This window comes from Coregonus lavaretus (genome assembly GCF_964263955.1).
Source record: "Coregonus lavaretus genome assembly, chromosome: 20".
Lineage (NCBI taxonomy): Eukaryota > Metazoa > Chordata > Actinopteri > Salmoniformes > Salmonidae > Coregonus > Coregonus lavaretus.
The window spans coordinates 13,768,820-13,833,884 of record NC_140007.1 but is presented as its reverse complement, the minus strand read 5'-3'; the positions used below and the strand labels follow the sequence as shown (position 1 = coordinate 13,833,884).

At 43.2% G+C, this 65,065-nt stretch overlaps 1 protein-coding gene across 1 annotated transcript; it reads right to left on the bottom strand.

Annotated features, from left to right (window-relative positions):
- Nucleotides 1–7,299: 7,299 nt before the first annotated feature.
- On the bottom strand, nucleotides 7,300–58,127 carry LOC311147374 (semaphorin-3F-like; the record flags this gene model as incomplete). The annotated part of the gene is made up of 17 exons (XM_084184064.1): nucleotides 58,001–58,127; nucleotides 29,385–29,545; nucleotides 28,964–29,026; nucleotides 26,715–26,834; nucleotides 23,410–23,503; nucleotides 23,179–23,298; nucleotides 18,844–18,989; nucleotides 18,287–18,401; nucleotides 18,018–18,087; nucleotides 16,284–16,428; nucleotides 15,653–15,875; nucleotides 10,915–11,003; nucleotides 10,735–10,776; nucleotides 10,471–10,628; nucleotides 8,174–8,241; nucleotides 7,827–7,957; nucleotides 7,300–7,710 (listed from the first exon to the last, which is right to left on the bottom strand). Exons 1-17 carry the CDS (start codon nucleotides 58,101–58,103, stop codon nucleotides 7,300–7,302), a joined length of 2,259 nt encoding a protein of 752 aa, XP_084040190.1. The 5' UTR covers nucleotides 58,104–58,127.
- Between the last annotated feature and the right edge of the window lie 6,938 nt (nucleotides 58,128–65,065).

The following is a 65,065-nucleotide window of genomic DNA, read 5'->3' as shown; positions in this document are numbered from 1 at the left end:
ACAAGGAGCTTCCGATATCTGATAGCGCGTGAACGCCGCATTAGCCACAGTGGACATTCCTGCTGGAGTCAACCATTGTGGTTTGCATATAAGCCAATCTGATTGGTTGACTGGTTATGTGCAGTAGGGAGTGGAAAATGACTCTTAATATTTCAAGTGAATATTCTAAAATCTGCTTAAAACAATATGCGCATTTTCCCACCTGAGATGTTTCCATCAAACATACTTTTTGCAGATAAAAGGCTGTGCGTGATAACGTAGTGCACATAAAAATTACTTTTGCTGTTAAATTCCCATGTACCGAATGCAAAATACAAGTTAAATGGGTTACCTTCGCATTTTCAACTCTACTGATGGTTATGTCACAAAAACTGTTGCGTTATATAGCAAATGTGCCCACTCTGGTCTTGGCACATGCACTCTAGCCAACAGCTCAGAAATACAGTGCGGGTAGGTTACCTACATTATGAGATTATTACGGATAAGAGCGATATTTGTATCGATCATGTTACCAGAATAAGACCCTCGATATTTATTGGAAACGATCATCAACCTCATCACTTTGCACATTCACCACCCTGTGTAGTTTATCATAACTTATTTAATCTGTAGCCTAATAAATTGCATGCCTTTCTGAGTCATAGTGGGAGGATCACAACATATCGTGTGACTCCAAGTTTACTTCGATATTATGGTTATTATATCAATAATTGCGCATAAAGGCGTTTCCACAGCCATTTCTCGCATAATACATTTTACCCGACACAAAGGAGGATGCAACCCTGTATGATGGTAAAGGGCTAAGGGCTTTGAAAGGTTACGCCCCTCACCCATAAGGTCAGCCATATGGATTTTCCGCCATTTTGAATTTTGTGAAAACCACTTAAAACACTACTTCTCTAACACTGAATGACTGATCTGTTACGAAACTTGATATATAGCATTTATGGACCAAGGTCTCTCAATGCAAACATTTACAAGCTAGTATCTCAAATAACATGGCCACTATGGACCAATGAACATTCACATGGGCGTGATCTGGCAAATAAATGCATATACAGTCAGGTCCAAAATTATTGGCATCCTTGCCTTCGCAAAAGGCAGGAATCGTGGTCACAGGCAGGCAATGGTCATACACAGGTAGGTAAACATGCAGGAGAATCAAAAACTAGGACTGAAGGCTATAACTGGTTCTCATAAACGAGCTAGGAAAAGGCTTAGTAGAGTCAAAACGAACAATACCTCACAAGGCGCAAACAGAATGAACTGAACTAAATAAGGAGCTAATGAGACCAGGTGAGTAACTAACACAGGTGAAATCAATGAACAAAAATGAAAGACAGGGCTATGTTTAAGAACACAGAGAAACAGAGCTACGTTCAAGAACACAAGGCTGACTAAGAAAATAAATACAGAACCTTACACTCACCTTGTGAGTCTAATGCCACTGAGCCTTTTTATTGAATGTTTTATGAGATTGGAGAACACATTAGGAGGGTCTTAGACCATTCCTCCATACATAATCTTTACAGATCCTTGATATTCTTCATCTGCACTTATGGACCGCCCTCTTCAATTCAAACCACGTTTTCAATGGGGTTCAAGTCCGGAGACTGAGATGGCCATTGAAAATCAATAGTTATATTATTTATTTTATAGTCTTTTTTCCTAAGCTTTATCAAGGGTGCCAATAATTTGGGAGCTGACTAAATCAGTCAATTATTCGTATTGTAACAAACCTTAATACACATGTTCAAAATGCTGTTAATCTCAACATATTGAGTCTTGACAGCGTTTTGAGCACGTGTATTAAGTTTTGTTACAATATGAATTGTATGCAAGCACATTTAGATTGACCACATGGTGCAACTATAATGGGCACATATTTACAGTGCCTTTAGAAAGTATTCACACCACTTGACTTTTTCCACATTTTGTTGTGTTACCTGAATTTAAAATTGATTACATTTTTCTTTCACAGCCTACACACAATACCCCATAATGTCAAAGTGGAATTATGTTTTCCGAAATTTTTACAAATTCATTAAAAATGAAAAGCTGAAATGTCTTGAGTCAATAAGTATTCAACCCCTTTATTGTGGAAAGCCTAAATAAGTTCAGGAGTAAAGATTTGCTTAACAAGTCACATAATACGTTGCATGAACTCACTCTGTGTGCATTAATAGTGCTTAACATGATTTCTTAATGACTACCTCATCTCTGTACCCCATACACAGTTATTAATTACACTTTGGATGGTGTATCAATACACCCAGTCACTACAAAGATACAGGTGTCTTTCCTAACTCAGTTGCCAGAGAGGAAGGAAACCGCTCAGGGATTTCACCATGAGGCCAATGGTGACTTTAAAACAGTTAAGAATGTAATGGTTGTGATAGGAGAAAATATGAGGATGGATCAACAACATTGCAGTTACTCCACAATACTAACCTTTTTGACAGAGTGAAGAGAAGGAAGCCTGTACAGAATAAAAATACTCCAAAACATGCATCCTGTTTGCAACAAGGCATTAAAGTAATACTGCAAAAAAATTGGCAAAGCAATTAACTTTTTGTCCTGAATATGAAGTGTTATGTTTGGGGAAAATCCAATACAGCAGATTAATGAGTACCACTCTCCTCATTTTCAAGCATAGTGGTGGTTGCATCATGTTATGGGTATGCTTGTAATCGTTATGGACTGGGGAGTTTTTCAGGATAAAAAAGAAATGGAATGGAGCTAAGCACAGGCAAAATCCTAGAGGAAAACTTGGTTCAGTCTGCTTTTCATCAGACACTGGGAGATGAATTCACCTTTCATCAGGACAATAACATAAAACAGAATCTACAATGGAGTTGCTTACCAAGAAGACAGTGAATGTTCCTGAGTGGCCGAGTTACAGTTTTGACTTAAATCTACTTGAAAATCTATGGCAAGACCTAAAATGGTTGTCTAGCAATGATAAACAACAGAGCTTGAAGAATTTTGAAAATAATAAATGGGCAAATGTTGCGCTATCCAGTTGTGAAAAGCTCTTAGACTTACCCAGAAAGACTCACAGCTGTAATCACTGCCAAAGGTGCTTCCACAATGTATTGACTCAGGGGTGTGAATACTTATATAAATAAGATATTTCTGTATTTAATTTTCAATACATTTGCAAACATTTCAAAAAACATGTTGTTTTCACCTTGTCATTATGGGGTATTGTGTGTAGATGGGTGAGAAAAAAAATACATTTTGAATTCAGGCTGTAACACAACAAAATGTGGAATAAGCCAGGGGTATGAATACTTTTTGAAGGAACTGTATATCTCTTGATCTGTTTGGCTCAGAGTCATGGAATTTGGCACATATGCTCAGGGATGTAATTATAGCTAGCTAGCTGGTTCTGTTTGTCCGCATAGTGGCGCTGTTGGGCCATAGCTTGAACCCCACCATGGCTGGTTGCAGCTATATTTTGATTTACTCATGTCACTCTTGTAGCTTCGTGAATCAGCTCACATATACATTTTAACCTGCTCTAGAAGGAATATGGTATCGAGTGTTACATTGTTTTGTTTGAGTGATTTTTGTTTTGGTACAAATTATATTCCAGAAACGAGAGAGGTAGACATTTCTGGATTCAAACTCTATAGATAAGAAAAGGCAAAGAAGCCACGTGAAGCCACAAACAATGTGAATATAGTGCAAAATATGTTAAATAGAACACATTTCCATTCAAATAGAGTATTCTTTAGCTTCAGAGTTGAGTAATCTGTTAGCACGTTCCTGTCCATAACAATTTATTAATTCAAATCTTTTTACTTTTAGTTTCCAAAAAGGTCTACCTCTTTTTCCTCAAAACCTCTTTCTGTTAATACTGGTCCTGTCAATCACATGATAATAATAATAATAATATCCTCTCCCCATCACAGCCCATCACCCCCACCACCAAAGTGCAGAACAGGAATATCTACAGTCTCAAAATAAATATGTTTCATGGTGTGAGTGAGAGGGAGAGCAGTGGATCCATGAAAAGTCCAAACCTAACATAAATCTCTGTGAGATCTAAAAGTCCATTACATGTCATACCATATGAATGCACTGTACACGCATAGTACATGACACAAGGTTGAAAGATGACCACAGCTTATGAATCAGGCAAAAGGCGCTCTAAGCAACATTGTTGATAGAGCCAGGTGAGTGCTAGTGAGTATAATAATCATCTCATCTCTAGACAAGAAATACAGTGTGGCCATGTCACATAATCAAATTTCAAAGAGCCTTCCAGTCCAGTTTCTGTTGTTGGATCAGGTTCATTTCAGGTGTCAGGCTGTGTAAAAGTAATGTAGCTCCCATAGAAGATGTAATATGTATTGTCATTTTGAAGCAACACAATAGCAAACGCCTGTACTGTCTCCATTTCTTTTCTCACTGCAATAATCAACCGCTAATGAATCTCTTTTTCTGAATGATTCATTCCAAACCAAACTTGCTCTATTTACATGTAAATGTTTTAATCCCTCTATAGTCTTGGCTGGAGAATGGAACAGTGTTTGGTCCAAAGTATTGTCTCTGCCTAACACTGTTGAAGTGCTGAGCAGAAAGTAGCACAAGGTCGGAGACTTGGTTAGCTTTTTAGCTGACGCTAATGGTTTTGTATCCAGTAAATATTGTATGGGAGAAGAAAAAAAATGCATAAACCCAAGGAGTCCAACAAATAAAAAGTAGACACTTATTTGGTCAGTTTCTTCCTGCTAACAAATACGTTTGGTCAAATTAAGCAGGAGTGTCTGATTTTCCACATTTTCTGTGACACGTCATTTTAAAAACACAATCAAAACATTGCAAATTGGCAAAAATTGATCACCTCATTGTTATATCACAATGAAATTGCGGACGAAAAACATGTAAAACTGAGCCGTATTCTTTCTGATTTGACATTGGCAGGATTCTACTGTAACAATATTTAGAATGGAAACACAATACACATAATAATATAAAAATTGCCCACGTTTCATCAATTAGTTAAAATTAATGTTTGAAACACTGATTGAAAGTGTTGGATTCAGGGGAACAAACGGATTGTAAAAAGTATGGTTAAGGTAGGCATACAACATGACACATTTGACAATGATTCATATGATAGTGTCTCCCTATCGCCTAACTACCATGGTGCTGGCTACACAATTATTGTGTACACTAACAAAATCCTCTGCAGTTTCTTAAACTGCTTACACGGAGTGACACAATGCAATGTGATATACTATAACATACAGTGGGGAAAAAAAGTATTTAGTCAGCCATCAATTGTGCAAGTTCTCCCACTTAAAAAGATGAGAGAGGCCTGTAATTTTCATCATAGGTACACGTCAACAATGACAGACAAATTGAGATTTTTTTCTCTCCAGAAAATCACATTGTAGGATTTTTAATGAATTTATTTGCAAATTATGGTGGAAAATAAGTATTTGGTCACCTACAAACAAGCAAGATTTCTGGCTCTCACAGACCTGTAACTTCTTCTTTAGGAGGCTCCTCTGTCCTCCACTCGTTACCTGTATTAATGGAACCTGTTTGAACTTGTTATCAGTATAAAAGACACCTGTCCACAACCTCAAACAGTCACACGCCAAACTCCACTATGGCCAAGACCAAAGAGCTGTCAAAGGACACCAGAAACAAAATTGTAGACCTGCACCAGGCTGGGAAGACTGAATCTGCAATAGGTAAGCAGCTTGGTTTGAAGAAATCAACTGTGGGAGCAATTATTAGGAAATGGAAGACATACAAGACCACTGATAATCTCCCTCGATCTGGGGCTCCACGCAAGATCTCACCCTGTGGGGTCAAAATGATCACAAGAACGGTGAGCAAAAATCCCAGAACCACACTGGGGGACCTAGTGAATGACCTGCAGAGAGCTGGGACCAAAGTAACAAAGCCTACCATCAGTAACACACTACGCCGCCAGGGACTCAAATCCTGCAGTGCCAGACGTGTCCCCCTGCTTAAGCCAGTACATGTCCAGGCCCGTCTGAAGTTTGCTAGAGTGCATTTGGATGATCCAGAAGAGGATTGGGAGAATGTCATATGGTCAGATGAAACCAAAATATAACTTTTTGGTAAAAACTCAACTCGTCGTGTTTGGAGGACAAAGAATGCTGAGTTGCATCCAAAGAACACCATACCTACTGTGAAGCATGGGGGTGGAAACATCATGCTTTGGGGCTGTTTTTCTGCAAAGGGACCAGGACGACTGATCCGTGTAAAGGAAAGAATGAATGGGGCCATGTATCGTGAGATTTTGAGTGAAAACCTCCTTCCATCAGCAAGGGCATTGAAGATGAAACGTGGCTGGGTCTTTCAGCATGACAATGATCCCAAACACACCGCCCGGGCAACGAAGGAGTGGCTTCGTAAGAAGCATTTCAAGGTCCTGGAGTGGCCTAGCCAGTCTCCAGATCTCAACCCCATAGAAAATCTTTGGAGGGAGTAGAAAGTCCGTGTTGCCCAGCGACATCCCCAAAACATCACTGCTCTAGAGGAGATCTGCATGGTGGAATGGGCCAAAATACCAGCAACAGTGTGTGAAAACCTTGTGAAGACTTACAGAAAATGTTTGACCTGTGTCATTGCAAACAAAGGGTATATAACAAATTATTGAGAAACTTTTGTTATTGACCAAATACTTATTTTCCACCATAATTTGCAAATAAATTCATTAAAAATCCTACAATGTGATTTTCTGGAGAAAAAAAATCTAATTTTGTCTGTCATAGTTGACGTGTACCTATGATGAAAATTACAAGCCTCTCTCATCTTTTTAAGTGGGAGAACTTGCACAATTGGTGACTGACTAAATACTTTTTTTCCCCCACTGTAAGTAGCAGTCCAATTGATAATACCCAGGCTTATATGATCAGGGATTATATTCAGGTTACTAGTTACTAACTGGTTACTCAACAGGTTACTAGTTTGGACTGAATAGGGCAGTTAATTAGCTAAATAATATGATGATTTTTAGGACCAAACCCTCTGTGCGTGTAACTCCAATTTGACCTCAAATCTCTCATTGACATCAATACATGATTTACAAGAAAGCACAGAGCTATGTGCACCGATCTAAAGTCAGAAGTGGGCCCATGGAGACTAACCCTAAATGGGAATGGGATGAACAACACATACAACAACAACATCATCACAACAACATGAGTGAGTGAGTGAGTGACAATGCGCGTTACCAGTGTGGAGGGCCACTGTGACCCTCCAGAACCTGGCCCGGGCACCAGTGAAGGAGAGGGGGAGAGAAGGGGTCTAGGATGGGCTAGGGCCCCCCAGGGCTGGCTCTGGCTGGCTCTCGACGTGCCTCCTGCTGGTGCGTTTTGTGGGAAGGTTGGGGTTGAACTGCTGCCAGTAGGACTGACAGTACTGGTTGATGAGGCGGATCTCCGGCTGGGAGGAGAACTGTGGGGGCAGAGTGTGAGGCGGGGGAGGTGGAGGCGGTGGGTGCGGGTGGTGACGGGGGTTCTGGTCCTCCGGGGGGCCGTCCAGGGAGGTGAGGGCCTCCACTATCTCCCGGTCCAGGATGCGGAGGGCCACGTGGGCCACCGTGTGCTTGAAGTTGTTCTCAGTGGCCAGGCAGTGGTACAGACCCCCGTCGGCGTGGCTCAGAGACTTGAGGAGGATGCCGTGACCCGTCTTCAGCACTTCTCCGTCTCGGCTCAGCTGGGGGAGAGACGGGAGAAGGAACATCAGCGTGAGAGAAAAGGAGAAGACGACATTATCTACAGCCATCATACAAAAGCTATCTGAACTAAATGGTCCGTTAGTCCTTCTCTTACCACTTTCCTCCTGCCATCTGGTTTTTGGTAGAGCCATTTGACTGTTGCTTGTGGAGATCTAGGTTGGCACTCCAGGAACGTGCTGCTCCCCTCCACCCCAAACTGCACCGTTTCACTGAGACGCTTCTCCACTGAAGGTGACAGAATCAGAGAAATAGTATAGATTATGGCCATTAACAGTGGTTAATTCCTTCGTGAGATTGTGTTGTGAGACCATTGTATGCAGTACGCAGAAACAAATTATACTCCTTTTACAAAAATCTATTCGCCAGAACAGGCTTTCAGATACACACTCTATATAAGATGTAAGGGAGATACTGTTCAGTGCTTTGGCCGTGATCACATACCTTTTGCATTGAACCCTCTGCACTGCCGCAAGGGGTTTCCATGCTTAATATCCTGTCTTCTGCTCCGCCTGTGAACAAGTATGGGAACAGTGCATTACACTCTACACATTATCACAACTTTGACTTATGCCTGAAACCCGATAAGCAGTTTGGATGGAATTATTTCAGCTAAACTAATAAAGAAATACAGTGCCATCAGAAAGTATTCATACCCCTTGACTTTTTCCACATTCTGTTGTGTTACAGCCTGAATTCAAAATGGATTAAATATATATTTTTCTCCTCACCCATCTACACACAATATCCCATAATCACTAAGTGAAAACATGTTTTTAGAAATGTATTGAAAATGAAATACATTAATATCTAATTTACATACAGTACCAGTCAAACGTTTGGACACACCTACTCATTCCAGGGTTTTTCTTTCTTTTTACTATTTTCCAAGAAGGAGAGTGATTTAGTGCTGCATCAAATGACCTGGCCTTCACAATCACCTGACCTCAACCCAATTGAGATGGTTTGGGATGAGTTGGACCGCAGAGTGAAGGAAAAGCAGCCAACAAGTGCTCAGCATATGTGGGAACTCCTTCAAGACTGTTGGAAAAGCATTCCAGGTGAAGCTGGTTGAGAGAATGCCAAGAGTGTGCAAAGCTGTCATCAAGGCAAAGGGTGCCTACTTTGAAGAATGTAAAATATTAAATATATTTTGATTTGTTTAACACTTTTTTGGCTACTACATGATTCCATATGTGTTATTTCATAGTTTTGATGTCTTCACTATTATTCTACAATGTAGAATTCTACAAAATAAAGAAAGTCCCTTGAATGAGTAGGTGTGTCCAAACTTTTGACTGGTACTGCATGTATTCACACCCCTTTGCTATGACATTCCAAATTGAGCTATATTGATCATTCTTCAGCTGTCACTACAGCTTGATTGGAGTGCATCTGTGGTCAATTAAATTGTGTGGACAGGATTTAGAAAGAAACACACCTGTCTATATAATGTCCCACAGCTGACAGTGCATGTCAGAGCAGAAACTATACCATGAAATCCAAGGAACTGTCCGTAGATCTCCGAGATAGAATTGTGATGAGGCATATATCTGGGGAAGGATATAAAACCATTTCTAGAGTGTTGAAAGAGCACAGTGGTCTCCATCATCGGGAAATTGGAACTACCCAGACTCTGCCTAGAGCTGGCCGTCCGACCAAACTGAGTAACTGGGCAAGGAGGACCTTGGTCAGGCTGGTGACCAAGAACCCAATGACCACTCTGACAGAACTACAGAGTTCATTGGCTAAGATGGAAGAACCTGCCAGAAGGACAACTGTTTCTATAGCACTTCACCAATCTGGGCTTTATGGGAGAGCGGCCAGTCGGAAGTAACTCCTGAGAAAAAGGAACATGACAGCACGCCTGGAGTTTGCAAAAAGGCAAGTGAAAGACTGAGAGCATAAGGCAAAAGATTCTGTGGTCTGATGAGACAAACATTTTACTCTTTGGCCTGAATGCAAAGCACTATGTCTGGAGAAAACCAGGCACAGCTCACCACCCGTCTAACACCATCCCTACCGTGAAGCATGGTGGTGGCAGCATCATGCTACGGGGATACATTTCAGCGGCAGGGACTGGGAGACTGGTAATGATAGAGGGAACAATGAATGGAACCAAATACAGGCAAATCCTTGATGAGAACCTGCTTCAGAGTGCAAACGACCTTAGACTGGGGCGAAAATTTACGTTCCAACAGGATAATGACCCCAAGCATACAGCCAAAGCAACGCTGAAATGGCTTCAGAACAATAATGTGAAAGTCTTTGAGTGGCCTAGCCAAAGCCCAGACTTGAATCCCATTGAAAATCTGTGGAAAGACTTGAAGATTGCTGTTCACTGCTGCTCCCCATCTAACTTAACAGAGCTTGAGAAAAACTGCAAGGACGAATGGGAGAAAATCCCTAAATCCAGATGTGCAAAGCTGATACTGACGACTCAAAGCTGTAATCACTGCCAAAGGTGCTTCTACAAAGTATTGACTCAGGGGTGTGAATACTTACATGAATGAGATATTTCTGTATTTCATTTTTAATAAATTAGCAAAAATGTCTAAAAACATGTTTTCACTGTCATTATGGGGTATTATTGTGTGTAGAATGGTGAGGGAAAAAATAAAATGTAATCAATTTTCAATTCAGGCTGTAACACAAGAAAATGTTGAATAAGTCAAGGGGTATGAATACTTTCTGAAGGCACTCTATTATGTAACCCCCTCATTGGTGCTAAGGTGCCTCACCTCTTGGTGGAGGGGCTAAAGCCGGCGCAGGTCTCCCCGTCCCAGGCACAGTAAGGGTCTCTGGCCAGGCAGCAGTCTGAACAGGCCTTCCCATAGACGCCACACCTGTGCAGGGACAACTGGGTAAGCCCCCTCTCTGACGACACATACAGCTGTTGCTGTGGGTCAGAAGGGGAGAGGAATGACTATCAGGGGCATACCAACAACAGCAACAACACAACAGGAGTAATCATAGATGAACAAATTATAATTGATGAAGCCTACCCTTTTTGATGATAACTTCATGGTCTTAATAGGAGCTGGAGTCTGCAAAAAAAAAAAGCAAAGATAGGGGTCAGAAAAAGATAATACTGCAGAATGAACGTTTTGGATTGTCCCATCTCCCTTCATGTATTCATTCATACTAGACAGTGATTTACATGAAATAGTAGTGATTGTCATTACCCTGAACACCTCCACTTCCTCTAATGTGAGTTCTTCCGTTGTGCTAGTGTCTTTAGGAAGTACTATCACCTTTTGGACTGTCCCACGATCTACAAAAAGACGGGAGAGCGGTTTATAGTGTACATAGTACCACAGATAGCCTAAATATCCTAGAAAAATATACAGAGTAGGTATGTGACAAATGTGAGAAAAAAAAAAAAAGAAGAAAAAAAATGGCATGAATTCATAATCTAGATATGGTTCTGTGTATGACCACTAGGGGACAATGCAGTTCAATCTACCGCAGTCCTGGCTACATACCGGTCGTCACTAGTTTTCACAGCCACAAAGTCATTAAATCCGCCTATTTCTACAAATGTGATTTTAACCCCAACCTTAACCACACTGCTAACCTTATGCCTAAACCTAACTTTAAATTATGACCAAAAATATCTTTTGTTGTCATGAATTTTTATGGTTGTCAATTTTGTCTTTGTGGCTGTGGTTACTACTGGAAACCCTACCAGACGGCGTTCACCTTACTGCCATCCCCCACCCACTCAGCAACGATGGTATTAATGCCATTTTAGGTTCTCTGTTGTGTGCCCTCCTCCATGTTCTCTGTTGTCAGTACGTACTTCATGTCCCACTTCTCATCAATGTGATGGCTCGTTGCAGTGATGTATGACAGCGTGTTCATAGATCTGTTCACAATCTGTTGTTAACGCCAGGTATGGTGTTTGAGAGCTCGCGCTTTGTACTTGCAGAGCAATCATTGTACAATTTCTCCATCAGGTTCCGTCACGGTTCTTGGACATGGCAATTTCTCCATCAGGTTCCGTCACGGTTCTTGGACATGGCATCTTGTAGTCTGGTTCTAGATATGCCATTAGGGTATTGAAGCCGACATCCTCTACCATTGACAATGGCTGCATATAAACTGCAATCATTTCTGTAATCAGCTATGTGATTTTCTCACTCCGTCCATTATCGCACTCTCTTTCAGCATTGTACCTGTACTGCCACTGTAGCTCAATTCCACCTCGCAAAGTTTGATTTCATCACCTTCTCCTCTAACTTCTCAAAGTATTGCCATTCAGGACTTCGCCGCTGTCGCTTCCTTGTCTCAGTCTCTGACCATCTTTCCAATTGTTAACGACTTCTTCTTCTTCTTCTTCTTCTGTGTGGTTTATCGGCGGTTGGCATCCAACATTATGGTGCATTACCGCCACCTACCTTACTGGAATGTGGGCCAGAGACAGGGAGAAACTAAATCCTACCTGCCAACCCCGTTTCTCTTAAAAAAGATAACAAAATATTTGAGACTATATCTAATGACGTTCTGCTCAATATACTCTTTAAACTAATTTGCTGTATCACCCTCTCCCTCATACTAAATCTCATCCTCTCTCTTTCCCTCTGATACTGCCCACGCTGTAGAAATACATGCTCCACAGTCTCTATTTCCTGACAATAATCACACTTTCCTGATGGATGCTTTCCTATCACGTTTAATGTCTTATTCAACTGGCTGTGTCCCACCCTTAATCTTGTAAAAATAACCTCCTCTCTTCTGTCCCTTCCTGCCGTCCTCCCCTCCCCGACTTTCCTCTGTACCTGAAATAAATGCCTTCCCTTATTATCTCTATTCCACTGCTCCTGCCATCTCTGCACCATCACTGTATATATCAGTCTTTTTGCCTCTGCCTTGCTCATTGACACTTCAACATCAACATCCCCACTACTAAGTGCTTGTTTAGCCTGTTCATCTACTGCCTCATTCCCCTCCACCCCCACATGGGCTGGAACCCAAGTAAATCTTATCTGAATTCCCATCTGTTTAATCCTGCCATGGGTTTGTAGCACCTCATAAAGCAGGTTTTGTCTGCTACGTGAGCTAAAGGACTGGAGACTCATTAACACTGCACATGAATCAGAGCAAATAACTATTCTGTCTGGCTTAACTTCCTCCACACACTGCAAGATCAACAGTATGGCCATCAGCTCCGCCGTATATACAGCCAGATGATCTGTAATAAGTTTCCTGACTTCCACACACTCCTGCACTACAAATGCTGACCCAGTACGTCCTGTCCTTGGATCTTTTGAACCATCTGTGTAAATGGCCACAAAATCCTGATACACAGTTTCCAGACGTCTCTTAAAGAAATCAGCTGGATCAACCCCCTCCCTATCTTTCTGTAGTCTCTCCAACACTTCGAGATCAACTACTGGAGGCGGGAGTAGCCATGGTGGATTTACAGGAATAACTACCGTTGGACTAAACTCCCTTCCATACAGTCACATCTCCTTCGCCTGGGTATTACCCAATTGTTAACGACGATGATGTGCGGAGCGCTTTATATCCGTGGCAAATCATTTGAAAGACGCATATCTTCTCCTACTTACAGCATTGTTGCGTTACGTATTTGTAAAAAAAAAAATATATATATATATATATATATATATATTTGCCTTTATGATGATGACCGGGACCTGTTAATGTTAATGGTAGCTTTGTGATAGTACACTGTGATTTTTATTTTGTGCAATGTTTTTTACAAAATTTGCTGTTAGGGATATTTTCTAAAGGTTAGCGATCCCAAATTTGTTTAAACGTTTAAATATCACACCCCTAATACAGAGTTGAAAGGAAATGATTCACTGAGAGCTAACTCCTAACTTGAGGTACGTGAGCATGATCCAATTATTTCTATGATCAAGGCGTTATTTACCCAGTTCCAGCTGTACACATACAGTGGGGAAAATAAGTATTTAGTCAGCCACCAATTGTGCAAGTTCTCCCACTTAAAAAGATGAGAGAGGCCTGTAATTTTCATCAAAGGTACACATCAACTATGACAGACAAATTGAGAAAAAAAAATCTAGAAAATCACATTGTAGGATTTTTTATGAATTTATTTGCAAATTATGGTGGAAAATAAGTATTTGGTCACCTACAAACAAGCAATTTTTCTGGCTCTCACAGACCTGTAACTTCTTCTTTAAGAGGCTCCTCTGTCCTCCACTTGTTACCTGTATTAATGGCACCTGTTTGAACTTGTTATCAGTATAAAAGACACCTGTCCACAACCTCAAACAGTCACACTCCAAACTCCACTATGGCCAAGACCAAAGAGCTGTCAAAGGACACCAGAAACAAAATTGTAGACCTGCACCAGGCTGGGAAGACTGAATCTGCAATAGGTAAGCAGCTTGGTTTGAAGAAATCAACTGTGGGAGCAATTATTAGGAAATGGAAGACATACAAGACCATGATCACAAGAACGGTGAGCAAAAATCCCAGAACCACACGGGGGGACCTAGTGAATGACCTGCAGAGAGCTGGGACCAAAGTAACAAAGCCTACCATCAGTAACACACTATGCCGCCAGGGACTCAAATCCTGCAGTGCCAGACGTGTCCCCCTGCTTAAGCCAGTACATGTCTAGGCCCGTCTGAAGTTTGCTAGAGTGCATTTGGATGATCCAGAAGAGGATTGGGAGAATGTCATATGGTCAGATGAAACCAAAATAGAACTTTTTGGTAAAAACTCAACTCGTCGTGTTTGGAGGACAAAGAATGCTGAGTTGCATCCAAAGAACACCATACCTACTGTGAAGCATGGGGGTGGGAACATCATGCTTTGGGGCTGTTTTTCTGCAAAGGGACCAGGACGACTGATCCGTGTAAAGGAAAGAATGAATGGGGCCATGTATCGTGAGATTTTGAGTGAAAACCTCCTTCCATCAGCAAGGGCATTGAAGATGAAACGTGGCTGGGTCTTTCAGCATGACAATGATCCCAAACACACCGCCCGGGCAACGAAGGAGTGGCTTCGTAAGAAGCATTTCAAGGTCCTGGAGTGGCCTAGCCAGTCTCCAGATCTCAACCCCATAGAAAATCTTTGGAGGGAGTTGAAAGTCCGTTTTGCCCAGCGACAGCCCCAAAACATCACTGCTCTAGAGGAGATCTGCATGGAGGAATGGGCCAAAATACCAGCAACAGTGTGTGAAAACCTTGTGAAGACTTACAGAAAACGTTTGACCTGTGTCATTGCCAACAAAGGGTATATAACAAAGTATTGAGAAACTTTTGTTATTGACCAAATACTTATTTTCCACCATAATTTGCAAATCAATTCATTAAAAATCCAACAATGTGATTTTCTGGATTTTTTTTTCTCATTTTGTCTGTCATAGTTGACGTATGTACCTATGATGAAAATTACAGGCCTCTCTCATCTTTTTAAGTGGGAGAACTTGCACAATTGGTGGCTGACTAAATACTTTTTTTCCCCCACTGTATCTCAATTTGGGGCGGCAGGTAGCTTAGTGGTTAAGAGCGTTGTGCCAGTAACCGAAAGGTCGCTGGTTCTAATCCCCGAGCCGACTAGGTGGAAAATTTGTCGATGTGCCCTTGAGCAAGGCACTTAACCCTAATTGCTCCTGTAAGTCGCTCTGGATAAGTGTCTGCTAAATGACTAAAATGTAAATGTCAATTTAGGATTTGACCGAATCTGGGGCCATATGTATCAAGCATCTCAGAGTAGAAATGCTGATCTAGGATCAGAGCCCCACTGTCCATGTAATCTTATTAATTGTGATCTAAAAGGCAAAACTGATCCTAAATCAGCACTTCTACTCTGAGATGCAAACTGACCCTAAATTTGCACTCATACTCTGAGATGTTTGATACATACAGCCCCTGATGTTCCCCCTCAGTAAAAAGGAGGAAGAACCTAGCTAGCATGACTCACCTGTGCCCAGGAAGAGCACCTCATACCTCCCGTCCACAGCATCCACCAGGTCCACCACGATGGAGGTGAATCGGTAGTCCACCCCTGTTCGGACCACCAGGGGGCGCTTGTGTATGGGGTAGACAGGGTGGTACATGAGGGGGTGCGCCCTCACAAAGTTCACCGCCTCATCAGAAAACTCCTTGGTGGAGCGGAGGCCCGGGGTGAACGTTCCTCCTGGACACTGTAGACGAAGAGGACAGAGAGCTCTGGTTGAACTGGGTCATGTTCAGTGGCACCAAAAATAAGAAAACCTTCTGAAACAGGGAAGAACTATCTGGACTTGGCAAATCAGAACTGCATGTTTTCATTTCCATGTTGTGTGTTGGATCATGGGAATGATGTGATTATGACCACACCAAGACTTTGACACATTGTTTCTTTTGATTATTTGTTGATCTAGACTTGAGTCTATGATCAATAACAACTTCAAAGCTATCTATCATTTGTATGTTTATTAGGCTACTGTCTACTAGTCAAATTATCTACCATTAATTTTAGACATTCTAATCTGTTATCTCATATCATGTTGTTACATTCCAATAGAGATATGCTGTATTTCCTGGAGGCATTTGGTCCTGAGTGTACGTACTGTTCCAGGGCGAGGGTAGGGGATCTTCCCAGTGTAGGGGGTCCACTGGTAGTTGTGTCCATGCTTGTGTGAGAAGGGGCCATTGAAGACATTGCGGATGTCGGACATAGAGTACACACACACGGCTGAGCCCTTAAACACAGACCTAAGGAAAGAGGTGGAAAGATGGTGGAAGAGAGACATCAAAATAAACTACCCCAGTGGTGTATATTCATGGATACCAAGGGAAGAAAGGCGTCCCCAAAAATGTACCAAGAAAAAAACATATTAAATAATGTATCTTTCATCTCTCTGTGTTTCATAATTCAATTCGCAAGAGGCTGAATGTATCTCACCGGAGAAAGCATCCAAGCGAGCGAAACAGCGCCCCTCTGTCTCTGTATGTGTAGCCCATCTATCTGATGATGTCTGGTCAAAAATAATATGACATTGTTGCCGTCTGTAGCATTGAATGCAAGAGAAGCCAGCGAGCATTTGGCCTCCATTGATAAAAAATAAATACAATAATAGCCAATAAGCGTTGAGCTAAACTGAGTGAGCTCAACTGTGAATGGTCCTGGCGAACCACAAAAAAAGTGTCAATGGAAGCCAGTTTGGATTTGGCTTCACACCAATCACATCACATCAAAAGCCAAACGTCATTGACAGAATGATATGAATTGCTGCATCTCGTTGTGTCGTTGTCCTCCGGTGGCTAGCTAGCTAGCTAAAATTGGCCCTTTTCTAAATTAGCCATGGATGGAGATAAGGATTTGGACTTGTGGTTTTATTTACTCTGTACAAGCCAATGATTATAACAGCGATTCTGATCCAACCATAAATTCATACATTGTGCTCCTGGCCTGAGAGGATGGAAGTTCAATATGTAGCTAGATGTAGGCTAGTAGGCTCATGTTATCTAGCTGGCTCATCGTTGCCCATGAAAGGAAGTTACGCTAGTGAGCAAGCATTTTAGCCAGGTAGGCTAGGACAACAAAAACTAAAAGTGTGGACTGTATGACAGTGTCATAGACCGTTTCGGCAACATGAAAGAGAGGAGGATGGCATTGGCGTTTCTCTACAAGTAGGGTGAGTCAAGTTTTTCCTGCACACACACACAAACAAACAAATCAGTACCATGGACAGCCACATCATATTTGGCTTACGTTGATTGGACTAAATTGTTTTTGGTATCTTTTAGTTGTAAATGTACTGGACTAAGCATAGGTGATTTGCTGATGTTGAAATGTTGAAGTTGAAATGGTGCTGGAATAGTGGAGGCAGCTCCTGTTTTCTTTGGGACTTGCGGTAACTCTCCATGGTTCTAAATCAATAGTTGTTTAGTGGTCTGAAAATGTCAGAAACATTACCTTGCTTGACCATGCTGTAGGTCACGTAACTGTTTGTTACATGCAATTTGCTTTGTGGACTTCACAGGACAGATGTTGCTCTCCGGTTTTGTGATAAAACAAAGGTGTGGTTGAATGTATTAAAGCATATGAACTAACAGGTTATAGAGCAAACAACACAATTATCACAACACATAGGTTGTAATATGGCTTTTTTTCCCTGGCTTGGCTTCCCCAGTGATTTTATCAACACACCGCTACTGAACTACCCCAAGGTTCTATAACTTCATTTGTGGAGAACTACTGGGTGGGCAGGATTTATTTTTAGCACAACACTAACAAAGGACATAGAATGTATGGTTGTGTAAAATAAAATAATTTTGGAATGATTGAAGTGATATATTACCCCGCAGTAGAAAATACCGCGTACACGACAGGATTGCGTTCGTCTTGTGTTGGCTGAATGAAGACATCCTCTGAAGGGAAGGAAGTTGACAAAGGTGTTAACAGTGCCTTTTCTATAAACAAGTGTCAAAACAAGACTAAGCCCCCAATTCAATCAAAGCGTAAACATTCTGAGCAAAGCTGCATTGTGGTTTTCCTTTATCTGCAACTGATTGAATTGCAGCCTGCTGTACAGTATGTCCATTCAGCAGGAATGAAAAGCAGTCTCACTCAGCTCATCGAAATAGGTCTCCACACCATCGCTGCCTATCACTGAGCACACCAGCCGAGCCTTCAGGAAGGTCGTCCACTTGTTGACCAGTGACCTCTGACCCCCATCATCATTCTGGGAAGGTTAAACAAAGTTAGGGTGAATTTACACAAAAGGGTAAATCACTCAATATCATCACCACAACCACTTGGCTTTCTAGTGTCCAATGGTTGTGCGAAACTACCCTAACTCTAATATAAACTTGGTGTTGCAAGTGCCATGCTCCGACTAACTGTGCCATCTGAACCAATCAATCCCAGTGTGTGGATACAGTATGTGTGGGTCACAGGCGGCCGGTGGCACCTTAATTGGGGAGGATGGGCCCATAGTAACAGCTGGAACAGAATAAATTGAATGGTATCCAACACATCAAATACATGATTTCCAGGTGTTTGACGCCATTCTATTTACTCCATTCCAGACAATATTATGAGCCATCCTCCCCTCAGCAGCCTCCTGTGGTGTGTGTGTGTGTGTGTGTTTGTGGGGTCAGGGGGGATATACGAGGCTCTCTCACCAGGCATACTCGGCCCACCCTGGCCAGGACACTGGGGCTGCCACCCCCGGCTGCGTCCAGGCTCTTCTCCCGGAAGAAGAAGTAGAGCTTATCATCGTTTCTCTCAGAGCTGTCAGGAATCTGCTGGATCTTCACAAACACAGGCTCTGGAGATGGAGACAGACAGATTAGTCAATTTGAGAAAGGAGGGTAATAGAGAAAGAGTGAAAGAGAGTGACAGACAGACAGAGAGAGAGAGAGAGAGTGACAGAGAGAGAGATAGAGAGGGAGAGATTATTATTATTTATCCTGCTACCAGTCACTTTCTCCTAATCCCTGCCTACATGTACATACAGTATCTACCTCAACTACTCCAGTATCCCTGCAAATTGTAATTTGGTACTGGCACTTTTATATTTATATATATATATATATATATATATATATACAGTACCAGTCAAAAGTTTGGACACACCTACTCATTCAAGGGTTTTTCTTTATTTTTTACATTGTAGAACAACAGTGAAGACATCAAAACTATGAAATAACACATATGGAATCATGTTGTAAACAAAAAAGTGTAAAAAAAATCAAAGTATATTTTATATTTGAGAATCTTCAAAGTAGCCACCCTTTGCCTTGATGACAGCTTTGCACACTCTTGGCATTCTCTCAACTTCACCTGGAATGCTTTTCCAACAGTCTTGAAGGAGTTCCCACATTTGCTGAGCACTTGTTGGCTGCTTTTCCTTCACTCTGCCGTCCGACTCATCCCAAACCATCTCAATTGGGTTGAGGTCAGGGGATTGTGGAGGCCAGGTCATCTGATGCAGCACTCCATCACTCTCCTTCTTGGTAAAATAGCCCTTATACAGCCTGGAGGTGTGTTGGGTCATTGTCCTGTTGAAAAACAAATGATAGTCCCACTAAGCCCAAACCAGATGGGATGGCGTATCGCTGCAGAATGCTGTGGTAGAAATGCTGGTTAAGTGTGCCTTGAATTCTAAATAAATCACAGACAGTGTCACCAGCTAAGCACCCCCACACCAAACACCTCTTCCTCCATGCTTTACGGTGGGAACTACACATGAGGAGATCGTCTGTTCACCCACACCGCGTCTAACAAAGACATGGCGGTTGGAACCAAAAATCTCAAATTTGGACTCCAGACCAAAGGACAAGTTTCCACCGGTCTAATGTCCATTGCTCGTATTTCTTGGCCCCGTATTTCTTCTTATTATTGGTGTCCTTTAGTAGTGGTTTCTTTGCAGCAATTCGACCATGAAGGCCTGATTCACATAGTCCCCTCTGAACAGTTGATGTTGAGATGTGTCTGTGACTTGAACTCTGTGAAGCATTTATTTGGGCTGCAATTTCTGAGGCTGGTAACTCTGATGAACTTATCCTCTGCAGCAGAAGTAACTCTGGGTCTTCCATTCCTGTGGCGGTCCTCATGAGAGACAGTTTCATAGCGCTTGATGGTTTTTGCGACTGCACTTGAAGAAACGTTCAAAGTTCGTGAAATGTTCCGTATTGACTGATCTCCATTTCTTAAAGTAATGATGGACTGTCGTTTCTCTTTGCTTATTTGAGCTGTTCTTGCCATAATATGGACTTGGTCTTTTACCAAATAGGGCTATCTTCTATATACCCCCCCTACATTGTCACAACACAACTGATTGGCTCAAACGCATTAAGAAGGAAAGAAATTCCACAAATTAACTTTTAAGAAGGCACACCTGTTAATTGAAATGCATTCCAGGTGACTACCTTATGAAGCTGGTTGAGAGAATGCCAAGAGTGTGCAAAGCTGTCATCAAGGCAAAGGGTGGCTACTTTGAAGATTCTCAAATATAAAATATACTTTGATTTTTTAAACACTTTTTTGTTTACAACATGATTCCATATGTGTTATTTCATAGTTTTGATGTCTTCGCTATTATTCTACAATGTAAAAAATAGTAAAAATAAAGAAAAACCCTTGAATGAGTAGGTGTGTCCAAACTTTTGACTGGTAGTGTATATATATATATATAATGATTTTTTAAATATATACAGTGAGGGAAAAAAGTATTTGATCCCCTGCTGATTTTATACGTTTGCCCACAGACAAAGTATGATCAGTCTATAATTTTAATGGTAGGTTTATTTGAACAGTGAGAGAAAGAATAACAACAAAAAAATCCAGAAAAACGCAAGTCAAAAATGTTATAAATTGATTAGCATTTTAATGAGGGAAATAAGTATTTGACCCCCTCTCAATCAAAAAGATTTCTGGCTCCCAGGTGTCTTTTATACAGGTAACGAGCTGAGATTAGGAGCACACTCTTAAAGGGAGTGCTCTTAATCTCAGTTTGTTACCTGTATAAAAGACACTTGTCCACAGAAGCAATCAATCAATCAGATTCCAAACTCTCCACCATGGCCAATACCAAAGAGCTCTCCAAGGATGTCAGGGACAAGATTGTAGACCTACACAAGGCTGGAATGGGCTACAAGACCATCGGCAAGCAGCTTGGTGAGAAGGTGACAACAGTTGGTGCGATTATTCACAAATGGAAGAAACACAAAAGAACTGTCAATCTCCCTCGGCCTGGGGCTCCATGCAAGATCTCACCTCGTGGAGTTGCAATGATCATGAGAATGGTGAGGAATCAGCCCAGAACTACACGGGAGGATCTTGTCAATGATCTCAAGGCAGCTGGGACCATAGTCACCAAGAAAACAATTGGTAACACACTACGCCGTGAAGGACTGAAATCCTGCAGCGCCCGCAAGGTCCCCCTGCTCAAGAAAGCACATATACAGGCCCATCTGAAGTTTGCCAATGAACATCTGAATGATTCAGCGGAGAACTGGGTGAAAGTATTGTGGTCAGATGAGACCAAAATCGAGCTCTTTGGCATCAACTCAACTCGCCGTGTTTGGAGGAGGAGGAATGCTGCCTATAACCCCAAGAACACCATCCCCACCGTCAAACATGGAGGTGGAAACATTATGCTTTGGGGGTGTTTTTCTGCTAAGGGAACAGGATAACTTCACCGCATCAAAGGGACGATGGACGGGGCCATGTACCGTCAAATCTTGGGTGAGAACCTCCTTCCCTCAGCCAGGGCATTGAAAAAGGGTTGTGGATGGGTATTCCAGCATGACAATGACCCAAAACACACGGCCAAGGCAACAAAGGAGTGGCTCAAGAAGAAGCACATTAAGGTCCTGGAGTGGCCTAGCCAGTCTCCAGACCTTAATCCCATAGAAAATCTGTGGAGGGAGCTGAAGGTTCGAGTTAAAAAACGTCAGCCTTGAAACCTTAATGAATTGGAGAAGATCTGCAAAGAGGAGTGGGACAAAATCCCTCCTGAGATGTGTGCAAACCTGGTGGCCAACTACAAGAAACGTCTGACCTCTGTGATTGCCAACAAGGGTTTTGCAACCAAGTACTAAGTCATGTTTTGCAGAGGGGTCAAATACTTATTTCCCTCAATAAAATGCAAATCAATTTATAACATTTTTGACATGCGTTTTTCTGGATTTTTTTGTTGTTATTCTGTCTCTCACTGTTCAAATAAACCTACCATTAAAATTATAGACTGATCATTTCTTTGTCAGTGGGCAAACGTACAAAATCAGCAGGGGATCAAATACTTTTTTCCCTCACTGTATATATAATGATACAAAAAAAATACTATTTAGATGTTGAATACTGCACTGTTGGGAAGGGCTTGCAAGCTAAGCATTCCACTGTATTTGTGCATGTGACAAATTAAAGAGCGAGTGTTACGTGTGACATGTTTTTCTTTCTCCCAATCGTCCTTTGTAGTGTGTGTGTGGTTCAGAGTGGTTGTTCTGTTTGTGTGTTCTGGTTATTACAGGTGTGCTGAGTTGCGGCTGACGATGGTGGGCGTGGCTAGGTTAGCCAGCGGGTGTCACCCCTGTATTTGTGGTAACAGGTAGGAAAGCGAGTTAAGGCTTGTGTTAGGAAGGATTAGGTGTGTAGAAGAGGAGGGACCTTTTGTTTATTTTCATTACTTGGACCCCGTTCCCGAACATTCCCTTCTCTTACCTTCCCTGGTTTGTTTGATTGGTCTTTGTTTTATTACTGTTTCTTTATGGGTTGTTCAGTACATTACTAAATTACCCCAGAGGGCTAACATTGAGATCTGGTTGTTGTGTCCCATTATTTTAGTGAGTTACATCCCACATTTCTTCCCCATCCATCTAGTTTACATTGTGTGCGTAGGCACGGGCATTTACGTCTCCTCCTCAGACGAGAGAGAGAGATGGCTGACTTTTTCCTCAGGGAAATGTAGTCATGGGTTGTTCAAAGTGTCACCTGTGAGTCAGGGGCAAGCTTACCATTCAACCAGCGGGAGTCATATTGCTCAGTCCTGACAGCAGGTCTGTCCCCCAGGGTTCTGAAGATTGCCGGGTCCGTGCCCATGAAGTCAACGTGGACCCCTGCATACAGATTCCCATCTAGCAAATGGGGAACAAAAGAGGAAGATGGAATATGATGATGGCTATTGGTACTGTAAGTGAGAACTGTGGTGGGAACTGTTATGATGAACAGATAAGAAGAGGTCTCACTGATAAGGGCCACAGCGTTCTCCTGCCGCGGGTCATAGGAACATTTCCCTTTCCCTGAGTCCACGTAGCCAGGGACCAGCCTGAACAGGTACTCCTGCACAGAGAGGACAATACATGGACGTAGGTATGTTTCAGACCTGGGTTCAAATACTATTTTAGGTATTTCAATTACTTTTCAATACATTTCAAAACATGTATTTAGATAACCTTTATTTGAAAAAACAAGTAGTTGAATATAGGAATGTATTTGAAAATACAATTTGGAAAGTATTGGCATTTATTTACAATTACTTACAAATGCATATCGTTGGAAGTATTTGGAAGACAAATTAATATTTGAATTATTTGAAAATAGTTGTGACTGTACATAGCAGTTTAATTTCAAATAACACTTAACATGTATAGTTCCTATTTAACTTTTTCATCACAATATGCAACCCATACTTTACATTGGTGTCTCATGAAAGAGGACAAGTTGCCATGTTACATAAAAAAAAACATCAGGGTTTCAAAAGCTTATCGGACATTGAGCAGCGATATGATCTGAAGATGCGCCCTCCAATGCTGAAAAGCTGCTCCACAGCTGTGGAGGATGCTGGGACATGTAGGTACTCAGCAGCAACTCTCCTCAGTGTTGGGTATGTGTGACTGTGTATTTCAGAGGATCAGTAGTTGGTGGAAGACATGGGTAGGGCTGTTACGGTGACCGTTTAACCGCCACACCGGCAGTCATGAGTCATGACCTCAGTCGAATTCCACATGACCGTTGAGTCACGGTAACTAGGCTTCTCCAAAACCGCGCTCTGATGCCACGTATGGTCATTAGTGGCCTACCAAACTTTCAAACGGACAGTCGCTAATGTCTTGGTACTCAGCGCTCTATTGTCCCTCTAATCACTCTGACATCAATGCAAATGTGTAGAAAATCAAATCAATCACTTCATGAGAGCCCTGGCATTCAGAGTTGTACAGTGAGAGCCAGCTCCTCATAGCTGGTTGATGCATGGAATGAAATAAGTGTTCCTATAAGCCCATGTTGCGCAACATTTCTATAGGCTATGCTATGCAAGAAAACAGAGTTTTGATGGCCTCTTAAAAAGAGCAGGATCACATCAGCTTTCTATAGGCTAGACCCAATATTAAGCACATTGCTTCTCTTTACAACCGGAGTAGCCTACCTGGCTGGCATGTAAATGAACCGCGGGAAAAGCGTCCTGCATTCGCTATTCAATTACATGTATTTTATTCCCTTGCCCCTGTTCCGACAGGTGCATGATAATGGCCCATATTATCACTTGTGAATGATGCCCACCGTATGCTCTCTAAGGCAAGAAACAGTGCATGCATTTGTTGGGGACTTTTTCAAACCATAGTCACATGCATTATGTAGCCTACCCAATATGCCTATATGTTTTGATAAGGGTTGTATCACAACTAAAGTGGCCAAATAACACTAAGTGTAGCCTATAGGCCTACGACACCTGGAACAAGGTTGGCGAGCACATAGCCTACAGAGCCTAATGAAACTTGTTATTATAAGCCCAGTCATTGCACAATCAGGTGTGAAAACAGAGTTTTGAATGGCCACTATTTAAAAGAGGATCCCAGTTTTTTTGTGCTGCTATATTTATTGCTCAATTCTTAAAATTAAGCACATTATTCACTGGCGTAACACAGTTTCTCTGGACCCCCGCAAGGTCGGAGTTCTTCTTACTATAAAACAATATAACATAATGCCATGGGAACTATAAGCAAATATTGTCTGCTAAATGAACTAGTGTAGCCAACAGCCATATGGCATAGCCAGATCAGGGCCTAACATAAGGACAACTCAGAGTATTTTATTCTGTTCTTCTTCATATCATGTTGCTTTAGACCTGCCGAAAATAAATATTAGATATTTATCCTTTTTAAAATGTAGATGTTCCAAAGGTCTGCATCAGTGGCTTGTAGGCTATGCGTGGAAGCCAGGAGATGCTAAACATGCTTATATTAATTAGGTCAATTACTGTGAGACCGGCAGTTATTTGCATGACAGTTACCAGCTGACAACATTTCATGACAGCCCTAGACATGGGATGATTAGGTACTCCTCAATTTCTTTGGTGTTTGGAGTATATGCAGATGCGCTTGGTTGTTCCATAAAACCAAACAGTGTGTCCAATCGATTTTTTTCGCTGGTGGTGGTGGCTCACTGTGAGGGACATCCTGTGTTGTGCTGGTGAACTTTGTGGCAAGATCATTGCTGTCTGCAGTAAGGGCAGCCTTTTCAGTGGCATTGCACCATGCCAGTTTAAAGTGTGGATCCAAGACTGAGGCAATCTGGTATGGCTTCTTCTGCTCATAAACAGTCAGGAGCTTGTGAATGGCTTGTTTCAGGTTTTTGACAAGCTTTCCATTGTACCTTGTAGAGCATGTGGTGAGATGTTTAGTCAGTCCTCTGATGCATGGAATGATGTAGCTGGCTGTGACAATGTCGGATCCTCAAAGGGGGTTAGGACGTCCGCAGCATCAGCGAGGACATACTTCTCGTGCATGGATAGCTTGGTGCTTTTCTTCATCCGCATTGAGAACTGAGCAAATCATTTTCAGTTGAGAGTTCCACCTTGTGGCTGGTTGCAGAAGATTCTCCCATTCAAGGAGATCCTGTGCAAATGTTGATTTGTGGTAGTGGGGTACAATGTTGGAGGCTTGGGACATGGGTCTGTTGTGGTTATCTGCAGATTTAAAGCCATCTTTAATGGTGAGCTATAGTGTGTCAGAAAAGCATCTTCTTCTTCTGAGGATGTCGTCTTCAAAATTAGCAGAGGCAACAACCATATTATTGCCGTTAGCGGTGACCACGGTGTTGATTTTGGTTGAGATCTTATAGTGATCCAAGAGTTCCTCATATGTGCTGGCAATCCATTGTCCAGTATGGCAGCCTTTGAACTGTTTACATGCCAGCATAACACTGTAAAGAGTCCAATCTTGTAGGAAGTGTCCTGCCTTTTTGCCCAACCTTTAGAGTAGAGTATTTGAGGGTATTGGAAATATGTTTTGGGAAAATATATTTGATAAGTGTTTCAAATAGTATTCCAGGAAAGTATTTGAAAATACTTCCAAATAGTATTTGGTAGACTATTTGGTTTTTACAAATAACCATTCAAATACTCAAATAAAAGTAATTGTTTTATGTTATGTATTAAAAAATACTCAAATACACACAAAAATTATCTTAAATAACAAATACTCAAATACACATGCATTTGAAACCAGATCTGGCATGTTTGTGTGTGCGTGTGCATGTTTGTGTGTCCCCGTACCTCTGCTCTCCATCCTCTGTTGATGAAGGTGCAGATGGGCTTATAGGCCCCTGTGCCACAGGTGTACAGGTGTGTGCGATTCCAGGGTTCGATTAGACGGACAAAGTTTGCACACTCCCCCTGATTAGGACAGAGAGGGAACAGAGTTACAATCAATACACTTGACACACTGTACATACAGTTGAAGTCGGAAGTTTACATTTAAACTCAGTTTTTCACAATTCCTGACATTTAATCCTAGTAAAAATTCCCTGTCTTAGGTCAGTTAGGATCACCGCTTTATTCTAAGAATGTGAAATGTCAGAATAATAGTAGAGAGAATTATTTATTTCAGCTTTTATTTCTTTCATCACATCCCCAGTGGGTCAGAAGTTTACATACACTCAATTAGTATTTGGTAGCATTGCCTTTAAATTGTTTAACTTGGGTCGAACATTTCGGGTAGCCTTCCACAAGCTTCCCACAATAAGTTGGGTGAATTTTGGCCCATTCCTCCTGACAGAGCTGGTGTAACTGAGTCAAGTTTGTAGGCCTCCTTACTCACACACGCTTTTTCAGTTCTGCCCACAACTTTTCTATAGGATTGAGGTCAGGGCTTTGTGATGACCACTCAAATACCTTGACTTTGTTGTCCTTAAGCCATTTTGCCAGAACTTTGGAAGTATGCTTGGGGTCATTGTCCATTTGGAAGACCCATTTGCGACCAAGCTTTAACTTCCTGACTGATGTCTTGAGATGTTGCTTCAATATAATCAACATAATTTTCCTTCCTCATGATGCCATCTATTTTGTGAAGTGCACCAGTCCCTCCTGCAGCAAAGCACCCCCACAGCATGATGCTGTCACCCCCGTGCTTCACGGTTGGGATGGTGTTCTTCGGCTTGCAAGCCTACCCCTTTTTCCTCCAAACATAACGATGGTCATTATGGCCAAACAGTTCTATTTTTATTTCATCAGACCAGAGGACATTTCTCCAAAAAGTAAGATCTTTGTCCCGATGTGCAATTGCAAACCGTAGTCTGCCTTTTTTATGGCGGTTTTGGAGCAGTGGCTTCTTCCTTGCTGAGCAGCCTTTCAGGTTATGTCAATATAGGACTCGTTTTACTGTGTATATATATACTTTTGTACCTGTTTCCTCCAGCATCTTTACAAGGTCCTTTGCTGTTGTTCTGGGATTAATTTGCACTTTTCGCACCAAAGTACATTAATCTCTAGGAGACAGAACGCGTCTCCTTCCTGAGCGGTATGACTGCTGCGTGGTCCCATGGTGTTTATACTTTCGTACTATTGTTTGTACAGATGAACGTGTTAACGTGGTTTGGAAATTGCTCCCAAGGATGAACCAGACTTGTGGAGGTCTACAATATTTTTTCGGAGGTCTTGGCCGATTTTAATTTGATTTTCCCATGATGTCAAGCAAAGAGGCACTGAGTTTGAAGGTAGGCCTTGAAATATATCCACAGGTACATCTCCAATTGACTCAAATTATGTCAATTAGCCTATCAGAAACTTCTAGCCATGACATCATTTTCTGGAATTTAAAGGCACAGTCAACTTAATGTATGTAAACTTCTGACCCACTGGAATTGTGATACAGTGAATTATACAGTGGGGGAAAAAAGTATTTAGTCAGCCACCAATTGTGCAAGTTCTCCCACTTAAAAAGATGAGAGAGGCCTGTAATTTTCATCATAGGTACACGTCAACTATGACAGACAAAATGAGAAAAAAAATCCATAAAATCACATTGTGATGGAATATCTACATAGGCGTACAGAGGCCCATTATCAGCAACCATCAGTCCTGTGTTCCAATGGCACGTTGTGTTTGATAATCCAAGTTTATCATTTTAAAAGGCTAATTGATCATTAGAAAACCCTTTTGCAATTATGTTAGCACAGCTGGAAACTGTTGTGCTGATTAAAGAAGCAATAAAACTGGCCTTCAAACTTTTGAACGGTAGTGTATGTATATGTATTTAAATGTATGTATATGTATATGTATATGTATATGTATGTGTGTGTGTGTGTGTGTGTGTGTGTGTGTGTGTGTGTGTGTGTGTGTGTGTGTGTGTGTGTGTGTGTGTGTATATATATATATATGTATATGTATATGTATATGTATGCGAGAGAAAAAAACATATGGGGGATTGGAAGTGATGCAGACAATTACATTGATGGAAGTTACAATCTATCTGCAATATTAAAGCTGATCTACCCCCTAAAAAAAAGGAAAAAAAGGACACTAACCTGCCCACCCTTTCCAGTCATTCTACACTCTCCTTTCCTCTGGGTAGTGGCCGGCCAGTGAATCTGAAGGAAGAAGTGTACAAAATGCAACATTTCAGATCTGGTGCATTGTATGATTTTCTACATAGATTACATATTCTAAGCCTTCAAATAAGATATCATAAAGGCTCATTCATGCTTATAATAGGTCATAATAAAAATAAAAGCATTTTACCTGTGGACGTCAAATGTTACTTTTATTTGCACTCATAGGCGTAGATGGCTACAGTGGCTGAATATTTCATAAAATTAAATAAAACACTAGAATGGGTCCTGGCGACTTCACTCTAGGACGGCCATCTTGGTCAGGGAAATCAGGTAATATATGTATCTGTCTCTATGGAATATTTATCATAGGAGTCATCATAGTGTTTGCTCTTACTATGAGGGGCTCCTTGTTGATGTTGTGCATGTCCAGGGCCACCAGGTACTCCCGGCTGCCCAGGTAGAGACGGCCCTGGTCCTGATCCATGTGCAGGATGCGGTAGTCACTGGTGTTGAAGGAGAAGGAGAAAGGCCGCACCGTCCGCGTCTCCATCAGCTCTGGACCAGCACAAACAGAGAGAGAGAGAGAGAACAGGAAATACCTGGGACTTGGTTTGAGAAGCATTAAAGCTGGAATCCTTAATGGTGAAAGTGCCACGTCCGTTTGGGATATTACAACAATAAAGAAGTTACTGCAAACAACAAACACCTCAGACATTATTGCACATGCAATAGAACAGCAGCATATGTACTGCCATTTTACCCCCAGCTTTGCCCACCTCTGCTTGTCAACAAAATAATAACAACAACCATGGGGCGGACAGTGGCGCTGTTTCCCCCTACTGCGGAGTCCATCTTTAAGGAAAATGTTAATGCACTGTGACACAGTAAACATCAAAGGGAGCCAAACACCTCTCTCTTTGTAAGTGTGAGGTGAGCCAAGAAGAGTTCTTCACGGGTCCACCAGACCCGAAATTCCAAGATCCGACCTGGGACCCGAGTGGGTCCGGGTCCTAAATTCAGGTTTTGTCTCGGATCTGGGTCGGGTCTGATATAATTGCCACGGGCCTCGGGTATGTGCAATTAAAATTGATTTACCGACTGGACCTGTTTGAACCCGCCGTCTGTTAATTTAATGTGTGTGAGGTGATGAGAAAACTGCGAGAGCTTGTTATCTGTGTCAGTCAATTGAAACTCAATAAAACATATAGCTTAGGCCGGCCAGGTCCAGCTGAAACTTGTTTCCGGCCGCTCACGTGCGCTTGCTGCTGTTTGAGGTTTTAGGCTGGGTTTCTGTATCGCACTTTGTGACATCTGCTGATGTAAAAAGGCTTTATAAATACATTTGATTGAATGAGAGAGAGGATGTTGACATTTGATTGAATGACCTAGGCTGCTGTGCTGTTGATTGCGAAGATGGAGGCCTTTTTCACTGATGTAAAACGAAAGCGATGAGAAACAGTATAGTGAAAAGAAGCCGACAAGGGGAATGTCCTTCATGTGGACAAATGTGTATATTGTAGTGGACAAAGCTGAAAAGAACATTGACATGGGCAAATGTAGCCTAGGCCTACTGTGTGCAACTCGCTATTCAGGTTTGATGTGGCCAAGACAGGGACCTTGCGTCTAATAAAACATCAGAAGGCAGTGCACACTGGCACTCCCTTGGACTCCGACAGCTGAACTTGATGTGAGGAATGTTTTAGGCCTACCAAAGTTACTCCTTTAATCGAACAATATAATGCTTATCTTATAAAATATTTTTTAAAATATGAATATCATAAATTGGACGTCTAAACCTATAGGCCTATGTATGCAGTGACCTGATGCATTTAGTTCTTAAATCTCTGACAGCTGAACAGTGAGGTGGACAAATATAAAAACCAAAGAAACAATAGCCTATGAAGTTTTGAATATGCTACACATCGAAACACAATTAATTGTTTTTGTAATTTGTTATAGGCTATTTTTAAGGACTCATTAAGGACTCATTTGGCCAGGTCAGAGGTTTCTTTCTCTCTCTCTCTTTCTACTCTCAGATCTGAACGGGTCAGATCTGAACGGGTCTCTCAGATTTGAATGGGCACGAGTCTGTTTTTACACAGTGCTTTTCGGAACGAGTCTAAATGTCCTCTGGCCCATTCGGAACGGTTCTCTGTCCAATTTTTTTTAAATATACATATTGGGTCCGGGTGGGAAAGCCAAGAGTCCATTTCGGAACGGGTCCACCTTTTTGGACCCTTCTCTAGCCAAGGCCCTGAAGCAGGTGGAGAGATGAAAGATGGGTTCAGCTGTCTCTCAACCAAGGCCTAAACTGATGTGTGTGTGTATGCCTGCATGCGTTCGTTCCTGTGTGCGTGTCTCTTTGTGTGTCTATCAAGTCTCTTATTGTCTCTATTAGTTTGGGTTCTAGTTCAGAGTTACTGACCTGCCACAATGGGGATGGATACCTTTCCACAATCCAAAGGAATGTGTTTTATGGTCAACCGTCTAATATACAGTGAGGGAAAAAAGTATTTGATCCCCTGCTGATTTTGTACATTTGCCCAATGACAAAGAAATGATCAGTCTATAATTTTAATGGTAGGTTTATTTGAACAGTGAAAGACAGAATAACAACAACAAAATCCAGAAAAACGCATGTCAAAAATGTTATAAATTGATTTGCATTTTAATGAGGGAAATAAGTATTTGACCCCCTCTCAATCAGAAAGATTTCTGGCTCCCAGGTGTCTTTTATACAGGTAACGAGCTGAGATTAGGAGCACACTCTCAAAGGCAGTGCTCCTAATCTCAGCTTGTTACCTGTATAAAAGACACCTGTCCACAGAAGCAATCAATCAATCAGATTCCAAACTCTCCACCATGGCCAAGACCAAAGAGCTCTCCAAGGATGTCAGGGACAAGATTGTAGACCTACACAAGGCTGGAATGGGCTACAAGACCATCGCCAAGCAGCTTGGTGAGAAGGTGACAACAGTTGGTGCGATTATTCGCAAATGGAAGAAACTCAAAAGAACTGTCAATCTCCCTCGGCCTGGGGCTCCATGCAAGATCTCACCTCGTGGAGTTGCAATGATCATGAGAACGGTGAGGAATCAGCCCAGAACTACACGGGAGGATCTTGTCAATGATCTCAAGGCAGCTGGGACCATAGTCACCAAGAAAACAATTGGTAACACACTACGCCGTGAAGGACTGAAATCCTGCAGTGCCCGCAAGGTCCCCCTGCTCAAGAAAGCACATATACAGACCCGTCTGAAGTTTGCCAATGAAAATCTGAATGATTCAGAGGAGAACTGGGTGAAAGTGTTGTGGTCAGATGAGACCAAAATCGAGCTCTTCGGCATCAACTCAACTCGCCGTGTTTGGAGGAGGAGGAATGCTATCTATGACCCCAAGAACACCATCCCCACCGTCAAACATGGAGGTGGAAACATTATGCTTTGGGGGTGTTTTTCTGCTAAGGGGACAGGACAACTTCACCGCATCAAAGGGACGATGGACGGGGCCATGTACCGTCAAATCTTGGGTGAGAACCTCCTTCCCTCAGCCAGGGCATTGAAAATGGGTTGTGGATGGGTATTCCAGCATGACAATGACCCAAAACACACGGCCAAGGCAACAAAGGAGTAGCTCAAGAAGAAGCACATTAAGATCCTGGAGTGGCCTAGCCAGTCTCCAGACCTTAATCCCATATAAAATCTGTGGAGGGAGCTGAAGGCTGAGTTGCCAAATGTCAGCCTCGAAACCTTAATGACTTGGAGAAGATCTGCAAAGAGGAGTGGTACAAAATCCCTCCTGAGATGTGTGCAAACCTGGTGGCCAACTACAAGAAACGTCTGGCCAACAAGGGTTTTGCCACCAAGTACTAAGTCATGTTTTGCAGAGGGGTCAAATACTTATTTCCCTCACTAAAATGCAAATCAATTTATAACATTTTCGACATGCATTTTTCTGGATTTTGTTGTTGTTATTCTGTCTCTCACTGTTCAAATAAACCTACCATTAAAATTCTAGACTGATCATGTCTTTGTCAGTGTGCAAACGTACAAATTCAGCAGGGGATCAAATACTTTTTTCCCTCACTGTACCACAGGATAATGGCACTTCTCTATTGGACGGACAATTTCAATCCTCACATTCATGTGACCTACAGGTAGAGCAGCGTGTTGACTTTAGACATAAATCTCTGGTTATGAGGGCGTGAAGACAACGCCGCCCTCCAACTATATGAGAGCGGGCGCTAGTTTGGCTATGGGGCCTTGGGGGGAGCAGTGACACAGACCAAATCTATAAATTGCTCACGTTAGCCTCATACCAGACACACATTGATCTCACAAGGTATTACTGCCCTTCAAACTGCTAACCTGTCTGGGCTCGGTCCGAAACGTTAAATACATAAAAATAGCTTGAGCCGTAGTGGTGTGAAGGTCACGGTCGTACACTACCCAAGGTTCTGGGAACAGGCTTTGAACGATGCTCAATGTAGAGAATCTTGTTTTCCTTTTCATCTGAAAGGTACTTTCATTTAGGTGGAAGGTACCTTCATTTAGCTCACACTAAGTGCCACAAAAAGACGATTGATTTGTGCTTGAAAACAAAAATGTTTATTTTTCAAGGTAAGAAAGGTACATCCTAGTTGTACTTAAACACAATTAAATAGAATGTAATAATTTGGATGTTGCTCAACTACAGGCCTGTGCGGTCTACATTTAGCGTATGATGATGCATCTTTTGTAGTAGACATGCATATCTTCATGGCAGATAATGTCTTCATGAATGACCATCCACTTGTGAGAGAGCATACACTTGCGAATGTCTATGTATACCCTTAGTGTGTGCGTGCATTTGCGTGTGTATGTGTGTGTGTAGTCTATGTGTGTGTAGACATCAAAGAAGAGAGTGGGCAGCAGAGAGGGGCATGTGAATGTCTTTGGTGCCGTTATCTGGCCCTCTAACTAGGTGGCGAAGTGTGGCCGTCTGTCTGTCTCTCTTGCAGCTGTGTGACTGATCCGCAAACAATCTGTAGAATTCCGGCAGTCACCGCTCTGCAGAGCGCCTGGGATTCCGTCCGCTCGGTGTGCGTAGGGAGGCGGGGGGAGTGGCAAGGCAGCAGGTTTCTATTCTCAGGACTTCTCTCATCCCATTATAAGTGGCTTTATCCCGAAAATCCACTATCTTTGGGCAAGGGTAGGACAGAGGGCTGACTGTTTGAAAAAGGACACACCTGCTGGCGGTAAAGGTCAGGACTAATGGATCCATGTGAGGCTGTTTCTACACTGTGTGGGGAAGGGAAGGCTGTTGAGATATACTTACTTACAATATGCTGGATATGTGTACACTACCTTGAACTACAGTATATCATACATCCTACAATCACCTTAGAGTAGTATCATGCAAAGGTCATGCAAAGTTGGCGACTTAAATTAAATTTACTGAGTGCCATTGAGTCTGAGACATAGTTTCTGCTGGTTTGTGGTAAGAGAATAGGGGGAAAAACTGGCTTATACATTATTTCACTTTCCGTAGTATTGTTCCATTTGTAAAGCCGTGACAATCTCACAATTTAACGATTCGGTTCCATTATTAAACTGTAAATCCAACGTTATCTTAGCCACATTGATCCGTCAGAACAAGAGCAGGGGAGAGTTCAATAACTACAGTAGCCTACATTTCCAAACTGGATCATTCTGGATCACACTCTCGTAGTGACCTTTAACCTTTCCATCTCACAACCTCCATCTGTTAGCGGTCAAATTAGCTTTTTGCCGTGGCAAATAAATAATAAGGTGTGAAATACAGTGCCCTTGCACAGTCTTCACATTTTGCTGAAGGGATTACATTTCATTTTTCCCCCTACAGATCTACACAACCTACTCCACATTTTCAAAGTGAAAGAAAGTTATAGAACATTTCCCAAATTAATAATAATAAAATTAAAACAAAGATGTCTTGATTGAGGATGTCTTCACACCCCAGAGTTAATACTTGGTGGAAGCACCTTTGTCAGCCATTACAGCTGTGAATTATTTGGAATAAGATTCTACCAACTTTACACAACTCTTAGGGCAACATATAAGATTGTGGTGGCAGCATCATGTTATGGGTATGAAGACATCTTAGAGCAGCTTCAAAGGAAGAGGCCATTGTGTTGAGTCATGCTGAAGCTGGTGTCCTCCACCTCTGGTCTTCTCTACCACAGTGGAGCAACTCCCCTGACTCTTATATTAGCACAATTCACTTACTGCCATCCCCCATTAGCAGAGCTAGCTAATACTGTATACTGTAACTAGCGACGTATTTGTGACTTCAAAACAGAAACACGCCTGTGTTTGAGGGACACAAGAGATCATGCTGAGTGTAGTGCAAAAATGTATCAATTCATACAATTAATAATGGAACAAATACGTATATCTTTTAACCAACAGCTTTACATTATGTGAGAATAATGAGGACAACCTAATGCTACTGTATAGGCCTACTGTAGGACATCAGGAATATTCTAAATCTGAGGTTAACCATGATGAGATGCTCAACCTCCTGCGGCATACGATCTTTGGGTCGTATTCAGTCTTTTCCCCTTTCTTTTAATTACACACAATGTATACTTGATTAGAAGCTGTGTGCAGGCACTGGGTGTTTGGGGTATAGTAGTCGTATTTCAGGCCTTGCATGCATTGAATCAATGTGAGCAGAGCGGAGCTGGAGTGGAGCAAGGAGTGTGCCCAATTTGACTGGAGTGTGGAGCAGACTCCAATTTTGTTCCAGTAGCGCTCACTTCACGCGCTCAGGACATGCCCGCCCCAGCATGCATTTGTAGTCTACTTGTGCTGCTATAGCCCCTTGCTTTAGCTACTGTCATGGAGTTCGCTAAATATTTTCATAAAGAAACTGATAGAACACAGGTGCTAAATCAAGATGACTTACAAAGATCAGGACCAAGAGCAAGAGAGGGAGTGTGGTGATATAGTGTCCACAACTAAAGAATCATTGTGGAATCTGAAAAGATACGTATCCCAAAAGCATGATGGTGTACTTACTACATGCACATGCTAAAAGAAAGGAACGAGGTGGGTAGATAACTAAGTGTGTCATTGTAGAAAAGTATTTATAAACAAAAAATCAGATCTCTTAAACGTTTTGTTCATTTTCGTTCTATTTTCTATACAATAGGCCATAATTATTCCCACATTCAAGGAACCTTCTGTTTGAGTTATTTTGCCTAAAAACCTTTAGGCCTACCTATAGAACATTTTTAAAACAACTCTGCATCTCCGTCCAGCCTGGCAAGAGTGGCCAAAGGGCTGTTTATCATCCCCAGCGGCTCTACAAGTCTGGAGAGGATATTCTCTGCTGCTGGCCGGCTCTCCAGGCACCATCGCATGAGCCGAAGCCATAGACTGGCCGAACTCCTGTTTCTAAAAATGAATTAAAAGACACTAATAAGTCATTTTTCGTTTAATTTGTATTTAATTCTAAGTAAGTCACAGCCTATATGCGCAATTTATAGACTATAATGATTTAATACAACAAAATGTTGTTTAAATGCTGAGTGCTTTATGTGTATTTCTTTGTAGGCTGTAGCCTTGAAATAATTGAAATAATATAGCCTATATAATTCATTTTAGTTGCTTCTTAGGCTCCCTGTCTGTCCTCCTGACCTATTTAGAGTGATTATATGCTGTTTAATATGAAATGTAGCCTATTTGAAATGATGTTAGCTTCTTACACTCACCTTTTCATGTTTATTAAAATACCTTTCATTAAAATCCATAAGGTTTGGTTTCAATACTTAAAAACCAACTGGTAGGTCCAGATAGTCCCAAAAATAGATGGGTATTGGTTAAATTGTGATTTTAATTAATGGTGCGAATTTGGAGCAGCAGTTTTATTTCCTGTGAGCGCAAGCGGTTTTTACGCTGGAGCGGTCCATGAGCGATAAGAGGGATTTCCAACCGCTCAACTCTGCTCATACGCTCTGCACTTAATCAACACCAAAGAATGTATGAGTTCCCAGTGTTCCTACTTCCCAGTGTTGTAATGGATCTACTTTATGTCACAGTGCAAGACGTATGTATACAGTAACATCAGAGTGGTGATTATGTTAGAGGTAGTTAGGTTGTCCTATGTAATTATCATTCTGTTAATAATAAACTTCATATCACCTCTGGGCTCATTCTGACAATAAAAACACTCCCTTAGCCCCAATCCATGTTAGAGCAGCACTGGAGGGAGACAGAGCGAGGTTTGGGGGGAAATTCCTTCTTTACCACAGTGGAATCTAGTTTTGTTTGCCAGTTGGCCATGGCTGTGATGGCTGTGTGTGTGTGTGTGTGTGTGTGTGTGTGTGTGTGTGTGTGTCACTGTGCCAGGGCAAAAAAGCTACCAGACAGTCTTGTAATATAATTTATTAGTTAGGGACAAAAAGTGGTCACACTTTCCTGTTACTGGAGGGGGTCGCAGTTCTGGAGCGATCCACTAGGTGTCCTCCTCCTCCTCCTCCGACAACCTTAGGCACCTCCTCACTCACAGTCTGGACTAATCATGATCCTATTGGTGTCACCTGTGTCTACCTGTTCACTTGTGTATTTATGCCCTCACTTCCCTGTGTTCCCTTGCTCAGTTTTCTCTGCTAGTTTCTCTATGCCCAGCAGTACTAATCAGTGTCTGATCGGAGACGTATGTACAGGTACTTGAGAAGTGTTCTCCCTGTTTCTTTATTTGTTTCAGTCGTAGTTAGTATTTCGTATTTTGTCTGTCAGCCTGTTTTTGGAGACTTATTTGCTCCGCCTTTCTTTTATCGTGATAAGTCCGTTATTTGGTATTCTGGCTTCGGGACCACCAGTAAAGATCCTTGTTTCACCATCTCTGCCTACTGTATATCCTGCACCGCACCTGAGTCACACCTCACACCAACCTTTACACTTTCCACTTGCAACATTAACTAAGGGGTGCTACAAGAATCAGGACTGCCCACAAATACAGTTAATAAAACCAGGCCCATGGTGCCAATCCTAGTCATCTACAGTGCTGTGAAAAAGTATTTGCCGCCTTTCAAATTTTCCCAACTTTTGCATATTTTTGATACTGAATGTTATCAGATCTTCAACCAAAACCTAATATTAGATAAAGGGAACCTGAGTGAACAAATAACACAACAATTACATATACTTCATAAACAAAGTTATGCAACACCCAATGCCCCTGTGTGAAAAAGTAATTGCCCCCTTACACTCAATAACTGGTTGTGTCACCTTTAGCTGCATTGACTCCAACCAAACACTTCCTGTAGTCCAAAAAGTTATACTTTTTAATCATCTGTCCATAGAACATTCTTACAAGAGCCTTGATGATCATCCAGGTGCTTTCAGGTGCTTTTTGGCAAACTTGAGTAAACTTGAGTAAACTTTTCGGACTACATGGGTTCCATTATGCCTGGCGAAAACCCAACACTGCATTCCACAGTAAGAACCTCATACCAACGGTCAAGCGTAGTGGTGGTAGTGTGATGGTTTGAGGATACTTTGCTGCCTCAGGACCTGAACGACTTGCTTTAATAGAAGGAACAGTGAATTTTGCTCCGTAACAGAGAATTCTACAGGAGAATGTCAGGCCATCCATCTGTGAGCTGAAGCTGAAGCGCAGCTGGGTCATGCAGCAAGACAATGATCCAAAACACACAATCAAGTCTACATGAAAATGGCTAAAAAGCAACACATTTGAAGTTTTGGAATGGCCTAGTCAAAGTTCAGACCTAATCCCAATTGAGATGTTGTGGCATTACTTGAAATGAGCAGTTCATGCTTGAAAACCCACAAATGTCGCTGTTAAAGCAGTTCTGCATGCAAGACTGGGCTAAAATTCCTCCACAGCGATGTGAGAGACTGATCAACAACTACAGGAAGCATTTGGTTGCAGTCGTTGCAGCTAAATGTGGCACAACCAGTTATTGAGTGTAAGGGGGCAATTACTTTTTCACACAGGGGAATTGGGTGTTGCATAACTTTGTTAATTAAATAAATAAAATAAGTATACTTTTTGGGGTTATTTGTAAACTCAGGTTCCTTTTATCTAATATTAGGTTTTGGTTGAAGATCTGATAACATTTAGTATTAAAAATATGCAAAAATTGAGAAAATCAGAAAGGGGGCAAATAATTTTTCACGGCACTGTATTTGCACTTACATAAGTAATGTCAAGTTCTCCAATATTACAGCCATTAGGTAACCACATTATGTTGCCTATTATCTGAATCTAGGTAGATTGACAGACAATTTTGTATAAAAAAGCAAACAATCAAACTTTGCAGTAGTTTAGTAGGCTCTATACCCAATGAATGCCTAAATGGCTAATGTTATTGTTAACTTTCTTGCTTATAATAAAGTTCGCCAGAAGTGAATCCGTGTTCTCATTTCTATGAAATAACTCAATGAATCTGATGACTTTGCCAAGTGTAGTAGTTAATTATCTCTCAGTAGCAGATTGGGCTAAACTTCTTACTGGGGGATTTAAATTAAGACTGGGGGCGTGTCCAAGATCACTTTTGGACCTATCAGATAACTTTTTTGGATCATCCATAGAGGTCTCACCTAAGGACTGTCGCCCGAAGTATATGTGGGACCGGCTATGGGAGCCTCAGCTTTTCTGACCTGGACTAACCGGAAGACATGGCAATCTTGGCCGAGCTCATGGACATTATACATCTTACCCTCGAGATCATGAGCTATCTCCCAACTGTCCACGCCCAAGAGGAAGACAGAGAGCCAGGTGGTCCAACCAGTTGCAGGACGACCTACACAACCTGGGACTCAACACTACATCAGCCTGGGACCTGGCCCAGAATAGGACAGCGTGGAGATCCAAATGTCAACGAGCTACTTGGGCTGGCACAATTACCATATAGTGGGGGAAAAAAGTATTTAGTCAGCCACCAATTGTGCAAGTTCTCCCACTTAAAAATATTTTTCATCACAGGTACACGTCAACTATGACAGACAAAATGAGAAAAAAAAATCCAGAAAATCACATTGTAGGATTTTTAATGAATTTATTTGCAAATTATGGTGGAAAATAAGTATTTGGTCAATAACAAAAGTTTCTCAATACTTTGTTATATACCCTTTGTTGGCAATGACACAGGTCAAACGTTTTCTGTAAGTCTTCACAAGGTTTTCACACACTGTTGCTGGTATTTTGGCCCATTCCTCCATGCAGATCTCCTCTAGAGCAGTGATGTTTTGGGGCTGTCGCTGGGCAACACGGACTTTCAACTCCCTCCAAAGATTTTCTATGGGGTTGAGATCTGGAGACTGGCTAGGCCACTCCAGGACCTTGAAATGCTTCTTACGAAGCCACTCCTTCGTTGCCCGGGCAGTGTGTTTGGGATCATTGTCATGCTGAAAGACCCAGCCACGTTTCATCTGCAATGCCCTTGCTGATGGAAGGAGGTTTTCACTCAAAATCTCACAATACATGGCCCCATTCATTCTTTCCTTTACACGGATCAGTCATCCTGGTCCCTTTGCAGAAAAACAGCCCCAAAGCATGATGTTTCCACCCCCATGCTTCACAGTAGGTATGGTGATCTTTGGATGCAACTCAGCATTCTTTGTCCTCCAAACACGAAGAGTTGAGTTTTTACCAAAAAGTTATATTTTGGTTTCATCTGACCATATGACATTCTCCCAATCCTCTTCTGGATCATCCAAATGCACTCTAGCAAACTTCAGACGGGCCTGGACATGTACTGGCTTAAGCAGGGGGACACGTCTGGCACTGCAGGATTTGAATCCCTGGCGGCGTAGTGTGTTACTGATGGTAGGCTTTGTTACTTTGGTCCCAGCTCTCTGCAGGTCATTCACTAGGTCCCCCAGTGTGGTTCTGGGATTTTTGCTCACCATTCTTGTGATCATTTTGACACCACGGGGTGAGATCTTGCGTGGAGCCCCAGATCGAGGGAGATTATCAGTGGTCTTGTATGTCTTCCATTTCCTAATAATTGCTCCCACAGTTGATTTCTTCAAACCAAGCTGCTTACCTATTGCAGATTCAGTCTTCCCAGCCTGGTGCAGGTCTACAATTTTGTTTCTGGTGTCCTTTGACAGCTCTTTGGTCTTGGCCATAGTGGAGTTTGGAGTGTGACTGTTTGAGGTTGTGGACAGGTGTCTTTTATACTGATAACAAGTTCAAACAGGTGCCATTAATACAGGTAATGAGTGGAGGACAGAGGAGCCTCTTAAAGAAGAAGTTACAGGTCTGTGAGAGCCAGAAATCTTGCTTGTTTGTAGGTGACCAAATACTTATTTTCCACCATAATTTGCAAATAAATTCATTAAAAATCCTACAATGTGATTTTCTGGATTTTTTTCTCTCAATTTGTCTGTCATAGTTGACGTGTACCTATGATGAAAATTACAGGCCTCTCTCATCTTTTTAAGTGGGAGAACTTGCACAATTGGTGGCTGACTAAATACTTTTCCCCCCCACTGTATCTAGCTGAGGCCATCTGCTAGTATTAAAAAGGGCTTTCTACAAAATAGCAGCATTAGCACAGATAGCTTAGAATCTAAACCATAAGCAATACGCACGGATATGCATTGCCAAACAACGCTACTGCCACCTTCTGGTTTGGAGTATTTTAACAAGGCTAAGTGGCTGACGACTTCCAAGGTCTTTGCTGTGTGAACACAAAAGAGATTGACAGCCAATAAACATTTGACAATCCTACCGGTGTGTCTGAGCTTTTACCGTAACCATTTTTACATTTCAACTTCAATGGGAAAGGGACATCCCAAGGATCCCGGAGAGCAAGGACCGTTCACTGAGGCAATGCCTGGGGCGAAAGGCAGTGCAAGCTGCAAATTTTGTGATTTATGTTTTTCCTTTCAAGTGACAACTACCAGAATTCAGTGGCTTCCGCCCTACAATCAATGAAAACATAGTTAAATACCAATATATTGAAAATGTGTCATATGTTGTTGTTTTTCAGCAGGCTAGCACGATGCAGTTCAGTCTTCAGAAGCTCATTTTTAGTTGGAATCAGTGCAGTTTATCCTCCTTTCACTAGAGTAAAACACTGTTTTTCCATTCTAAATTGTATGTAATAACAATATTGACATTTATCAGACACTTTTATCCAAAGCGACTTACAGTCATGCTTGCATACATGACTAAATACTTTTTTCCCCCACTGTATACCCATGTAACTGACGGTTATGGATGAAGACCGTCATGAAAATGAAATAACTGTTGTGGTATCCCGGGAGGTCTACCCCGGGGGTTGATGATAGAGGGGAGGTACGTGCCGCGACTTTGGCTCCCTCGGCTGTTAGTACCCAGGCTGGGCACCCCGACATTGATGGCACCAAGTAGGGGTAATTAGGGGAGAGTGCCAACCAGCCATGCAGGCCACATAAAGGGAGCACCGTGGCACACCGTGAGGGAGAAAAAGAGAGAAAGGAGTGAGCCTACAGAGGGGAACGAAGCTCCCGGAGGCACGGCGCCGAATATGAGAAGAAGGACCGAGCCAACCGTAAGTTATTTTGTTGTTACGTTTATGTTTGTTGCCTAGTAAAGTCGTGTTTTCTGACTAGAACCTCCCGGTCTCTGCGTCCATCTCTGTGCACTCAACCCAACACTCCACGAGAATGTGGGTAACTCAGTAGCTTTGGGTGCCGTGGGGTCGAGCATATGGAGATTACCATGCAGGAACTGGTGGCTCAGTTTATCCTCAGCCAGCAGAAGCAACAGGCTCTCCATGAGCAAGCGCTGGAGGAGCAGCGACAACAAAACCTCTGACTGGTAGCGGAGGTAGCCCAGTTGAAAGGTGGTATGCCTCAGGAGTCTAGCCCAAATCAGTTCCTGGTCAAGCTAATGGAGGAAGATGACGTGGAGACGTATTTGTGCACCCCTCGAGAGGACGGCGCAGAGGGAAGGATGGCCCAAGCCCAAGTGGGACAGCCTTTTGGCACCCTACCTCTCCGGGAAGCCCCAGAAGGCCTACTTCGACTTGAACGCCGCCCAGGCAGCGAATGATGAGGGACTCAAACGTGAGATCCTGAGCTGTTAAGGATTCAGCCTCGCACGCTGTGCACAACTGGGCCTTTGACACCGCCATCTCTCTCCGCACTCAGATGAGCGACCTGGTGCGCCTTACCAAGGGCTGGCTACTGACCGACGTCTCGTCCCTCCCGATAATCGATAAGGTCGTCCTGGATCGGTATCTTCGGGCCCTCCCCTACGAGATGAAGAAGGCGGTGTGCATGCAGAATCCCCAAAGCCTGGAGGATTTGCTGACCACGGTGGAAACCCACCAGAAAACCCAGGACCTGCTGAAAGGGGCCCGGGAGGAGAGAACGGACGTGGGGAGGGGGAAGAATAGGACAGATAGAGGAGAGGGGCTGAAGGGAGCCCGGACGGAACCAGCCGAGGCCATGAAGCGGGAGGGCGACCCGAACCGACGACGACGTCCGCTGCTAGACCCAGATCAGAGGAGCTGCTATGAGTGCGGCGAACCGGGACACCTCACTTGGAGCTACCCCAGCCGGGAGGAGTCCATGCCCTCCGCATCCCCCAGCTCCAGGGTAGCCCGGATGGCGAGTTAAGGCACCTCCTGTTGGGCGCACACCGAGACGGCCCCTCCGATGGTTCCAGTACGGATTGATGGCGTCGACACCAGCGCTCTGCTGGACTACGGCAGCATGGTGACCCTGGCCCAACCTCAGTGGCTCACATGAGAGGGGAAAGACGAACTGGGGGACGAGGAGATGACGGTGTCCTGTGTACAGGGGACACGAAGAGGTACCCAACCGTGCCGGTGCGGATAACCACCCCAAGGGGGGAGTGTCAGATGTGCGTGGAGGCTGTTCCTAACCTGCCCGTGCCCATTCTCCTCGGGTGAGATTGCCCTTTCTTCCAGGCACAGTGGAGGAGGAACCTGGGGAGGCGCGCACACGAGGTAGGAAGGAGAGGGAGTTGCCTGCGCAACCCCCGCCCCGCGAGTGGTCCACTGGGTCCGAGTCGGACCAGGAGGAAGGAGATGACCCCGCACCGGGAAGCAAGCCATCGTCCAAGGAGGACCTCAGGCTCCCCTTTATGGAGGTGGAGGCACCAGATGGGCCGCCCAACACGGGAATCCTCACGGGCCAGTTCGGAACGGCCCAGTTAGAGGACCCCAACCTCCAGAGCGCGAGGGGCCAGGTGATCGTGGTGGACGACACGCTGTTACCCGGGGTAGGTGTGTGGCGCTACCCACATTTCGCCATCAAGGGTAATTTATTGTATCAGGTAGTAAAGCACAATGGGGAGACGAAAGACTTGTTACTCCTACCCACCCAGTATGTTAGTACTGTCTTGCAGCTCGCACACACCCAACTGCTCGGGGCACACCCGGGGATGGAGAAAACCAGCGAGCGGATTGGGAATCGGTTCCACTGGCCCGGAGTCAAGCGCACCGTGGAGGACTACTGCCGTACCTGCCCGGAGTGCCAGATCACAGCCCCGAGGGCACATTATAGAAACCCTTTGGTTCCCCTGCCCATTATAGGGGTTCCATTTGAACGGGTGGCGATGGATCTGGTGGGTCCGTTGGTGAAGACCGTGAGGGGACACCAATACATCCTGGTAACCATGGATTACGCCACCCGGTATCCAAAGGCGATCCCATTACGCACGGGAGCTCTTCCATTTATTCAGCTGGGTGGGTATCCAGCTGGAAATCCTGACGGGCCAGGGCACCGCATTCATGTCTGCAATCTTTTACGAATCAAACAGGTGAGGACCAGTGTGTACCATCCACAAACGGACGGGCTAGACGAACGCTTCAATAAGACCCTAAAGCAGATGCTGAAGAAGGTCATCGAGAGAGACAGGAGGAACTGGGACCAGCTGCTGCCCCACCTGATGTTCTTGGTGCGCGACGTACCCCAAGCATCCACTGGGTTCTCCACCTTTGAGCTCCTGTATGGCCATCGGCACCGTGGACTGCTGGACCTAGCTAAGGAGGTCTGGGAGGATCAACCGATCCCCCTTCGCAGCATGGTGGAACACGTGGAGGAGATGGGGGAGATATGCCCTCCTGGGCAACGTGCCCAGGAGCGTGTATACAACCGGGGGGCCCAACCACTAGAGTTCCACCTGGTCTTGGTGTTGATCCCCACAATGGAGAGCAAATTCCTGGCTACGTGGCATGGGCCCTACGACATCGTCGAGCGGGTAGGCGACGTCAATTATAAGGTCCGCCAACCGGTGCAGAGAAACCCCTCCAGCTTTACCATGTGAACCTTCTGAAGAGGTGGCATGCACGAGAGGCGCTGTGCGCAACGTGGACCCAGCCACAGCAGAACCCACCCTCTGTCAAAGTTTCCATGGGGGAAGACCAGAAGCCTGGAGGGCGGCGACCCAGCGGGAAGTGACAACAATGCTAGAGATGGGGGTACTGGAGGAGTCCCACAGTGAGGGGTCTAGCCCTATAGTGCTGATACCAAAACCAGACGGAACCGTCTGGTTCTGCGACGACTTCCGGGGCCTGAACAAGGTCAGTAAATTTGATGCCTACCCCATGGCCCGGGAGGTCGAACTGATCGACCGCTTGGGGAAGGCGAGATACGTCAGCACCCTGGACTTGACAAAAGGGTACTGGCAGGTGCCGCTGGCAGCGACCTCCCGGGAGAAGACGGCCTTCTCCACCCCGGGGGGGCTACAGTTGAAGTCGGAAGTTTACATACACCAAAACATTTAAACTCAATTTTTCACAATTCCTGACATTTAATCCTAGTAAAACTTCCCTGTCTTAGGTCAGTTAGGATCACCACTTTATTTTAAGAATGTGAAATGTCAGAATAATAGTAGAGAGAATGATTTATTTCAGCTTTTATTTCTTTCATCACATTCCCAGTGGGTCAGACGTTTACATACACTCAATTAGTATTTGGTAGCATTGCCTTTAAATTGTTTAACTTGGGTCAAAAGTTTCGGGTAGCCTTCCACAAGCTTCCCACAATAAGTTGGGTGAATTTTGGCCCATTCCTCCTGACAGAGCTGGTGTAACTGAGTCAGGTTTGTAGGCCTCCTTGCTTGCACACACTTTTTCAGTTCTGCCCACAAATGTTCTATAGGATTGAGGTCAGGGCTTTGTGATGGCCACGCCAATACCTTGACTTTGTTGTCCTTAAGCCATTTTGCCACAACTTTGGAATTATGCTTGGGGTCATTGTCCATTTGGAAGACCATTTGCGACCAAGCTTTAACTTCCTGACTGATGTCTTGAGATGTTGCTTCAATATATCCACATAATTTTCCTTCCTCATGATGCCATCTATTTTGTGATGTGCACCAGTCCCTCCTGCAGCAAAGCACCCCCACTGCATGATGCTGCCACCCCCGTGCTTCACGTTTGGGATGGTGTTCTTCGGCTTGCAAGCACCCCCTTTTTCCTCCAAACATAAAGATGGTCATTATGGCCAAACAGTTCTATATTTGTTTCATCAGACCACAGGACATTTCTCCAAAAAGTATGATCTTTGTCCCCATGTGCAGTTGCAAACCGTAGTCTGGCCTTTTTATGGCAGTTTTGGAGCAGTTGCTTCTTCTTTGCTGAGCGGCCTTTCAGGTTGCAAACCGCGAACCCCCACAAGTGCAAGCTGGGCTACACCGAGGTGGAGTACCTGCGCTATCGAATCGGGCAGGGAAATGTCAAGCCCCAAGAAAAAAAATTGCCACCATTAGGGAATGGCCGGTCCCCCGAGCCAAGAGGCAGGTGAAGTTGTTCCTGGGGTTAGCAGGCTACTACAGTCGATTTGTACCTAACTTTGCCGCAATAGCTCCTCCCCTCACAGACCTAATGAAGGCACGCCTACCCCAGATGGTGCGATGGATGGAGGACATAGTGGCAGCATTCCAGGCCCTGAAGGACACGTTATGTTCGCACCAGGTACTCGTCACCCCGGACTTCTCAAAACACCTCTTGGTCCAGACAGACTCATCTGACACAAGGGTAGGGGTCGTCTTGTCCCAAGAGCAGGAAGGCGAGGAGCACCCCATAATGTATGTCAGCAGGGAGCTCCTCCCGAGGGAAAGAAGTACTCGATTGTCGAGAAGGAGTGCCTCGCAGTGAAGTGGGCGCTGGACACCCTCAAGTATTACCTCCTCGGGAGGAAGTTCACCCTAATCACTGACCATGCCGCCCTCCTGTGGATGGCAAGAGGTAAGGACACGAATGACCGCATCACCCGCTGGTTCCTGTCCTTACAGCGATTCTCTTTCTCTGTCATCCACAGGTCGGGGGCCCAGCACGGCAATGTGGACGCCCTCTCCAGGAGGGATGCAAACCTAGCCCTGAGCACGCCTCCCTCCCGGTCAGGGCTAAGTGGGGGTGTGTGGTATCCCGGGAGGTCTACCCCGGGGGTTGGTAATAGAGGGGAGGTACGTGCCGCAACGTTGGCACCCTCTGCTGGGAGTACCCGGGCTGGGCACCCCAACGCTGATGGTACCAAGTAGGGGTAATTAGGGGATGATAAGTTCATTAGAGTTACCAGCCTCAGAAATTTTAGCCCAAATAAATGCTTCACAGAGTTCAAGTCACAGACACATCTCAACATCAAGTGTTCAGAGGAGACTTTGTGAATCAGGCCTTCATGCTCGAATTGCTGCAAAGAAACCACTACTAAAGGACACCAATAATAAGAAGAGACTTGCTTGGGCCAAGAAACACGAGCAAAGGACATTAGACCGGTAGAAATGTGTCCTTTGGTCTGGAGTCCAAATTTGAGATTTTTGGTTCCAACCGCCGTGTCTTTGTGAGACGCGGTGTGGGTCAACGGATGATCTCCACATGTGTATTTCCCACCGTCAAGCATGGAAGAGGAGGTGTTATGGTGTTGGGGTGCTTTGATTGTGACACTGTCTGTGATTTATTTAGAATTCAAGGCACACTTAACCAGCATGGCTACCACAGCATTCTATTCATTCTATTTATATGGCAGCACATGCAGTCAGGAGCGGAGGAAAGAAGAAAATGTGCATCCACATTTGTATTTTATTTTATTAGATTGACCCCGGTCATTTGTCTGGCCAATTACGTCATCCCAAATTCCATGACCATTACAGCCATAGGTGGTACACTCCTAATGCTAGCGAAGAGTCAGTGAGTGAGTGAGTGAGTGATAAGGGGTCTTACAGATAACGTTTTTTGGACATCCCAGGTCTCATGCTATACCTGGTACTAGTCTGGGCACTAGGCACTTATCAGCTTTCCAGGCATATAGGGGCTCCTTGAGGAAACATTCACTTTCTTTATCTGATTTCTGGTGTTTGCCCTATTGCTAATGACTGGCTCAACAGCGTACCACTGGCCCCCCTGACAGCGGTCCCTTACTCTTCAATCATTAGAAGCACTTTGAACTGTATTAGTGGCAGGTAGCCAAGTGCTGGCAGGTGGCCAGCTCTTTGGACAGAGACTGCTATTGCCACAAGGGTCCTTCAAGGGGTTGACTTTTTACAAAGCTGGGCCGGTCAAGTATCTCATTTGGGCTGAGTTCCACAAACCTTCTCAAGGGAAAGAAATGTAATAAGGCAATGCTTGGTTCTCAGCCGCTGGACCTTGAGTGTCTTCCGGCTTTCTATCCATCAATGTTCCAATGAATATTCTATTTCCAAATACCTAATATAACTATTTGGGACATTTGCATACTTTTTCATCTAGGAATAGTGTAATGCATTAACTCATACAATATATCTTGAACTCAAAACACTGCACAAGGGTCAACGGCTGCAAATAGCCATTATACTGAAGCTATAGATTTAAGTTGACAACAAAACACACACTCTTAAAACAGAGGAGCCAGCTAAAGTAATCCATTCCCTGAGAGCCTCAGAATCAATTTTTGATTCTTATGACTAATTTGTTTGTACAAGCAAAGTAGGCTAAAATGTTAAAGTTGGTCCCACATTTTTTGGCCTCTACAATTAGTTGGTTATTTTATATGTAAATCTTATTAAGCAGAATTGACTGTAACGTAGTCTATCCTATAGCCATACACCCCATTACACTAAAAGATGATCATCTTATAATGGATTTTCTGCAAGAATGTTGTGGGAATAGCACAGTTCGCTACCAGGTTAGAAAACGCAAAGACTATGCAAAGGGAAGCAGAACGTTTTTCATTTTTTTCTGAAATGATATAACTGGATGTTGCTCTTTCTGAAGCGATATCATAGGATGGATGTTGCTCTTTCTGAAGTGAAATCATAGGATGGATGTTACTCTTTCTGAAGTGATATCATAGGATTAGAGCCCGATCAATATATTGGTTTACCGATATTATCGTCCGATATTGTCCTTTTACCGCTATAACCAATATTCAACAAATAGGATGAAAAAAGGGAATCTCATGCTTATCTGAACAATTGCTGCCATTCTCATGATGTGTCCTTACTCTCACAATGTATAAAATCAACATTTAAATCATAGTTATTGGACAATTGCTCTTTTGGATGGCAATTTATGAGAATTCAGTGTTGGAAAATGTCACTTTAATTTTCCCGCTGTAAAACAGTATAATGGCAAATATATCGGTATCGTTAAGTTTTGTTCCCCCAAAAGCAGACTCGGTATCGGACCCAAAAAACATATCAGTCCGGCTCTACATAGGATGGATTTGACTCTTTCTGAAGTGAAATAATTAGAATATATTATTTCTGAAATTGTATCACTGGATATCAAAATGTAATGTTGAGTTGAAGCAAGTGCATTAAAGCCGGGATGGGCAACTGGCAGACCGTTGCCCCGCGGATCACTGTCCAAAAACAGGTCCCCTGACCCCCCAAAAAATATATAATAATAATAATAATTACATTTTTGGAACTCAGTCGGGATCTCATCTTACTTTTGAGAGTTAGAATAGTAGAATACACGAGGTGAAATTTTGAAATTTGATTGTGGATCAGCAGTTTTTTTTTAAATTAATTAATTAATTGGTCATTTAGCAGACGCTCTTATCCAGAGCGACTTACAGGAGCAATTAGGGTTAAGTGCCTTGCTCAAGGGCACATCGACAGATTTTTCACCTAGTCGGCTCGGGGATTAGAACCAGCGACCTTTCGGTTACTGGTACAACGCTCTTAACCACTAAGCTACCTGCCGCCCCGATGTCAGTCACTGACAGTCACTCAATTACGCATGTCTGCTAACAATTTGTATAACACATTTCATGCAATTCTACTAATTTTGCCATGGAGCAGAGAGAAGAAATGTGGAAGGACTGGACAGTAGAGTCCTCCATTGAGCTGGACGTCAAGATGGTCTTTGTAAAGTTCTGGACGGGAAGAGTTCCCGATCACGACGTCGAACTGTTTCTAAACAAGTACTGCACTATTTTACAACCTGCAGTGAAACCTGTGGATACGTTTGGGATATGGTATGGAGTACGCAAGTATAAAGTGCGCGTGCACAAAACAACAAGTGGGCAGTCGATAACAATCCCTAAATCAATCTCCCTGGTACCGTACAACGGGAAGATCTCCTACCCTGGACAGGCCCCTCGGTGTTACATCTACAAGGGGCTAGACCACCAGGGCAAGGATTACCCAGAGGTGGAGTGTTGGAGATGTGGAGACCTTGGACACAAATCCAGGGACTGTGAGTCTCCAAGCCAGTGCACCCTCTATGCAAAAGAGGGCCATGACTTCTTCAAGTGTCCCCAGTCTTATGCCTACAAATCGAGGGCTGGTCCCCAATCCAGCCCAGAGGAAGAGCCAGAAGAGGAGAGAGAGAGAGAAAGAAAGAGAGAGAGAGAGATAGAGAGAGCCACCGACCCGACAGTGCGTTACATCCCCCACACCACGGCAGAGCTCGACATCACCACTACAGGTCAGAGCGCAGCTGAGCCAGTGAATGAGAGAGAAGCTGAGGGAGCTGAATGCAAAGGTGAGGGTGTCCAGATCTCTGAGGAAGGTGTCGACGAGAGTATCCAATCCTACAGGTCCAGCCGCAGGACGCGAGCGGGTCAGACTTCAGTACTAATTCCTCTACCCCCGAAATGAGAGAGGTGATGACGAATCCCTTCCCCCCTGGCTCCCTCCCCTCTGCTCCCTTCCCTGTCAGAGTTAGTTACCCCCACCACTCAAGCAGGTGGAGTGAAACGCTGTTCACACTTCCCATCCAAAGCCAAGTTTAAAAGAAAGATGAGAAACTAAGTCCCCAGTAGAAGGTAAGCAAAGACTTTGCAGACATCGATGATTTATTATTGGACTGCTTCTTTAGAGGAACAAAAATAAGAGGGATAATTGTATACAAAGCATCTGATGCAAATAAGAAAAAGCAATTATTTATTAAACTAAGGGTTATTTATGTATGAGATATTCAGTAATTATATGTGGGGATTCTAATATGGTGACGGAACTAATAATCGGGTATCTCAAACAATTTCAGACATTTAAATATTAACTGGAACAGTCTCTTGAATAAAACTATGTATGAAGTGATATCTGATTAATTATATGGTGGTGAAGTGGCATACCCCTGCGGAAACGAAATAATGTATTAAAAATCTTCTCTGTCCACAACAGTCAGAAAATGTCAGAGATACTGCCTGGTTGATTTCCGTACAACATTTACCCGTGCGTGCTGTAGTAAGGTGGAGTTGTTTTGATGTTTTCTACTGTAGCATATAGTATGTATGTATGGAACATAATGTATTTACTGTTTGATTCACGTTTACAAGTACTGGTGACAAATCATGCATTCCAATTCTTGCATAGATTGTAATGGACACATATGATGTGTGTAAAATACTTTTTTGAAGGTTGTACTGATTATGATGAGCTAATGCTAAGCTATTTGACAGCTATGTGTGGCGCCATGTTTGTTGAGATTATACAATGCATTATGGGTGTCACGTCTGTCAGACCAAAGATGTTATAACAAAATGAGGTGAAGGGATGGCTCACTCATCTTTCGAGTAAACTTCCGGAAGTGAATGAAGGGAAGTGAATGATGGTAGACGACACACCCCCTTCAACATGCATACTGCAAACAGACCAAACACATCTTGTCTCCTCTTCTTATCTTTGGTTGAAGCGGAAAAACAAACATGGTGGCGCACACAACCTACCCATTTTCGGATTACTTAACATTTTTAGAAAGTGTTTTACTCAATCATTTAGATCAATGGTGAGCGCACCAGTGATGTGATGAATTGTAAATAGTAATTGCTATTAGCTAATTCATTTTATGGTGTCTGTCAGCCGAGAGTTAGCTGAATATGACCGCTTGTGTTACATCAATCTTTTCTCAGTTAGCGTTAGGACTAATGTACCCTACATTTTCCGGTTTGGATGATTGTGTAATGCTGTCGCTATTGCTGTGAATATCTGAACCTTGCATCCAAAAATAAACAGGTCACTTTCAGGACATAACGTTGTAAAGACCGTGTTTGTGCAAAATGTTTCTGTGAAAAAACAGTGTGGCCAGCTCAACCGCTGACTGTGGCGTCAATCAAAACTCGGTACCGGTACCCCCTTTATATAGCCTCGTTATTGTTATTTTATTGTGTTACTTTTTATTTCATTTTGGACTTTATTTTATTTAGTAAATATTTTCTTAACTCTATTTCTTGAACTGCATTGTTGGTTAAGGGCTTGTAAGTAAGCATTTCACGGTAAGGTCTACACATGTTGTATACGGCGCATGTGACTAATAACTATTGATTTGATTTTAAACTGGACGTTCTAAATAAGCATTCTAATCACACCGGTTTGAGCGTACGCTGCAGGGACCGCTATAGAATGATCACACCAATGTGTTGGTACGTGGAAAGGGTTAAATCCTCTTCCCAGATCTCGGTGTGTTTTCCACTAATTGACACAGTGGTTGTTATTCTTTCCCAATTAAAGTATTTATCACATTAGGGAGAAGCGTCATTGTCGCTCCGGAGGTGGTTGAGTACTCTGAGAAAGTTCCTCAGTTCCTGGTATTGCAAATACAGTGAGGGAAAAAAGTATTTGATCCCTTGCTGATTTTGTACATTTGCCCACTGACAAAGAAATGATCAGTCTATAATTTTAATGGTAGGTTTATTTGAACAGTGAGAGACAGAATAACAACAAAAAAATCCAGAAAAACGCATGTACAAAATGTTACAAATTGATTAGCATTTTAATGAGGGAAATAAGTATTTGACCCCCTCTCAATCAGAAAGATTTCTGGCTCCCAGGTGTCTTTTATACAGGTAACGAGCTGAGATTAAGAGCACACTCTTAAAGGGAGTGCTCATTGTTACCTGTATAAAAGACACCTGTCCACAGAAGCAATCAATCAATCAGATTCCAAACTCTCCACCATGGCCAAGACCAAAGAGCTCTCCAAGGATGTCAGGGACAAGATTGTAGACCTACACAAGGCTGGAATGGGCTACAAGACCATCGCCAAGCAGCTTGGTGAGAAGGTGACAACAGTTGGTGCGATTATTCGCAAATGGAAGAAACTCAAAAGAACTGTCAATCTCCCTCGGCCTGGGGCTCCATGCAAGATCTCACCTTGTGGAGTTGCAATGATCATGAGAACGGTGAGGAATCAGCCCAGAACTACACGGGAGGATCTTGTCAATGATCTCAAGGCAGCTGGGACCATAGTCACCAAGAAAACAATTGGTAACACACTACGCCGTGAAGGACTGAAATCCTGCAGTGCCCGCAAGGTCCCCCTGCTCAAGAAAGCACATATACAGGCCCGTCTGAAGTTTGCCAATGAAAATCTGAATGATTCAGAGGAGAACTGGGTGAAAGTGTTGTGGTCAGATGAGACCAAAATGGAGCTCTTTGGCATCAACTCAACTCGCCGTGTTTGGAGGAGGAGGAATACTGCCTATGACCCCAAGAACACCATCCCCACCGTCAAACATGGAGGTGGAAACATTATGCTTTGGGGGTGTTTTTCTGCTAAGGAGACAGGACAACTTCACCGCATCAAAGGGACGATGGACGGGGCCATGTACCGTCAAATCTTGGGTGAGAACCTCCTTCCTTCAGCCAGGGCATTGAAAATGGGTCGTGCATGGGTATTCCAGCATGACAATGACCCAAAACACACGGCCAAGGAAACAAAGGAGTGGCTCAAGAAGAAGCACATTAAGGTCCTGGAGTGGCCTAGCCAGTCTCCAGACCTTAATCCCATAGAAAATCTGTGGAGGGAGCTGAAGGTTCGAGTTGCCAAACGTCAGCCTCAAAACCTTAATGACTTGGAGAAGATCTGCAAAGAGGAGTGGGACAAAATCCCTCCTGAGATGTGTGCAAACCTGGTGGCCAACTACAAGAAATGTCTGACTTCTGTGATTGCCAACAAGGGTTTTGCCACCAAGTACTAAGTCATGTTTTGCAGAGGGGTCAAATACTTATTTCCCTTATTAAAATGCAAATCAATTTATAAATTTTTTTACATGCATATTTCTGGATTTTTTTGTTGTTATTCTGTCTCTCACTGTTCAAATAAACCTACCATTAAAATTATAGGCTGATAATTTCTTTGTCAGTGGGCAAACGTACAAAATCAGCAGGGGATCAAATACTTTTTTCCCTCACTGTAGCCTGGTCTGTGTCAGATAGCGATGGAAAAACCATCAAACACCAAATATGAAGAAGATAGTAAGTATGCTGCTTGTGCTGCTGTTTTGACAGAGGCAAAGTGGGGGGACAAAGAGTGGACCAGACAAGTTGGTAGAAGGGTTTAAGGAGATAGGGGACAATATTGCCGGACAAAGGGTTGTTTTCCAAATTGATATTCTTACTTTAACATTTGGACGGACATATCCTTCCAATTATTCTATTATTTTCTGCGTGTGAGGTTTTTGTCTTCTCTGCCTGTAATATTAGGTTTCAGAAAATGATATTGGGTTTTAATGTTATTGTGCCACTACACAGTCATTAAACAGATTCAGACACAGTGCAGGATAAACGAGCAGACGGCAGAGGCTTCTGCAGTCTGCCTTGAGAGAGTGCGTCTGGGACAAGATGACAGGCCCCGCTCTGCATAACAGACATGTCTGTCTTGCATGTTGAAGCAGGTTGTTGGAGCTGGGTCCTTGCGTTCTTCGGGGGGCTTCCCTGTGCATTTGCTGAGCTAAACACAGCAACAATGGCAGGCTATTTCTGACAGACTGTCTCTCAGAAGAGGAATCTGTTTCACTGTCACCTACGCACACATAACCAAGGACAGCCCACCACCACGTCACCTCTCTCTCCTTCACAGTGACACCTCTCCTCTTCCCTCCCTCAATATCCACACCCATGTCTGTCTCCATTTCTCATTCTCACCACTCTCTCTCCTCACACTCTCTCTCTCTCTCTCTCTACACACGCACACACACACACACACAAAGTTTACATCTCTCTCCCTTCCCCTCTAGCCTATATTTTACTCCCTCTCTCCTCAAACTCTCTTTTCTTCTCCATCTACACCAGATTTCTCCTCTTCCTTCCTCCCTTCATCATCCATCCAGCCCTGCATTCTGTGTGGTTCTAGTGTTACATCGTGAGCTTAGACCTCCTGAGATGTGGGCGCCACCAGTGACCCCCCGGCCATAGCAGAGGGCCAACAGATCCTGTCCCCCCCCCCCCCCCGCACAGAGGGTGGCAAAGTGTGTCCCTTTGTGTCACAAATAGCAAATTCAGACAGAGACGCAGGCACACACACATGTACACAGAGCTCCACAGAGACATCGTGAGGAAGGAGGAGTGATATTTATTACAATTTTTTTTTTGTTCAGATAAAGAAAACAAAGAGAAATATATATACAGTACCAGTCAAAAGTTTGGACACACCTACTCATTCAAGGGTTTTGCTTTATTTTTTCTATTTTCTACATTGTAGAATAATAGTGAAGACATCAAAACTATGAAATAACACATATGGAATCATGTAGTAACCAAAAAAGTGTTAAACAAATCAAAATATATTTTATTTGCCTTGATGACAGCTTTGCACACTCGTGGCATTCTCTCAACCAGCATCATGAGGTAGTCACCTGGAATGCATTTCAATTAACAGGTGTGCCTTCTTAAAAGTTTATTTGTGGAATTTCTTTCCTTCTTAATACGTTTGAGCCAATCAGTTGTGTTGTGACAAGATAGGGGTGGTATACAGAAGATAGCCCTATTTGGTAAAAGACCAAGTCCATATTATGGCAAGAACAGCTCAAATAAGCAAAGAGAAACGACAGTCCATCATTACTTTAAGACATGAAGGTCAGTCAATACGGAACATGTAAAGAACTTTGAAAGTTTCTTCAAGTGCAGTTGCAAAAACCATCAAGCGCTATGATGAAACTGGCTCTCATGAGGACTGCCACAGGAAAGGAAGATCCAGAGTTACCTCTGCTGCAGGGATAAGTTCATTAGAGTTACCAGCCTCAGAAACTGCAGCCCAAATAAATGCTTCACAGAGTTCAAGTCACAGACACATCTCAACATCAACTGTTCAGAGACTGCGTGAATCAGGCCTTCATGGTCGAATTGCTGCAAAGAAACCACTACTAAAGGACACCAATAAGAAGAAGAGATTTGCTTGGGCCAAGAAACACGAGCAATGGACATTAGACCGGTGGAAATTTGTCCTTTGGTCTGATGAGTCCAAATTTGAGATTTTTGGTTCCAACCGCCATGTCTTTGAGAGATGCAGAGTAGGTGAACGGATGATCTCCGCATGTGTGGTTCCCACCGTGAAGCATGGAGGAGGAGGTGTGATGGTGTGGGAGTGCTTTGCTGGTGACACTGTCTGTGATTTATTTAGAATTCAAGGCACACTTAACTAGAATGGCTACCACAGCATTTTGCAGCGATACGCCATCCCATCTGGTTTGGGCTTAGTGGGACTATCATTTATTTTTCAACAGGGCAATGACCCAACACACCTCCAGGCTGTGTAAGGGCTATTTGACCAAGAAGGAGAGTGATGGAGTGCTGTATCAGATGATCTGACCTCCACAATCACCCGACCTCAACCCCATTGAGATGGTTTGGGATGAGTTGGACCGCAGAGTGAAAGTGGTGGTCCTCTGTAGCTCAATTGGTAGAGCATGGCGCTTGTAACGCCAGGGTAGTGGGTTCGATCCCCGGGACCACCCATACATAAAAATGTATGCACACATGACTGACTGTAAGTCGCTTTGGATAAAAGCGTCTGCTAAATGACATATTATTATTATATTATAAGAAAAGCAGCCAACAAATGCTCAGCATATGTGGGAATTCCTTCAAGACTGTTGGAAAAGTATTCTAGGTGAAGCTGGTTGAGAGAATGCCAAGAGTGTGCAAAGCTGTCATCAAGGCAAAGGGTGGCTACTTTGAAGAATCTCAAATATAAAATATATTTAGATTTGTTTAACACTTTTTTGGCTACTACATGATTCCATATGTGTTATTTCATAGTTTTGATGTCTTCACTATTATTCTACAATGTAGAAAATAGTAAAAAATAAAGCAAAACCTTTGACTGGTACTGTATATATGAGAAAGAGTCTTATTGTCAGTATCGAAGAAAGGTATCGTTTTGCTTTTGGGCAAAATGCACATCAACGTTTGGGGTTCTAAATTACTATTGTGTTCAAAGTGAAATTGATGTATTTCATTGGAAGACTTATGTCGCTCTCAAGACCCCAGCTCTGAAGTCTTTCACATAAAACTAAAATTGAAAGATTAGGGCATTCGTAGTTAAATACACTGACTGTAATTGTCTTAAGTGTTGGGGAAAGTTGCTGTTGGATAATTATCATAATATCAGCCTCAAAGCATCAGTGTGTATACATCTACCAGCATTAACTTTAAAAGCAGTCCATGAAAAGTAATTAAGTTAAGCTGCAGATCTGTTTTGCTTTGAAAGAAAAGATGTGGTTGTTTTGAAGTTTAAGAGCTTTCTATTTAAATTACACAGAATTTCACTAAAGCTATGTTTATCTTCCTACTAAGAATATCCAAGACAATATCTGTCAAGTGAACACTCACTAAAAATAAAGTAAGGCTCACCTTTGTATGACAAATGCACTCTGGGAGCAGTCCGAGCGTTGGCATGGCAACTGTAGACAAATAAACTCAGGAGAAAGAGGAGGAGGACTTGGGTGGTCTCCATAGCAATGACAGCAGTGTTAACCTTTGGAGTCCTACAAAGGGGAAAGGGAAAAGCAATACAGATGAACTGAACATCACTTAAAACCGTCATATCATTGCAACCATTTAGAGAGACTTCCACGTAGAGGCCTTCACATGTCCAAAACGTTAGAGCCGTTCCAAAATAGACCTGGGGCTTTTTCATCTGGACCCGATATATACATGAATCAAATTTTTTAATATAGAGACCTGTTCCGAATGGACCCGAGGACAACCAGATCCATTCCGTATAGACCTGATCGGATCCAGACCTGTTCCCATCAGAGCTGAGTGACGGAAGCTGTAGAAAGGGCAATTTCTTTGCTACTTTATTGACCAGAAGTGATAAAGCGCGAGGGAGAGGAGGTAGAGAGAGGTGACACTCTAGCTGGGGCCGTGCTGTGTGTAAGCTACTGTGAGTGTGAGAGATTATACCATTTCTCTCTCTCTCTCTCTCTCTACTGCAGCAGTCGCGTTCGGCTCGGTATGGGTCCTTCCGGACAAGTCAGTTAAAATTACACATACCTGAGACCCGTGACAATCATATCAGATCCGACCCAGACCCGTTACATTATTTAGAATTCTGGGTCAGGACCCGCTCGGGTCCCGGATCGGGTCTCGGATATTCGGGTACAGGTGGATCCGTGAAGATCTCTACTTCCACGTCCACTGAAACATCCCTTGCACAGAAAAGGGTAGTTTTGAGAAGTTAAAAATAACTTCTAGTCCTCTGAAATGTCCCATTCACACTGAAATCACCCCCTCAAAAGCCTTGACCCTTATAATAATCTGTTTGCAGGTCAGTAAGCATTGAAGCTTTCTTTGTCAGAACCAGAGTTAAGACTAAAATGTCCTCATTACTGAGATATATCATTAGCATGTCAATAGGTACAAATTCTCATTTCAAGAACACTATCAATAACAAAACAACAAAAGGGTCCCGTGTAGCTCAGTTGGTAGAGCATGGTGTTTGCAACACCAGTGTTGTGGGTTCGATTCCCACGGGGGGGGCATTATGATTATAATTTTTTTGTATGCACTCTGGATAAGAGCGTCTGCTAAATGTAAAAATGTAAAAAAAAAAACGTTTTAAAAAGAGTGCACTTATAACTACCATCTGATGCAGAAATATCGGGAACTAGTAAACATTAGGTGCCGGTTTCCCTGATACAGATTTAGCCAAGTTCTGGACTAAAAAGCACATTCAGTGAATATTCATCATTGAGAATGTTTTTTTTTGTCCAGGACAAGGCCTAATACTGTGTCTGGGAAACTGGCCCTAAGAAAGCTATCCTATTTAAAGAGCAACTGAACGTAATAAGCAACTTCTCCTTTTGAAAATGGCCTAAGTGGCATCATATGGGTCAAAAACATTTATTATAGTGTCAAAATTGACTACAAAGTGTAAATAGGATAATTTTGGTCATAAAGTCAGTCTCATCCAAAACGGAGACTTACAAGTTAATTAGAAAATAATTTATGTTACGGAATGAAGGGTACTGTTACAATTTTCTCTGGGTTGGGTTTATTTCAATCCTGCCCACATGCCCACAGCTGGCAGCACCCAAGTAATCATCAATTCAGAACGCAGCTGCACGACGCCCAGATCGTAATGCCCATGGTCAATTTGGTTTGACATTCGATACCCCTATGGGGCTAGTTAGGGACAACTGGAGGTTGGTGGCACCTTAATTGGGGAGGACGGGCTCATAGTAATGGAACGGAATCAATGGAATGGTATTGAATTCATCAAACACATGGTTTCCATGAGGTTGACACCCTGAAGAAGGCACAGTGAGTTTATACATTGTCTTATACACTCTCTTTATTATTTTTACAGCTTATAGTTTATTCGGTGTTAGTCAGCACCTCTACATAAAATAATTTTCTCTGGGTTTGCGCCAGCTCATGTTTTTTATTCCATGAGGTTGATACCATTCAATTCACTCCATTCCAGCCATTATTATGAGCCGTCCTCCGCCCAGCAGCCTCCTGTGTTAGGGACCATCAATAAATGACACAATGTACTTGGGACAATATTTTAAAATGTAAATAGCTCCAAATTTCAATGACTTTAAAACCTCAAACCAACTATAAATTGTAGAAATGTATATACAAATATTGAAAGCATTTAATGAGACAACTAAAAGGTGTGCAACATGAAAATATTGACTAGCCCCACAGATAGGCTATCCAAGGTCAAACCAACTTTGACACGGTAGCACACCAGCCGGCTGAAGCTAATTGGCGAAAGAAGTTGGCTAGCTTGCTAGCTAGTCTAGGTTACTTCCAGAGACAAGACCTGGTTAGACTGTTTCAACTTATCTATAAGGGTGAGTGACTGTAACTGTGTACTGTTTTGGCAGAGTGAAAGTAATAATGCTTCCCACATTCGAACACACACACAAGAGACACCCACATCAAAGTACACCTCCAAAACCCAAATCGCTTTCTGCTGCATTTCCTAATGAGGAGAATTGAAACAGTGGCTAAATCAGGAAGTTCAGCCCCCCTTTAACATAGTGAGAATTGCCAATTAAACAATCATTGAATTGTTCGACTTTGTAGAAAGCCTTATCAAGTCATCCCCATTCAGAGGCTTCTTTACAACAGGGATACCCAGATAAATAGGATGCCAATCAATGACAACAATACAGAAAAGCCAGTTAGCCAGACAACACAACCTAGTTCACGATTCAGTTTAGGGCAATGTACTGCTCCTGTTTCTGTGATTGGGTTCTTATAAAATATATTAGCTATCAGACAGCCAGGGAGCAGCACAGAGTGGATGTCTCTATTGACCTGTGTGCCCTTCCCCTGACACTGGGACAGTGGTGGAGTAAAAAGACTGTGTGAGAGTGAGGCAACTAGGACTTACCAGGAGTGACATGCTCCAAAAGAGATTAGGAAAGTATGCACTCCGAGACTGAGAGTTCTTAAACACTGCAGCCAAATCCTGGCAGCTAATACAAATCCCTGTCACATTGTCTTGCTTTAAATCTGAAACTCTTTTAGTAAGAGACTGTCTAAAAGCAAGAGAACCACCAATAAGGATCACACACACACTCACTTACTCACTAGGCCTCGGAATCTAATGTAAATCCTGTCTGTTTAAGTTAGGGCGTGGGTGCTGCACCTTTCCCCCCCACATATACCCAAGGTTAATGACAGGTTATCATAACTGTAACATAAACACCCATACCTAAGAGCTCAGACACAAAGATGAACGGTTGAAAGAAGCGGTGGCCGTCCTATCGCCTCTGACCAAACAGCCACCGTTCGTAGTCACCCAGTAGGTGATCGCTTACACACAACGGCCACTTGCTGCTTTTAGCCGTTCGTTGTCACGGTGGGTCTGAGCTGTTACCTTCAATGACAATATTGCTTTTCTCTGTCAACATGCTTACAGTGCATTTGGAAAGTATTCAGACCCCTTCAGTTTTTCCACATTTTGTTACGTTACAGCCTTATTCTAAAATTGATTAAATAAATAAAAATCCTCATCAATCTACACACAATACCCCATAATGACAAAGTGAAAACAGGTTTTTATAAATGTTTCCAAATGTATTACAAATAAAAAACAGATACCTTATTTACATAAGTATTCAGACCTTTTGCCATGAGATTCCAAATTGAGCTCAGGTGCATCCTGTTTCCATTGATCATCCTTGAGATGTTTCTACAACTTGATTGGAGTCCACCTGTGGTAAATTCTATTAATTTGACATTATTTGGAAAGGCACACGCCTTTAAGGTCCCACAGTTGAGGTCTGTGTGAGTGAGATCAGGGTGCTCTGTGAATGAGGAGCGGATGTCGTCAACCTTATTTTCAAAGTGGTTGACAAAGTTGTCCGCAGAGGGAGGAGGGAAGGGGAGGAGGTGGAGGATTAAGGAGGGAGGAGAAAGTGGAGAAGAGTTTCCCAGGGTTGGAGGCAGAAGCTTGAAATTTAGAGTGATAGAAAGTGGATTTAGCAGCGGATACAGAGGAAGAGAAGGTAGAGAGGAGGGAGTGGAAGGATCATAGGTCAACCGGAAGTTTTGTTTTCCTCCATTCAGCTGCCCGGAGCCCTGTTCTGTTAGCACGCAGTGAGTCACTCAGCCATGGAGCGGGTGGTGAAGGTCGAGCCGGCCGGGAGGAAAGGGGACAGTGAGAGTCAAAGGATGCGGAAAGGGAGGAGAGTAGGGTCGAAGAGGCAGAGTTAGGAGACAGGAGGGAGAAGGATTTAGAAGAATCAAATCAAAGTTTATTGGTCGAATACACAGATTTGCAGATGTTATCGCAGGTGCAGAGAAATGGTTATGTTTCTAGCTCCAACAGTGCAGTAATATTTAGCAATACAATAACAATACACACATAATCCAAAAGTTTAAAAATAAACTAGAAATTAAGAAATATCAGAACGAGCAATATCAGAACGAGTCCGGAATATAAATATATATAAATGGTGTGTATAGCAGTGGAGGCTGCTGAGGGGAGGACGGCTCATAATAATGGCTGGAACGGAGCGAATGAAATGGCATCAAACACATAGAAACCAGGTGTTTGATGTATTTGATACCATTCCACTAATTCCACTCCAGCCATTACCACGAGCCCGTCCTCCCCAATTAAGGTGCCACCAACCTCCTGTGGTGTATAGACAGTATGGACAGTATATGAATAGAAAGGTGTGTATAGCAGTAGTTATATAGGATGAGTCATGACCAGAATACAGGCGCTGTTGGGCCTTCTTCACCACGCTGTCGGTGTGGAGGGACCATTTCAGGTCCTCAGTGATGTGCACGCCGAGTAACTTCAAGCTTTTGACCCTCTCTACTGCTCTCTCTGCTGTCTCCTGTAGTCCATGATCAGCTCCTTCGTTTTGTTAACGTTGAGGGAGAGGTTATTTTCATGGCACCACTCCGCCAGGGCTCTCACCTCCTCCATGTAAGCTGTCTCGTCGTTGTTGGTAATCAGGCCTACAACTGTTGTGTCGTCAGCAAACTTGATGATTGAGTTGGAGACATGCGTAGCCATAAAGCCATGTGTTAACAGGGAGTATAGGAGGGGGCTGAGCACGCACCACTGTGGGGCCCCCGTGTTGAGGATCAGTGTGGCAGAGGGTTTGTTACCTACCTCACCACCTGGGGTCGGCCCATCAAGAAGTCTAGGACCCAGTTGCACAGGGCGGGGTTCAGACACAGGGCCCTGAGCATAGTGATGAGCTTGGAGGGCGCTATGTTGTTGAAGGCTGAGCTGTAGTCGATGAACAGCATTCTCAGATAGGTATTCCTCAGGTGGGATAGGGCAGTGTGCAGCGCAATGGCGATTGCGTCGTCCGTGGATCTGTTGGGGCGGTATGCAAATTGTAGTGGTGTCGGGTAAGGTGGAGGTGATATGATCCTTAACTAGCCTCTCAAAGCACTTCATGATGACAGAAGTGAGTGCTACGGGGCGATAGTCTTTTTGTTCAGTTCACTTCGCTTTCTTGGGTACAGGAACAATGGTGGACATCTTGAAGCAAGTGGGGACAACAGACTGGGATAGGGAGAGATTGAATATGTCCGTAAACACTCCAGCCAGCTGGTCTGCACATGCTCTGTGGACACGGCTTGGGATGCCGTCTGGGCCGGCAGCCTTGCGTGGATTAACATGCTTGAATGTCTTACTCACGTCAGCCACGGAGATCGGGAGCACACAGTCCTCGTGAGCGGCAGGGGCCCACGTCGGCGGCTCTGTGTTGTTTTATTCGAAGCGGGCGAAGAAGGTATAAATGCCAACCTGCTGAAAGTCCATATCTTTGATTTGGTCCTGCATGTTTTATAACTGATTTATTTGACCTGAGGACTAGGACTACAAGCGTATCCAAACCATATAACAGGAGGGATGGGAGGAGGAAAGAAAAAAAAGAGACAAGAGAGAGAAAGAGAGAGAGTAGGATGAGAGAGGGAATGGAAATTTGAGATGGGAAAGATGTGAGAGAGGAGATGAGCGTGACGAGTTGGACACAAAACATGTTGTAGAGGAAAACAAATCACAGAAGAAAGGCAGGATTTTCACGTTTTAGTCGAATTTGGACCCTTGTAGATAAATGACAAAAAGTAATCAATTATGTTCCTTTCCACTTCCTCAGTTCCTCTGCCAAGTATGAGCTTGAAGACAAACAAAGAGAAGCTAGCTAAACCTCCATTTTGGGTTGTAGTAGCGTACTGAAATACTCCTTAAATGGAAATGTTATTTCCATGAGACCAGCAAAACTGCCTGTAGTGACTTGCAAAGGGCATTCAGCCTTTCAAATGACTGGATAGCAGAAGGAGCATGTCATGGAGCAAAGATGGGTGAAACATTTTCACTTCACATCTGAACACTTTTCAACAGAAGGGTAATTTCTAGACACAGAGAACATCACAATGGACAAAGAGCTGTTACGGATGCTCCTGTGTGGTCAGACGTGGTTGCTTCATAGGCAACGCACTGACCTGTGGTGAAAAGCACATGAATATTATGCGGTGTTCACAGATGTATTCTGGAGTTAGTTCCAAATGACAAACAGTTTACCTTAGCAGTCTAGATAGGGGTGGTCCTATCAATTCAAACCACAATTGCGATAAGATCCAGAAAACAGGACAAACAAAGGAAAGCCTCAAAGGATCCCTCAAATGGAATTCAAGGAAAAAGGGATGGAATTAAAGTGTTCAAGCAAAGTTTTACATGTTTAAATTGTCTGAGACAAAAAATATTTGTCTTATTAATCAAAAAAATTAAATATGTTTGTTTGACATTAGTTGAGTAAGTCAACCTGCCATTGCCGTTGCAACATAAATCTGGATCCCGTAATCCATCCTGTCATAGGTTTAAGCTGACCGAGGGGTGGCCATAGCTCCTGAGAACATGTCAACATATCTTAGCTCACACCCCACTGGGCAAAAACTGGTTGAATCAACGTTGTTTCCACATCATTT